The 70,393-nt window shown below is 49.5% G+C and overlaps 2 protein-coding genes across 4 annotated transcripts in view; both read left to right on the top strand.

Moving 5' to 3' along the window:
* LOC140903247 (activated RNA polymerase II transcriptional coactivator p15) overlaps window positions 1-5,603 on the top strand; it is a 9,645-nt gene extending 4,042 nt beyond the window's left edge. The window contains exons 2-5 of the mRNA XM_073324220.1: window positions 381-450; window positions 1,306-1,422; window positions 1,733-1,841; window positions 4,932-5,603. Of these exons, the coding sequence (XP_073180321.1) occupies window positions 382-450; window positions 1,306-1,422; window positions 1,733-1,841; window positions 4,932-5,011 (375 nt within the window). The 5' untranslated portion in view covers window position 381 and the 3' untranslated portion in view covers window positions 5,012-5,603. The remainder of the gene's footprint in view (window positions 1-380; window positions 451-1,305; window positions 1,423-1,732; window positions 1,842-4,931) is intronic.
* A 6,903-nt stretch (window positions 5,604-12,506) lies between these two features.
* CELF5 (CUGBP Elav-like family member 5) lies at window positions 12,507-70,036 on the top strand. Of its 3 annotated transcripts, none has more exons than XM_073323825.1 (13): window positions 12,509-12,893; window positions 23,905-23,987; window positions 42,664-42,712; window positions 55,832-55,960; window positions 56,435-56,514; window positions 57,683-57,829; window positions 64,448-64,592; window positions 65,013-65,159; window positions 65,540-65,602; window positions 65,693-65,776; window positions 67,059-67,202; window positions 68,422-68,585; window positions 69,950-70,036. In XM_073323825.1, the coding sequence occupies exons 1-12, from the start codon at window positions 12,635-12,637 to the stop codon at window positions 68,547-68,549; spliced, it is 1,458 nt and encodes a 485-aa protein (XP_073179926.1). In that variant the 5' UTR covers window positions 12,509-12,634; the 3' UTR covers window positions 68,550-68,585; window positions 69,950-70,036. The 3 variants fall into 3 exon arrangements, with proteins under 3 accessions (XP_073179927.1, XP_073179926.1, XP_073179925.1); XM_073323824.2 differs by having other exon boundaries at window positions 42,664-42,715; XM_073323826.2 differs by lacking the exon at window positions 65,013-65,159 and having other exon boundaries at window positions 12,507-12,893; window positions 42,664-42,715.
* Window positions 70,037-70,393: the final 357 nt, after the last annotated feature.

Here is a 70,393-nt window from a genome sequence, read left to right as displayed (position 1 = left end):
GTTTTTTTAGAAATATTTGAGAGATGCTGAAATGTTGGGGAGATCAAAGGAGTGTTGTATTTTCGTATCCCTCTTTTTCTTGCCCATCTTCCATGTTATGTGGCTTTACAACACGACATCTGATTTAATCATCGTTCCGAGACAACTGCTGAAGACTGAATTGCCCATTTAGATTACTGGAACTGGAGCATTGTTATGACTCTGTGTCATTTACTCCACATGAAGTGAAGCCTAGTGACTCTGCCATTAGAGGGAGGAGCGAGCTATCTGTGCTAGCAGCTAATGATCTGTAGTGTGAGGAGGGGGTTATTTTGCTATAAATGTTGTGTGGGGTTGCAAGTGAAGGGTTCAGTGTTTCTTCTTTGGTGTTTGTCTTCCAGAATGCCCAAGTCCAAGGAGCTTGTGGAAACAACCACTTCAGACAGTGGATCTGATGCTGAGAATGAAAAGGTATCAATATACAGTAGTTGGGGAATGAGTCTGACTTTGCTTCCACATATCGGGTATTCCCCTCCTATACATACACCCCTCCCGTGGAAAAAAAGGAGCAATGTTCTAGGTGCTTTAGTTAATCCTCTAAGGGCACGCAAATAATAACCTGAATTTCAGGGTACTCACTTAGTGGGCATCATTGTCATGAGTGAACTCTGGGGTGAAAGTCAGCAACTAAGTGTCCTTCCCATGTCATACCACTGTGCAAGTTAGGGTGCTCGTTGGCACTGAAGCAAACCCTATGCTTACAACAAGTGGATCATTTTTTTGCATCCATGCCAAGCAGAAGAGGCTTTGGGGGTTTTCTAATGTTACTTGAAAAGTCACAGCAGGTGAAGGGAGAGCAGTTTCCGCCCTTGCTTTCCGGATCTGGATGGCGTTCAGCCTTGTAGAGCCATGTAAAGGCTATATCATAATGCAGTGAGTGACGGTTGCACAAACAACTTTAATTCTAGCACTTCCTAAATTTTGAGGGCTTGACTTTACATCCTGAATGTTCCTTTAGTGTAGTTTTTAATGTAATTATTCATAGTTTTGTCCCACTCTACTGGCTGCAGTCTAGTTTTAAGAGGTTGCAGACACGTTTAGCCCAAGCACTGCTGGTTGCTAGTGTAGTTAACAGTAGAGTGCCATGTTAGTATTATTGCAGTTTGTATGTCTTGCTGAAGAGGCTGTGAGTGACTTATCAGATCCCATCTGATGAAATGTATGTAAGTCCCATCATTTGAACTATCTAGAAGCCCCATAGACTTGAGAACTAGATTAATCACAAGGGGAAGGGGGAACTGTCCAATTGTGACCTCTTCTTTACAGAAAAGAAAAAAGGAGATGCCGTCCAAGCCGGAGAAAAGGCCAAAAACTGAGGCCAAAACTTCCAAGGTGGCAACCAAAAGTCAAGGGCAAGACAGTGAAGAGGAGGGCATGTTCCAGGTATTGGTGGGAGGGGAGAGGATCTGGTATTACAAACAAATCTACCTCTGTCACTTCCTTCAAATCCCCCCGCCACATGCACACACATATTTCTATTTGTTAATTTTCTAGCCAAATCGGAATTCTTTCCTGGTTTCTTGCATAGGTTTGTCCTTTCTCTCTCCAGTTAAATACAATTTGTGTCGACCCAATGGAGTTTTAAGTAATGAGATGAAGTAATATGGATGATATTCATGTATATGAAGCTGGTTGCAGCGTTCCTCAACTCAAATCCAGACCTTTCTTTAACTGTGGTTTAATATCTTTGCAGATTGGGAAGATGCGCTATGTCCGAGTGTCCTGCTTTAAGGGGAAAGTCCTTGTGGATATCCGAGAATTCTACATAGATAAGGAGGGGGACACTAAACCTGGGAGAAAAGGTAACCAGACATCTCCACTAGGTGGCAGTAATGCATCATATCCATCTCCTTTCCAATACAATTAAAATCATGAATGAGTCTAGGGCAGTCTTGTATCCAGGAGTTGGAAACTTTACATTATTCTTTTTAAATAACTGACTTCAGCAACTTCTGAAAGTCTCCAATATTCCCACTGCCATTTGATGCTGGAAAGTGAGCTGCACGGCCCCATGATGGGCTATTAATGAAAGAGCAACCAGCACAGTGACCTTAGTCTATGAAGCTTGGCTCCCTGCCCATTTCTGAAGGGGGACTTCAACTGAGGAAGGACATGAACAATAGGTAAACTGAATATCAGATAAAAGACAAGAGATGGAACATGATCGAAGATGGGGTTATTCTGATAGCCAGCATAAGGCTCCACTATGCAGGGATGTAGTACCTTAATTTGACCAGACTTCACCCTTCCTGCTCCCTTTTTCTCCCATCCAACTATTTCTCTTATAAACAGCACCTCTGTGGGTGTAAAATAAGACAGGCCAAAGGAAAGTAGAAAATTGTAACTCGCACATTGCTATCCAGCGTCTGGCTATTGACAGACAAAACTAAATATATATTGAAGCAGCATACATTGGCACATGGGTCTGTTAGAACTCTGGGGTTGTAAAGTGTAACGTGCATTCACCCTAATCTTTTAACAGTGGAAGTGCAGTCAGCAGGGACTGCAGGATCCCAGAATATGATATTCCATCTCAATCTGAACGGAAACTGGAATTCTATAATCCCTCCAGGCTATACCTCCATATTAAAGCCAGGATGACTGCAATGTGCCACATAAGGTGCATATCTGAGGCTCCTGGCAAGTTGCCCAGTGTGACCCTCAGTGGAACAGAGTTCGGGTGGCCCTTTATTAAAGAGCCATGCGGTCCTTGGAATAACATGATCTGACGTAATTTTTATATGACACAAAGGAAAGAGGAAAACAGCACAGCAAGTAATTTAAAGGCTGCTGTGGAACAGGGGCATCATTCACTCCAGAACTTCTCTCCCACTACTGAGTTAATGTTCGTTCATGGCCCTTTACGTTGCAACTTTCCGGCTGACAGTGATTTGCTTAGTTGACTCACTTGACTCTAAGTTCCCAGGCCACGTCTGTAAGTTATTCCCCTCTTCTGCCCTATGTGTTGGGGTATTCAGCAGAGATTCAGTTACATGAAATTTCCCAGGAACCGTTCAGTTCTCATTATTGATTTTGTGTCTGTGCAGATGAATTTCTTTCAGCTTGATTTGCCCCTCGAACACTAAGCATGGTTTACCCTCCAGAAATTAATTTCCTTCAAAGAAGTTACCACTGTACATAAGTCACTTAAAGCAAACAGCTTATCCTATAATGAAAGGCAGGAACAGATCCCTTTGAAACCTTTCTGTGCCAGTCTAGGGGGAGTGGGAGACAGAAGGGGGATTAAACTCTTTTGGCACATGTGGGAAACTTGCCCAGAATACAATATCTGATGAGGTTCAACAAGGACAAGTGCAGAGTCCTGCACTTAGGACGGAAGAATCCAATGCACCGCTACAGACTAGGGACCGAATGGCTAGGCAGCAGTTCTGCAGAGAAAGACCTAGGGGTGACAGTGGACGAGAAGCTGGATATGAGTCAACAGTGTGCCCTTGTTGCCAAGAAGGCCAATGGCATTTTTGGGTGTATAAGTAGGGGCATTGCCAGCAGATCGAGGGACGTGATCGTTCCCCTCTATTCGACATTGGTGAGGCCTCATCTGGAGTACTGTGTCCAGTTTTGGGCCTCACACTACAAGAAGGATGTGGAGAAATTGGAGAGAGTCCAGCGAAGGGCAACAAAAATGATTAGGGGACTGGAACACATGAGTTATGAGGAGAGGCTGAGGGAACTGGGATTGTTTAGTCTACGGAAGAGAAGAATGAGGGAGGATTTGATAGCTGCTTTTAACTACCTGAAAGGTGGATCCAAAGAGGATGGATCTAGACTATTCTCAGTGATAGCAGATGACAGGACAAGGAGTAATGGTCTCAAGTTGCAGTGGGGGAGGTTTAGGTTGGATATTAGGAAAAACTTTTTTACTAGGAGGGTGGTGAAACACTGGAATGCGTTACCTAGGGAGGTGGTGGAATCCCCTTCCTTAGAAGTTTTTAAGGTCAGGCTTGACAAAGCCCTGGCTGGGATGATTTAGTTGGGATTGGCCCTGCTCTGGGCAGGGGGTTGGACTAGACGGCCTCCAGAGGTCCCTTCCAACTCTGTTATTCTATGATTCTAAGACAGAAGATCTGTTCATCTGCTACTTAGAACTTGGGTCTGTAGAGGAATGTTCATATGAATGCGGTCTCTTCTTTTTCGATGTACTGTCTCTAGCCACTGATGTTTGTCTAAAACTTAATAAAATTTGTGACTAAGTGTCAGGACATGTTACTTTTGGTTTTGCTCAGGAAACAAGTGGACAGCATCTGGGTGGAACCAAGTTGGCATGCCCATTACCATGTTTCTTTTCCATGGAAAAGGCCAGTTACATCAAGTTGGCTTTTTCTCTGCGGGTGGCTTAGCTCCTGCCTAAGGAGCTAAAAAGAAGCCAATTCCTCCAAGTTTAAGCCATCATAGTGAATGTTAGCGGTAGATTTTGTAATTGAAATTACAATTGCTGGGATGGGAGTTGGCATTACCCATTTGGCCAGGACAAAGGACGGTACTCTAATTGCTGGACTGGGAGTGAGGGCTCCTAGGGTTTATTTACAGCTTTGTTATGACCTTGGACCATTTAGCAGTTTCCTCCTCTTTACTTCCTTTTCCCCATCTGTAAAATGTGGGATACCGTCTCACAGGAGCATTAAAGCTTTCCATATTTCTATAGTACTAGAGGAGGACCACAGAAGCACACATTTCATATTTGCTAGAGTGTTAACATGGAGACGCTTTGCTTAAAAGGCTGCCTCAGTTTCTGTTCTGGGATCTGATTCAGATCATAAATTTCCCTTCTATAACTGCCCTTATGGAGCCACCTTGGCTGTGGAACTTGCTGATTATGCTATGCCTGGCTCTGCAGGCATGTCTCTGTAATCCTTCTCCTTTGCTGTTTCCAGGGATTGCCCTATCTGCCGAACAGTGGAACCACTTGAAGGAGATCATTCCAGACATTGATGCTGCAGTCAAGAAATTCTAAGATGTTGTTTATTTAAAATCCTGTATTTTTCCTTTTTTTTTTCTTAATTGCTATTCTGCATTGGATCCCATCCAAGGGAAAGGTTCATTTGTTTTTAGATTGTGATAATGCTCAAGGGGCTAGAGATTGCTTTAAGGTTTTAAAATATAATGTGGAACAAATTCATGAACCTAGATTCAGTTTTGCTAAAAGAACCTTTAGCATCTTCAGCCCCTGCCTGTCCCTAAATCTTTGTATAGCGAGTGATCCCATCAGTGATCTGCTGCATGTAAGAGTCTGACTTCTAACTGGCATTTCCTGAGCTAAATGGCTATTGACTATCACGCAGAGCTGTCTAGCCGCTCCACATCTGTTGCGATCTTCCACTTGGCTGAATATTTAGTAAGGAGTTTAGTCTAGCTACCTGCTTGCCACGCTTCCACCTCATCTAGGCTCTGGAAACTCTGCATACAGCATTCTGGCTATTTCAAGTAGCTTTTGTGTTTGAAGCTCTTCCTGTCTCTCCCTCCCCGCCCCCCCTTGAAGAAGGGGATTGCAGCACTTCAGCAGGGAAAATAGCATGTAGAGGATGAATATGCCCAATAAATTTGTTTGCATTACAACAAAAAAAAAAGTGTAGTCTTCCCTGTTGGTGGTAACTTAACTCCCTGTTTTGTCCTCCCTGTTTTGTGTACTGGTGTCAGATTTCCTTCTACAGGGAAAATAAGTGGTTGAGCAGTGGCCCTGCCTTAAAGTGTAACCTCTCTTTCTTTTAAACACAAAAAAAACAACAACTTTTTTGCTCTATAGAATTGATGAGATACCTGTCTTGGCAGAATATAATAAATCGTGCAGGCCACAGGAGGCCCTCAACTAGATCATATATTCTGTCAGAGGGGCAGTAATTACTTAATAAGCGTACAGATTACTAAAGAGGGAAATTAAAAGCCTAAGAAGGGAGAACCTTCCTTCCTCTTGTGGAGGAAAATCACAGTAAAACTACCTGGGCCCAACACTGAACGGATATCCTGAGTATTTCCATTATTTAAGGCTAAACAAACTTGAATACTGTTAATCAACAGGGGGACAAGCAAAGCCTCTCAGCATCTAGTGCTCACATTCTATTTCAGGTACTTATCTAGCCCTGGTTGCCATAGTATCTGAGCACCTCCCACTCTTGAATATATTTATCCTCACAACCCCCCTGTGAAATACTATCTGTATTTTACAGATGGGGAACAAGGGTCAAATGTACTGAAGCTGCTAACTTCCATGAGTTCAATGGGAGACATGGTTCTAGACACTGACCTGGGTCTAAGTGACTGCCCCAGGCCACACAGGAAGGCTCTGGTAGAGCAGGGAATTGAACCTGGCTCTCTCAAAGCCTAAACTAGCCTCCTACCTACTGGACCATCTTTCCTCCGGCCAGATATTAGCCCCGCTCAACACTTTTGTGTTCTAGCAATCAAGAGAATGCACCTTGGTACCAGACTCAATTTACAGCATATTCAACAGCCACCATGTCTTATGCTGCAATCTGACTTCTGCAGCCATTGCTAATACTGTACATGATGTCATAAACCACTCTTCAGTCAGCAGCCAAAGGTAAAAGAAGAGATGGAGGAGGAGCGGGAAAAGAAAATTGCCGAGAGAATGATGGGAAGGGAACCGAGAATGCTCAGAGTAGAGCAGGGAAGTGAGTGTCTAAAAGAAAAAAATGACTAGCAGCTGGAGTGAGTCTGGGTGATTTTGAGAGTAGTCATGGCAGTTGAATTGGATAGGGAGATGAACAGGAAAGTGCGGGTGGAGGCGGGTGGGTGCAGCACTTGCAGAAGTTTCATTATATGGCACCCACCGTGTGCTAGGTACTTGACAAAATGGTGTGCTCTTCGCCTCAAGGATCTTACCATCTAAATGGGCAGTATGCTGATGCTTTGCTGTGTCCCTTAGAAGGTGCTGCACAAAAGTCAGAGTCCAGGTTGGGGTAGGGTCAAGGTGACTTTAATCCATTTTTCTACCTCCCTAACACTGGCCTGCTCAGATGGCTGATGTAGCTCTCAGCAAAAGTTAGTGGCCCTGGGGCATCATGGCCCTGGGGCATCCTGCCCCAGAGTGATCCTGTATTTGGGGCAGTGCAGAAAGACACTAATTGGAGGTGTTGGTTGACTGCCTTCCAAACAAGGACCTGTGGGAGGCAAGAATTTGGGAGACGCTTTGTGTATATGAATACAGGCATCAGCGTTGTCTATAGGTTAGAGCAGCAGGGCCAAGGCACAAGTGTCATACAGCAAAGTAGTAGCAGTTAGGAACAGAACCCAGCTCTCTTGCTGCTTCAAAATGTGTCTTGACCAAAAGACCATCCTTCCTCCCTGTACTTCCTGTAGGAATTTTATTGTAGTCAGAGAGAGGAAATAAGCAAAACCAGATAAGTATGGTTTAAAATTTAACTCAGTAAAATGGCCCCAAACTAAACTTTGTTAGCAAAAGAAATGCTGAAGAGCACTGAAATTCACAGTTCTGAAAGCATGGAAGGTTTATCTTTTTTTGGAGGGGTGTTTGATGGATCTGAGATTGTTTTGGTTTTTGTTGGCTGGCTTTTTCCTCAATCCAAAACTGAAAGGAGCACTAAAAAAGTAGTGAATTACTGAAGTCCATGAACAGCCCAGTACTTTTAGTTTATAATGTAACAACGTTTGGATTTTTTAAAAATCCTCAAGGAACAGCTGCTTCTGGTCAGAAAGATGCCCAAGAGTTATTGACGGATGTTTGTTTCCAATCCACCCACTGTAAAAATACAATTTATGCTTATAACCTCATAGGATTTAAAACTGGCTTGTTTTTGGTTTGTGGCATAGATAAAAATATTTAAAAGCCCATTTAAAATTGGTCAGAATAAATAATAGAGACCAGAAATAAATAAACAGTAGACCTTTGAAAAAAGAACGAGGAGTACTTCTGGCACTTTAGAGACTAACAAATTTATTTGGGCATAAGCTTTCATGGGCCACGAAAGCTTATGCCAGATAAATTTGTTAGTCTCTAAGGTGCCACAAGGACTCGTTCTTTTTGCTGATACAGACTAACATGCTACCACTCTGAAACCAGTAGACCTTCGGTAAATAAGCCAAGATATAAGCATATTTGTATTTCCTATTCTCTCCTCCACAAAGATGTTTTCTAAGCTATCAGCTTGGCGGTTCTTGATCAATTTCCCTGCAGTACCTTTGCTCCGGAATAGATACAGTTGTTTTGTGTGAATGAGCTGGTATTTTACTGAGATACAACAACCCTGCTTGGATGTCTTCTGCCAGGAGTACATACTTTCTTCCTACCTCCTCTTTCATTCGGAACTGGTGGATGAGGGAAGATGGCCTGTTTGTCTGTCTTGAAAGATATGGGGGATGTTTGTAGGATTTTCTAATGTAAAGTGCATCTTACAAATCTAGAACCTGATCTCCAAAGTCTCAATGACTAATGGCACAGGGTAGGGCCTCTAGATCTATTGGCTTAAGCTCACCTGTAAATCAAAGTAACTGGATGCTTTCTTACCCTCACATTGCTGGCACATGCTGAAAAGAACTTGGGATCAAAGCTGGGTTTCGATCATCTGCACATGTCCCTCTATTAGCTGTGAAACTTTTCACCTGCACTGTGCGGGGTTTCCTTTCCTTTAACAACTTTTTAAAGGGCTGCCTTTCCTTTTGGGATCTGCTTTGTCCTCCTCAGCACACAATCATCCACATGTATTTGTTAGCCTCCTTTTCTGTCTCTCTCTGCAACCTTGCCGCTGTCTGGTATGAGAGACTTGCCCTCTGTAACTCCTGGCACCTATACGAGTCTTCTGAATCTCCTTGTCTTGTTGATTTTCCAAATTCATTTGAAAACCAACCATACCTTGTCTCTTTTTGTAGATGCCTACTAATTTCCTGTCTCCCTCTGATACTCCTAGAAACTTCACAACTGTTATCTTTTATTATTTCTTCTTTAATCCTGTTGCTTTGGTATATAATTCTGTACCTTATTCCGTGAACTGTTTCAGGGCACTGCTACATTTTATTATTTACCTGCACTATTCTCATTCCTGTCTTACTCTGCGGTCAGGGATGATTGTAAATATTTCCATCTTTGGGCAGAGTGACCCCAAAAGACACTAGGTACAGTCTTCCTATGGATACCACTGCTTGGATTAGTGGCAAGGCTTGTGATGGCAGATCTCTGGTGGCCTATGCAACAAAGGACTGAAGAGAAGTGGATGATGTGTGTGCAGGGTGTTGCTTTTCATTTTTACTCCAATTTTTAAGGATGATGTTGGCTTCTGAAGTCAAAGTGCCTTTATGGAGGCTGTCCTGATTGCTGCTCTGTTACTAAACATCATTGAGAGATGGCCCATGAACTCTGGTCAGGTTAAGTATGGTAGTACTGCCTGGCTCCATTTGATAATATATAAGCTGCAAACTCCCCAGTTACTATGCGAGGTTCTCACACCTGCCAACCCAGGAGATAGGAGATTCATGTGGCGAGGAGCAGCCAGGGCTGAAAGGAAAACGTTCAGACCTGCAGCATGTGTCTGTGCTGGGAGCTAGCGGAATAGTAGATGGAGGTTTCCTGTTAAGCATGCGGAGAGGGCAATCTGTAGTGTGCTCCGGCCAACGTTGAAATAACAGGTGACTCAAGTAATGATCCTCACCATGCTCTCAGCCCATGCTGTGTCTTCCTGGGTACTGCACATCACATTAGCATTTCACCCTCTACCTGGTGGGGTGGCACCTCCTGCCGCGGCAGGTTTGACAGCACTGAATCAGCCCTGAGGCTAGGCCACAACAGAGGTAGGGGCCTGTGCCTCTTGCTTTCTGGGTTAAATCAGACTTGAAAGTGTTGGCAGTGTTTGATCCTGCCTGCACTTGGGGAGGGTATCTCAGGATGAGTGGGCAGGTGTGTGTTTGTGTGTGTACGTACACGGGACGGGAGGCTGCTGAGCAAGCTGCTGCGTTTCCTAGTGTGAAGATGTGTTGCATTTGCTACATGTTGGATAATGTGCTCCCCTCCTCCCCTCTTCAAATCGTTGCTTCGGTTTATCTGCAGGATTCAGGTGAGAGTCCTGGAAGGTGACAAAAAGCTGCTAAGAGAGCCACAAAGCAGGGTTTTTTGGTGCCAGCCTCACACTCCTTCTGCCAAGCCTTTTCGACTGATATTTTCAGCACCTCCAGCCCCTGCTGAAGTCCATGGGAGCTCAGCACCTCTGCAAATCATTCCATTTGTGTGTAAAACAATCAGGCTCCCTCCCTCCTTCCCAACCCTAGGGTAGATAAGCCATTTATCTTCTGCAATGCTATGGAAGAATGCCAGGCTGGAACGCATGGGTATGGAGATATGAGCCATGCAGTGCCGCAGAAGCAATGCATATGGGTGCTGTCCTGTGGTAATGGGGCTGTATCCACAGGTAATGGGGAAGCACACCAGGCCAGGTCCCCAGGGGACTGAGGATGTGTGCTGGGCTGCACACTAGGGCTAGCAGATACATTTGCCAGGCTGAAGGTAGATCTGTATCCCTTAGGTAGTCTACCATGTGAGTCTGATAACACAGTTATATTTTTAAAAAATCCCTGTTCACATTGGTCAGGGGAACCCATCTTGCTAGTGAAACTGCATTTAAACATGGTTAGAGCTACCAGCTTCAACCGGTCAGGTGCAGTCTGGTCAGGGCCTAGCAGGGGCAGACCAATGCTATAAAGAGAATCAAATGTCCCCAGGGAAACTATATCCCATATTGCACAGAGCAAGTTGGTTTCCAGCCCCCTTCAGCCTGAACATAACACACCGAAGCTGCTCTGTGTCACAGGGCATGATTCCACTGTATTACCGCCTGCTTCCTCCTTTGGGCAGGGACTTGGTAAATAAACCTTCTAGCCTGACTTACCGCTCCACCTACAGACTGGGGCTACAGTGGCGGTGGGGAGGGTATGAACAATCAATTTCAGATAGGGATTCAGTAGGAAGATATTTCTCTCCTCTGTCTTTATCTCACAGCTCCTCTACAAATTGTGATTGGACCTTTATTTTGTAGAAGACGCTGGTGTCTGCTGTGTCACCTACAGCTGGAGCATAGACACTGTGGTTCTAGGAACCTTAGAAACACCAGACACAGCAGCCCCTCTCACAATCTAAGAACTGTGGGCTTGATTTTTCATTGGGGCTGAGCACTCTCAACTCCCAACTGGCTCTGTCTGGGGCTTGGTGCCTCTGAAAATTAAGCTCTCCATTTTCAACATATACTTGCTTTCCACTGACAAAAAAAAATCTTTAGGTTTCCTACTTGTCCAGGAGGAGGCAGTTGAATATGTTTTGTGCCAGGTTGCCTGCTTTTCTGTGTCCCTCTTACCCAAGCTGCAGGTGTCCAGATTACATAAGGTGGTCCTCTTTTCCCATTTGCATGGGTCTGGCTTGTGGGGCTTCAATCCAGTCTGAATTGTGTTGTGGTGTAAATTGTTGTCCAGTATTTTGCAGAGTTGTGGGCTGGGCCCATCCCTGAAGTACATGGTTCCTCTTTCCAGTCTGAATAGGCCTGGATGGTTTCAGTGCAGTCGGCATGGCACTGTTCTCGATTTTGTCTCTCTGGCCCAGGCTGAGATGATTCTGACAGCATTCCCTTCCCAGGCTGAAAGGTTCTGGACTCTCTTTCCCATCCAGTCAGCATGATTCTGGACTGTGCTCCTCCTCAGCATAGTACTAGATCTTTCCCGCCCTTCACTGTCCCCAGCCTATCTGATTTTCCAGGGTGCGTCTGGACTCCATCCTCTTCCTGGACTGCATCTTCCTCCTCCAGTCTGAAAAATTCTAGACTGGCTATGCTACTCTCCAGCCTGTTCTGGATTGTGCCCTTCCTCCAGTCAGTATAAGGTTCGGGCATCTCTGTTCTGCCCAATGTACCTGGGTTTTCCGAGACCTCTTTTCCAGCACTAGCCATCTGTCTTTCTCTAGAATGGCATGAAATGGACTGCGCTTTACAGATCTCTGTTCCTTGCTGCCGTACCATGAGTTCCTCTCCCCAGTTTGTGAGGGGCAGGACTTGGCCCCCCAACTCCCCCCATCTTCAGTATTGTTCCCTGCCCGGGAGACTGGATGGAGTGTTTGGGTCCTAAGAGGCATTGTGCCAGTTCTTCTCTCCTAGGAAGCGGGAGCGGGTTTTATTCTCCCTGGGGGTACAATGCTTCTCAGTCTGGGGGAGCGAAGACGCAGTCATCTTCCGTCATCCCCATCCCATAGGTTGCAGGGATTGCATCGTTGGCAGCCTGGTGCTCCCAGGCAGCCTTGCCCCTCTCCCCACCCCCCCTTGGCTGGGGCATGGTCCCTGCCTCCCTCCCTCCACAGCGTGCGCTGACTGCAGGGTTTGCAGGCTAGCAGCACTGGCCGCCCCTGGGGCATGGTCCCTGCCTGGTTTGCAGCCCCAGGCAGGCTTGGCCTCCCCAGGGACGGGGGCATGCCTCCCAGAGGCTGCAGCTCCGCTCCGCGCCCGGCAGGTGTCCCTGTGGAGCGGCTCTTTGTGGTCCTGATGCTGCCGCCGCTGGCGGCGGAGCCCTTTCCAGCTGAGAGCTCTTTCCTCCCCCGTCCGCTCCTTCCGTCGGCATCCTGCGCCGGGCGCGGGGAATGGCCAGACTCACCGAGGGCGAGGCGAGGAGGCAGCAGCAGCTCCTGCAGCCCAGAGCCTCCCCCATGAGCAGCAGCAGCAGCAGCTCGGACCCCCCCGCGCAGCCGGACAGCATGAAGGACCTGGATGCCATCAAGCTGTTCGTGGGGCAGATCCCCCGCAACCTGGAGGAGAAGGACCTCAAGCCCCTCTTCGAGCAGTTCGGCAAGATCTACGAGCTCACCGTGCTCAAGGACCGCTACACCGGCATGCACAAGGGTGAGCCCCCCCCCCCCCCCCCGCAGCATCCTCCTGCCTCATGTCTCCCTTCTCTTTTCTACCCTCCCTCCTTCCAGCCTCCCCCAGCTTCTCCTGCCTACCCGCCTCTCGCCTGTCTCCCTCTGCCCCCCCCAACTCCTAGAGCCCCCTCTTCCCCCCTGCGTCCCCAGCCCCTTTCCACTCCCCATCTCCTCTCCTTTCTGGGGCACTGGCAGATTTCAGCCGGTTCCTTTCATTCATTTAGGCTTTTGACAGGAGCCGCCCGGGAACTTTTAATCCTCCCTAACAGAATTACATTTGTAATGTTCACAAAGGGGCCCTGGTGGCTTCGACCCTCCTCTTGCTGCCAGGCTAAGACTATCAGACTCTCCCTCTCTGCTCTAGGCAAGGTTGGAGCCACAAAGAAATGGGGTCTGGAGAAATCTGTGACATCTCGTTAATACTTCTTCAAATGCCTTCTGGGCCCGATGCCTTTCCTTGTTTATCTTGCTCCTTTCCCCAGGTCCTATTCTGGCCAAAGATCTCCTCTGAAAGAAGAGGAATATCCCCCTCCCCCTTTATACTCAAGTTAATTTAGGGTGAACCATTGGATGATTTCATAGATGAACCTCATTCCAATCCCCCCCTCAATATTATTGATCCAAGATGCTGCAGTAACATTTCTGTGAGCTGTAGTTTTTTGGTCCACTACTGTAGAATATAGTAGTATAACAAGAGGAAGGAGGAGGGTGTGTGAAAGACCCCTCATAATCTTAAAACTTATAGAAAATAGCAGCCACATTATAGCTTTGAAATCATGTTATCTAGCTAGGCAATATTTATATAGTGCTAAAAATGACTCTCTTTATACATAGACGGTTATAGACATTTACTGTACAGCACCATGCGTATAATGGGAATTCTGTCTGAGTACATTCAATAGATACCAGTAAAACTGTTTATTGTCAAACTTATGTCTGCAATTATAGCCTTCTGATTGCTCATGTGTGGGGCTTTCCTAGACAATGATATTTCAATGTACATGAATGATATACACAGTCATCTTCTTACAATAGGGTAAATGGAGAAGTTGGATTCTCACCCCACTTCCCCTTTCCGGATTTGTGGGAATTTGATTTAGGGAGTTGGAAATGAAGGAATGATAGTGCTGGGGACAGCCAAGTGGTGGTTGTGTGGGAGGTACCCAGGGCTCCCCTTGTCCCCCTGCTCTGCCCATCCACCTCAGCCCCAGCCCGCCAAACCCTTATTCTAGTCCCAGGCTCCCCTGACTGAGGGTAGCAAGGAAAAGCTGTGTCACATAAATAATCCAACACCCCTTGGTTCCAACCTGCAGCATCCTCTGCTCTCCTAGCCCCCCATCCTCTTTATAGCTGTGCCAGTCCCTTCAGTCCTGATATGCAGCACCCTCTGTGTTTTGCTACCAGGCCTGGTGACAAGCAATCATGACAAATGGCATGGGTGGGATGTTTTATGTGGACAGATGTACAGGACAGACTAGGCTGAGATCACAAAAACTCATTGCAGTTAAGGCCTGGAGCAGATGTGGAAACAGGTCTCCAAAGGGGAAGATCAGCAGTCCCTAGACTATGGGACTGAACCTCCTACCAGGCTATAATGCTGCAGTTTTAAAATCTGCACCACAAAGATTATAAACTGCAAATCTATTCTTCATAGCAGTATCTAGAGTGGATGAAAGGCCATCCTGAGCTTCTGATTATCCTAGAAGCTTTAGGATGCCAACAAGTTTTGGAAAGCATGTTTAGGCTGTAATTATTATTATTTTTTAAATCTGATGTTTTAAAAGCTTGTTGTTTTAAAGTATCAGGTCTGTGGCTTGAATTCATGTCCACCCTAAGCCTGGCCCTGGGTAGATGTTTCCAAGTTTAGAATACTTGGATCACCACAACTAAAGGGATGGTAGAGAAATCAAAGAGCCTGTTTGTTGAAAGACCTGACACAGGTTTGTGGTGTAATCATATGGGGGTTTTCATTGGAGGGAAGGGGAGCCCAGATCGGTTCTGATGCAGCTGGTTTAGAGTTTACGGTGTAGCTCTGAAAAGCAAAACACCCTATAGCTGCAAGTGCCAACATTCCTTCAGGGACATCTGATTTTTGCAAGCCCTACAGAGGAAAGGGTGACAAAAGGAAGTGTTATTAACAGAAGACAAGTATCTGTCCAAACAAAGGGCCAAATTCAGCTCCAGTGTAAAGGGGGAATCATCTCCCATTGAAGCCAATAGGAGCTGCGATGGCTGACTTTAGCCCAGGGAGTGTTTCTGTCTTCAATCAGGATTTCAGAATAAACCTGTCATATGTCTGTGTGCGCGCGCGCGAGTGCCTCTGAACAAACCTGTTACCATCTGACAGCAACCTGCCTTTAAAACACAGCGAGGAGGTGGATGGGGTGGGGGCACGACTCAAACGCACATTTCATTACAATCGACATGTTAAATATAGTCTGTGTTTGTAGGCTGAGGTCAGGCTAAAGGCAGAAGGCAGATTCCAGGGATCTGCCACTCAGATATGGAAATTAGAGGGGGGCAGCACTGGTATTAGCCAAAGCCTTGTGACATTAACTTGCTGCTAAACACAGGATTTGAGTAGCCAAAAAAAAAAAAAAAATCCCCCTGGCTTTGACATTTTTGAGAGGATGCAGGCGTTGCCGGGATGTTGTTTAGCTCTCGATTCTTCTTTCCAGGGAAAGACATTTGAAAGTTCAGGTTATCATTGTGGTTGTTTCCAGAGCTTCTAGTTCTTCCTCCTTCCCTGTTTTATACAAATAGAAAGTTTTGGTTGATTTCCTTGTATCAGGTTTCACTGTCACTCATTTTTCTGTTATTATTGATACATTTGCTTATAAGGTCGCCATAAGCGTGGGATGTGAGTGGACTTCACATGGCTTAAGTTGGGTCATTCATCTCCCCAAATAATAACAGGGCTATCCCTCAAATTGCTGAACCTCCACCCCCATCAACTTCAGTGGGAATTGAGGACAGTCAGAATCTCATAGGATTGGGCCCAGCAGGAACTGCAGCTGCAAAGAAAGGTAGGGGCAGGAGGCTAGGTGCCCAAGATTTCATAGCTCACAATCAGTGGAAGGCCTGGGCCATCACCCATCCTTATAGCAGCAGGGTACCTTACCTTTCTTGTGGGCTCATATTCAGCACTCTCCTCACCTTCCTTTACTGTTGAGAACTGACAAATTCACTGGTCTAGGAGGGTCTTTCATTCCTGTATAAGAATTAGTGCCTTAAAGTCAATGCAATTATGAAATGGTTATATATTCATGTTAGTGGCTAAATATTAATGCCTCAGCAACCTATTCGGTAGTTGATATTGCTCCAGTTCCCCCTTATATTATTCATGATGCAGTTTTTCTATTTATGTTAATGATGGCAGATATATTTGCATATTAATGGCAATATTTGTCATCAAGCTGCTATTTCCATGGGAAGAGCAGGGAAGTGTTTTCACATACGCTGGGGGAGGTGAACGAGGAGGGGGAGTCCGATGAAAATCGTTGGCCTTAAATTCCAGAACTGGGCTCACGAAGGTTTCTGTGAGAGCATCTGCTGCGTGCTTTCCTGGGTGGATTTCATGAAAGAGTCTATGGGAGGGGAAGGAGAGAGGCTGTGAAGCATGAGATACTGAACCGGACCCCAGGGAGGAAATGGCAGAGGAACAGTCTAAACCTGGGAGTGTGAACAGGCAGACGGTGCCATGGTTTGGCCATGGGCAGAGGAGGCAGCAACACCCTGCCTACCAGCCCCTCCCACCGCTGTGTTCTCAGCCCATGTTCCGTGTGTTGGTAGGAGCGGGCTGCTCTAATAAACCTGACCCCTTATGCCAGGTTTACATGCTTAAGAGCTTTAAAGAAATCAGTGGGATTGATTATGCAGCAATGGAGGTATGAATACTCTCTTTCCTTGAGCAAACCAAAGATCTGGAGATCTGACTCTCACACATGCCATTAGCCTTTATTAATACAGGCATTAGGCTATCGGTGACAGCAGTAGCAGTTAGGATGTAGCCGGGGATCGTCATTCCAGTAGCCAGTGCGGGAGGAGCCAGCCATCCTTTGCTGTGATCCAGACAGAGCTCGCAAGCTAGACAAGGTTAGATCGAGTTGGGATGCAGCCGTCCCTGGAAGACCTCAGCACTACAGGAAGTGTTGATGGTGTCACACAGTCTGGGCCACTGTTCCCCTCTATCAGTACTGAGCCTCTGTCTACAGTTGAGATTCTGACCACTTGTCATCATTAAAGATCCCATGCCACGCTTTATAAACGCCAGGCAGGTAACCTCTCTGGGCTGGCCGCATTCCAATGTCCTGCCTGCGTAGCCCCCAGCCCGCTGTTTCAGGCCTATGCCCCATTCCTCACCTGCTGCCCCAAACTTCTGTGTACTGCTGCAGGCTGTCCAACAGTTGCTGCGTTTCACTGGCTGGTGACGTTTTCTCCCCTTCTCTTGCTGTGAGGTTTAACTAACGAACATTTGTAACGTGCTCTGAGGATCTTAGCCAGTGGGTGCTGTAGGGCAGCTGGGTCCAGTACCCTTATTCATAAGCACTCCTACAGTAGCATCTAGTGGACTCCTTAACATTTCAGCATTAGCACCACCCAGCGATGTACCATCTCTGTTCATCTCAGTGGGCGCTGATAGCCTGGACTGGGATTTCCTGTTGGATGCTCTGAGAGCGTTTGGCTACCGGGGGCGGGAACGGGGAGCATTGCTGTATTCTTTTCCTAGGGCCATCATAACAACTAGCAGCAAGACCAGAATAGTTCCTGCATCCTAGGGGCAGGGTTTCTTGGTCTCGCCACTCCTCACTTGCTCGGGGTATTTGAGCCGCTGGTGGTTGCTGTTACGGCTGGTGGGTGGTGCTAAGGGCAAATACAGAGCGTGCCGTGTTCCACACGTGAAGTGCTGTTCTATTTATTACACCCACAAGCTAGCCCTGAACCAAAGAGTGGAAGGAGTTTGGGCAAGCTGTCTGGTTTGAAGGTTAATTTAGGAAAATCAGAGACTTACCTATACAATCTCCAGGTCAAATTCGGAGGTGGGTCTAAGGCAGTGTAATGTCTCTTTTTCCCACTGCAGCCTGGTCTACATGAGGCCACTTACTGGCGGATCCTCCAGTGTTTCAGCTAGTGGTAGCAGAATGGGAGAAAAGCGTAGAAACCATGTACAGCAACGGCTTCCGTGGCCAACAGCATTTTTAGCACCACATCCTGTGGCCCATGGCTGAGCACGGTTAGCTGACACACTGTTAAAACCTCCTTCAGCCGCGTGAGCCCTACCCTTGATTGGGGTGGGGGGGGAGGGGGAGTGGTGGTATTGGCCTTAGCAATGGTAGGAAATGTTATCTGAGAAAACCTAACATCAGTTGGCTTAGACTTAGACTCACCCCCACGGATACCGCTTTACACATCACCTCCGACTCTGGCTTTTTAGTGGGTCCAGGGACGGGGGGTGGTTCCCTCCTCAAATCCAAGGTGGTCATCTCAGACTGAAGTTTTAGGAGCCAGAGACTCCTGCCTTCCACAAGGAAACTGGGATCCCTGACTTGGGCAGAGGAACTTCCCTGTTCCAGATGTCTGTTTTCCTAAGGCTTTGTTGCGTTCCCAAAGCTCTCCTGAACTCTGAGACCAAACAGAGGGATACAACGCAGCTGGAGTTTTACTGGGGATGGCATTGAAGGTGTAGCTCAAGAATCGGTTTGCAATAGGCAATGTCTCTCTAGGGACAAGGGGCGATTCTCATTCCCCTAATATTTACATAATTGAGCAGCAAGGAATATAACATCCTGGCAAGATCCCCTTCGGTGTTCCTGACCAGGACTTAGGTGCAACCGAAGTAGAGTTAGCTCCTGAACCTCAGAAGTCAATCCTGCCTCCACATGTTGGGGCAAAATGATCAGGGACTCCTAGGGGCCCTGGGTGTGGAAGGTATGGTAAGGATAGCCTTTTGAAAAGGATGCTGCTGAGCTAGTGCCCCCCAAAAGGCAAGGGTGCCCCCCCCACTTTGGAGCACAAGAGCATGTAAATGGTTACAACAGGCAGCCCCAAATCTGTTCCAGCTGTGAGTAGGGAGCAACAATAAGTGGGCAGCCCTGGCGGGATGTGACCATCTGTGTAGGAAAATTCACTATTTAGTATTATAATACACATGTATAAAGTACCTCTCACCTAGGTATCTGGGCTTAATCCTGCTCCCACTGAAGCCCTTGGCAAAACTCCCAGTGACCTCAGTACCTTCAGTCCTCTGCTTGCAGTGCCTCACTTGCCATTTCCTACAAATCAAATTACCAAGGGGCTGATTGGATTGCAAACATGTTTAGAAAATGTTTTCATTGCTGCTTTTTAAAATCTCCTTTATCCTAAGTTTAAAATAGTCACCAGGCCTGAGCCGGCAAAGTTGGGGCTGCAGATCCTGAAGTAGGTTCTGAACTTAGCCAGAGTCTGGGGGCTGGTTCTGTCTAGAGATGAGAGGGAGAAAGGGTTGGTGCAGCACCTTTAGTTTAAAAAGTGCATGGGTGTGGGGGGAGTGGTCGGGAGGGGAGGGGAAGGAAAGGAAGCAAATTAAGTCATCGCTGCAGAGAAACATTGTCCAACAATGTGATTTGCACATCCAACACACAGTTATAACAGAAACCCCTTATCTGTGTCTGATCCGCTCACACATACTTATTCAGATAAGAGAGAGCTTATTTTTGGAGAGAGATTGATCTATATGTTGCAGTTCAAATAAATACAAAAAGGTGACCAAATCTGCCTATATAAATTCCAGTGAACTCCTGTGATTTGTGGGTGGTGGAGGGAGAGATGAACAGCTGGTATTTTACCTTACAAACAGAGGTAGAGGGGGAAAGGCTTTTTAATACTGGTTCAGAGAACTGAGTACTTTAAGAGGCAAGCAACAAAATCTAATGTCTATTTGGAATTAGAGGAGGCGGGGGAAGAAGACTGCATGACAATAGTCTATCCAACACCTCCATACTGCTGTGACAGGTTGGTTAAAATTTTAGCAGGGTAGCTAATTAACCATTGGAACAATTTACCCAGAGTCATGGTGGCGGGCAATTTTTCAATCAAGATGGGATGTTTTTCTGAAGGATCTGCTGTAGGAACCATTTTGGGGAAGGTCTCAAGGAGGTCAGACTAGATGATCTTATTGTTCCCTTCTGGCCCTGGAATCTAAGACTCTATGAAAATGTTCCAGATCAATAGACATTTTAAGTATAACAAGAGGCTAGTTTCAGTGCTAATTTGAACAAAGTGTTTTGCTTAGAAAGTCCAGTTAGCTTTGAAGGCAGCACTGTCCAGGAGAGAGGGCACTAGACATGGATGCAGGAGACCTGGGTTCTATACCACATCCATTGATAAGCTTGGCCAAATCACGTCTCTGCTTGGTGCCTCAGTTTCCCACTCTGTAAATAATGATACCAGCTTTCCTTTATGAAAGTACTTTGATATCTATGGATCTAGCTAATAGGGCTATTGTGTGATAGAAGAGGAGGTCAATGCTATTTGCCCCGCAACATGAGTATAAGGGGGCATATATGTTCATAATCAAATTGGGTGTTGGCCAGCATGCAGCTGCAGATGCACCAGTGTGTCCGTGAAATCGTTGGATGAGGATTGCTCAGGGAGTTGGCAACAGACTGTTGAGTCTTTTGCCGCTTGGTTGGCAGTTCAAATCCAGCCCCAGCCGGCAGATGCTGGAAATTGCTACGCACCATATGATTGCTGTTCGGGGGTTTATGTGAAATGAATTTGATCTCAGTCCAGTTCTCATTGAACAAATACTCATGTTGCAAAAACCACCACAGAAGTTGGGCCATGGTGATTGTACTTCCTTTTCTCCAAGGCACCTCTAGCTTGGGGTTGGGGCATGGTGATTGGCTAGTTTGTGGAAGACTCATGTGGTCCCTGCCCATACTGTACCCATTCTGTAGAGAAAGAGGGCTTCAGTCTCCAGACACCTATCACTAGTGCTAATTCCATACACAGATCCCTGAAACGTTTAAGATAGAATAAATAGCCGGCTGTAAGGCACATGTGCAATGCGGGAGACGTAAGAACCCGAATCTGAAGTCAATGGGAGTTGTGGGTGCTCACCACCTCTCAGGATTAGGATTAGGGTTAGGATGTGCAACTGGGCTTTGCAAATCCCGTATTTTAGCTGCATCCAGTGCTGCAGTTGTGCCCCTAGAAATAAGTTTCTGGCTTTGCGCGTGGAATTCTGTGTGTTATCACTGCTAAACTGGGCACCGAGGCCCAAATCCTTGACTTATAGCCGTTAGTTCCCTATTGACTTCACTGGGATCAGGACTTAGGCCTTTAAAATGCACTTGGAAAATCTAGTTTTACAGCTGCTGGCACTTTCCATAATTCTCGCTCTGCCTCTGTCTCCAGAGCTTCCTAGTAGTTCAGTGTGGGTAGGGGCACTGAACTGGGAGTCAGGAGATGTAGGTTCAGTTCCCAATCCTCCCACCAATCTGCTGGGTGACCTTGGGCAAGTCACTTGCCCTCTGGTTTCCCTCCCACCCTTTGTCTTGTCTTGCTCGATTGTAAACACTTCGGGGAAGTCGCTATATGTGTGTAGAGCACCTGCTCAATGGGAGCCCAAACTCAGCTGGGGCCACAGGTTGCTACAGCAATACAAATAATTATAATACCGTCAGACACAAGCGGACGCAGCGTCTCTTTGAACACGCAGGTTGAACAGGCCTTCACCCATAAACTTGGGGGGAGGGTTTCAAAAGCATCTAAATGACTTTAGCAATCTAAGTCCATGTGATTTAAGTGCTTAGGAGCCTACATATGTAGGATTTAGGCTCCCAAGTGTCTATGTTACTTTTAAAAATGGAACTTAATGCCTAGTCACTCAGACACTTTTGATTATTTCACCTTTGGTCCACATTACAGCTGTCAGGGGAACGGGTGGATTCAAAAACCTTGGGATACTTGTCAGCCTGTGTTTTCACTAAGGATCCCACCAGATACTGCATTTGGCATAGGAAGCGAGAGAGAGAGAGTGTGTGTGTGTGTGTTTTTCCTAGTCCTATGTCCCTTAGTTAAATTAGTTGGTAATCTTGAGACCAAGCCTGGCACAATGCAGCCTCAATTCGAAGGCTGGGCAAGGAGTCTTAATTACCTGTCAGATATGTTTAATATTCATATGCTGTTTTTCTAGCAAGTGCTACGGAGCCAGGTATAATTTGTTTAGCAGAGGCAATTTATTGGATGCAGAATGCAAGGAGGGCAGCTTACTCTTGTTGCCATATGTGGGATAAAGACACTCAAGAGTGGGGATTGTCCTGCAGAGTTTGCTTCCGCCTGGTAGAAAAATCATCTGAGTCAATGTGGGACTCTGGGGTGGCTGCCAGAAGACACAGTCCTGCAGCTCTTACTCACCTGAGTTTGAATCATTTCCGACTAGGCTGGGCAAAGCATGGGAGAATAGATCGATGCTGGGGTGTATAGAAGCTTGTTGAGATTGGATTGCAAGATCAGGCCTCTTATCTAGGCCAAAGCCATGTGAGTGGAGATCTTGGAGATCTGTGATACTGACTGGCGCTGCAGGTTAACCCTGAAGACATTTTGTAGCCATCTTAGTTAGGGCTCTCACACAGGAATGAATTCTGCCTTCGTTTAGGACAAAAATTAAATGCCAGTGGGACTGGGATGGGTGGGGGGATATGCATTCCTGTATTGGAGTCTATTCTTCAGTCCTTTGCCCAGCTTTGTCTGAAATGACTCAAGTGACAGGGCTTCCAGCTCTTCCCTGGGGAGATTATTCCACAGTCTAATAAATCTCTCTGATAGGAAACGTTTCTTGATAACCAGCCAAATTTTTCCTTTGCTCAGCTTCATCCCGTTTTTCTGAGCATTGCCACCTCAGAGCACCCTAAAACAATTCCTCTCTCTCCTGGGGCGTGACACCTTTTTACTAAGTGTAGGTGGCTAGCCTCTCTCCCCCTTTCGTCATGATTTTAGCCAAAGATGCTGGGTCAAATCTGGAGTAAGGACTTTAGGCTCGGATCCTTATTTGGCCCTTTTAATCTTTCTTCATAAATCAATCCCTGCAAGAATTGTAGTGCTTGCTTTTCTCTGAATTTCCATCAGTGTGTAGAGTACACAGATGTGTATATGGTACCGAAAGCCAGGACTGCTCTTGCTACGTCGACTCATTGCTGCCATATATTCCCTTCCTGCTCCAGGACAAGGTACTTCTGCACAGACAGCCTAAAATCGCATTCCACTCCCATACACCATGGCATGCTGGTCTCTAAACTGCTGCCTGCTCTGACCCCTTAGGTATTTTTTGGAATTGCTGATCCAAGCCTCACCCTCCCATTGAATATCTGTGTTTCAGGTTATTTCTTCCACTGGCTGTGTCAGCTTGTGTTTCTCCTGCCTGCGATGTTAATCCATCTGATCCAAAGCCCATAGAGCCTTTCTCTTGACTCCAATGGGCTTTGGATGAAGGCCCAGATTTTTAAAGGTATTTAGGCATGCCAAACAGATTTAGGAGCCTGTCTCATTTTCAAAAGGGATTTAGCCAAATCCCTTTTAAAAATGAGACTTGAGTTCCTAAATCAGTTAGGAATTACAACACTGAGTTAAATAGCTTTAAAAATCTGGCCCAGGCCACTCTGCCCCTTTATATTATTTATCTAGTTTCGTTCCTGGTGTTTTGTGACACCTCTCAATTTAGTAATATCTGCACCTTTAATTAACAAGTCTTCACTCTTCTTGCAGGTAATTAATAAAGAAGTTAAATAAAAACTTGGGCCTACCAGGGCTGCCTGCACCATGCTTGACACCTCCTCTCTGAACTCAGTGCAGGAAAGTTAGATCAGGGTGCTGGGTGGGGGGATGGTAAGGCACATAGTCCATGAACCCATGGAACATGTTGTTATTGTGGATATTTGGGGTGAGGGATTTTATGTTGTTACATGTAGGCAATTGTGTGTCTAATTTGGCATTTGCTGTCTCCACCGCAGGTTGTGCATTTCTCACATACTGTGCTAGAGATTCTGCCATCAAAGCCCAGACTGCGCTACACGAACAGAAGACTTTGCCAGGGGTAAGTCCCGGTGGTTGCTGAATTATGATCTGTGGGTTTCTTGGCTTGAGCTGGGCTGCGAACTGGAGGGAGCATTGGCTTTGATTCCTTTTTCTCTCTCTCAAAGAGGAGCTTGATCTGGTGGTTACAACAGGGAGCTGGGAGGCAAACCCTCTGGGTTGGATTCCTGACCCTACTAGAGACTTATTGTATGACCTCAAGCAAGTCGCTTCGCTACTCTGTGCCTCGGTTTCCCCATCTGTAAAACAGGGTCTAATGCTGCTTACCCACATCACCAGGAAATGGTCATGTTACAGGGTGGAAGATGTGACACAGGAAGTTAGTACTTTCTTTATATGGGCAGCCTGTGAGGAGGAGTCAGGTGGGGAAGGAGATAAGATACGGCATGTGATGCTGGACCCTTTTCCTAAATCCCCAAGGCTCATTTGCACATCAGCTACGGCTCCTCGTACGTTTCCTCTGCCAGAGCGACTGGCCTGGTTGTTCAGGGTCACGGTGTAGAGCCTGACATGACATTGAGTTCAATTACCGATGCTGACTAGACAGTGGAGGAAACATGTCCCTGCTTATACACAGACCCATCCCACCGTTCAGAAGAGAAATCCACTGAACGGGTGAGACTGGGAATTCTGGACTCCTATAGGTAGCCGTCCATACCCTGTGCCTTTTCTGCTGTCTATGGTCAGTATGAAACCTCTATGGAGAGACTGGAGAGATTTTTCAACATGGATACACTCCGAGGTGTGGGGGGATCAGCCCTCAGCTCACCCATATTCATGCACAGATTGCCACTCTCTGTTGCAAGGTGATGCTATTGGGGTTTTTTAAAAATTTTGCCATCCCCATTTTCTGATGGTAGAAGAACCTGGCTAGGCGGGGCTTGTTTTCTTCCTGCTCTGGGGTTTGAACAAGTGCGCTGAAAAGATTCCTTTGTAGGTGAGTAGGCGGAGGACTCGGGTACTTATAGACAGAAGCTCATCGGAGACCCTGAGTGCTTAAGGCAGCAGGATAATTAATGTAAACCAGGGATCTCTGGAGAGGGGTTAGGAATTCTTAACCATAACATTTCCCCTTTAACTCCTGCAGGACCAAAAAGCTCCCCTCACCTCTCCCAGCCCCTAGAGCCATCCATAGTTTTTACTGTTCGCTTTCTGCATGGATCTGTGTTTGCAATAGGCAGGAAAGCTCACATGGCTTAATTACAGCTTAATGGAGTCTTTTTTGGAAGCTGTCATTGCTGTTATTGGCTGTGGGTGTTCCAGGTTATTTTAGGGCACAGATGAGAGCCGAAGAGAAATACATTCTTAAATATTATTTGACTTAATTTTCTTCGGGGGATAAGTTAGCATTTCAGGATAAGGCATAATAACCTTCCACAAGCATTAGACCAGCATGGGATCTAGAGAGTGAGGGAGCATTATACCAGTATAGAAATTATACAGGTCATGGTTTAGTGCGGTAACTCAACATGCAATGGACAAGAACTTCATCAGTACAGTAGCTGCAGCACCATACAGTATAATCAAGGCTCAATGTCTGGGCTTAGCTCTGGCAGCAAGACCTCTGGATTCTGCTTCAGCTTTCTTTACACTCAAAATGGAGATTCCTAGTGAATTAAAGCTAAAAAGAACAGGATGAGCTGTAGCCCCTGTGTTGTTTAGTGTGAAAGTAAGTGCAACTTATTTGATACTATCCCCGTGCTTTGACAGAACTGCGGATTTTATTTGGAATTGACAAGGCAAAACTGCTTTGACAGAGAAGCTGAAGGTTGTTGGCATCTGGATGTGAGGATATTTCAATCTTTTGGTACTCGGGAGGCATAGGGAGCTGCTAGGGATTGTGGGAAATGCACACTTGCTGGCTGTCCCTACACTGATCAATATCAAAATGGTTAACAATTACAATGTCATCATTGGGCTTCAGGGTTAACGCTGGGATGAACTGGCATCAGTGCAGGGTTCCTCTAACCTTAGCCAAAATCCAGAGTCAAAGGGCTTCAGCTTCAGAATGAAAAGGGAGAGGTAGCTGAGGACAGAATATGGAACCTTTCACCTCCTGGTCCATGGTTCTAATATAGTACATGTTGTGGTTGAATTTTTTTGTTGTCTGGTGGCTGTTTAGTAGCCTGCCTAAAATGCATTTAGTTGGTTTCCATCCACCTCCCTGAGGACAGCTGTCCACGTCTCACCACAGCTGGCACAAATTGGCCCCCTGATTGGCTCTCTCAACACAGAGAACAATGATAGATCTTGACCGTTAGGAATCACGAGTAATAATCTGTGGATTTCTCAGCCTGAGCTAGGGTTATAAGGTTGGAATCAAAGAGGAATGGCCTTGATTTGTTTTCTTGTAGCTCTCTGGAATGCGGTGTGGCTAGAGTGGTGAACTGGGAACCAGGACTCCTGAGTTCTATTCCAAGCTCTGTTGCTGGTTGGCTCTGTGCCCTTGGTCAAGCCACTTAACCCCCTCTGGGCTTTATTCTGACTTACACTAAAGCCCCTTTGCACAGCTCTGGCAGTGTAAGGCATTCCTGGTGTAAATGGGAATCCAGCCCATGGTATCTCATCTTATCCATAAGTAAAATCTATCTATTGGGGGTTTATTCTGCTGGCCATCACTGTAGTATCTGAGCAGCTTCCATTTTAAAATCAATAGCAAAGTCCACAGAGGACTTCCTGGAGTCTCTGGCAGTCCTTTCCTTTTGGGGTGGCAACTCTGCTCGCAGTAAGGTTTTTGATTTTTTCTGTGTGACTAGCTGGGGACAGAAGGCGGGGGAAGCCAGTGTTCTGAGTGTCATTCGTATGGTGGCAAGTTGAAGAGGAAGGCTTTGCAGCATTCTTTAAAGATGGTCAGCCTGTGGGTTCACGTGGTCTCCTCTGGGGGTTTATTCCATAGCTGGATCCCCCTCGACTGAATGCTCTCGCGAGCATTGATCTGAGCTCTGTGGTCTGCATTGTCCCAGAGGGGTGCAGCTGTCGCAGTGGTTCATGATCAACATGCAGTCTTTAATGTAGCCGAGGCTTGATCAATGAATGGCTTTGAAAATTAAACCCAAAGCCTTAAACTGGATTCAGGAGCTGACTGGGAGCCAGTGGAGGGCCTGGAGCATGGGTCTGACGTCCTCAGGCCAGCACTAAGCCATGGAGAAGGCCGGCAGCCACATTCTGTATCAGCTGGAGCCTGGGCATCATCTGCACATTCCATTTCAGATCCAGTGATTCACAGTAATCCAGCCTGGAGGTGACCAGTGCGTGGATCCCTGTGGCCAGATCCTGGTCTGGGAAGAAGGGGTGGAGATCCCTAGCGAGCTGGAGGGGAAAGAAGGCATTTTTAGCTACTGGTGCTGCCTGGTCATCCAAGCTTAGTGAGGAGTCAAATGGGACCTCGAGATTTTCACCCCACTTTGATGAATGGGGGCGATGTGCGTTCCTTGGAAAATGGAGACAACAGGCTGTCTCCAGTACAGATGCTGCAGCGGCACAGTTACAGGGCTGCAGCTATGCCGCTGTAGCACTGTAGTGTAGACACTTGCTATAGCAACGGACGGGGTTTTTCCAGTGCTGTAGTTAGTCCACCCCTCCAAGAGGCGGGGAGAGTTCTCCTGTCAACCTAGCAGTGTCTACGCCAGGGCTTAGGTCAGCTTAACTCTCTCAGCGGGGTGAATTTTTCACACTCCTGAGCAACGTAGCTAGGTCAGCCTAAGTTTTAGGTGTAAACCAGTTCAACATCTCGGCCAGTTCTTTTGCTTTTCTGAATGGCATCACTTCGGTTTTGGCTGGATTCTGCTTGAGCCAGCTGTTCTCCATCCAACAGCTAATTTCTAGTCGACATTCTGACACATTAGTTGTGGTGTTTGCATCAGCTCAGAATGAGATCAAGAGTAGAATCTCATCGGCATATTGTTGGTAGCTGAGTGCATGCATCTCACTAGCTCTCCCAGTGGTGATATTGAAGAGAAGAGGGGATAGTATGGATCCCAGTGGGACGCCACAGAATAGGGGCTTTTGACTATCTGTTGCCTCTCTCTGAGCACCATTGGAGAGGAAGGATTGGAGCCACTGTAGTGCGGGGGGTGATAATACTTGCCTGGCTTGCAAGGAAAAGTGCTTTGAGATCCTTAGAAGAAAAGTGTTATACAAGGGCAAAATATTCTGTTATTTCCAACATAAAAATGTTTTCTTCATCCCCATAGTTGAACCCTTTCACATGTACCATTTCAGAGAGATGCTGTATTAGATGCTCCCGGGAAATACAATGCACTGTGACAGCCTAAATTTCACCCTGGTATAACACCCTGCTGGTCAACTTTATTGCACCAGGAATGATTTTAGCTCATTCTACATGGAAAAAGTTCAAAACTGTCCCCTGGCATGGCCATGATCCAAACTGGCAATATCTCAAAGACCCTTATGCTTTGAGAATCCCAACCAAGATGGCTTTCCAGAGCCTTCTGTAGTATTTAGAAGCCAGTCTCATCTCTCACTGCTGTACAGTTTTTTCAATTCTGTGCCATAGAGTCACATCTAGTCACCCTTGGTACCAGGGTTCTCAATTTTCCTCTTAGGCTCTTGAAATCTCAAATCAACCAGAGATGATTTCAAACTCCTTTAGCTAGGTGAGACTAGATCACCTTAAACAAATACAGGAGTACTTGTGGCACCTTAGAGACTAACAAATTTATTAGAGCATAAGCTTTCATGGGCTACAGCCCACTTCATCGGATGCATAGAATGGAACCTATCGTAAGATATATATATATATATATACACACATACAGATATATGGGAACTTCCACCTTATCTGTATGTGTGTGTATATATATATTACTATATGTTCCATTCTATACATCCGATGAAGTGAGCTGTAGCTCACGAAAGCTTATGCTCTAATAAATTGGTTAGTCTCTAAGGTGCCACAAGTCCTCCTGTTCTTTTTGCGGATACAGACTAACATGGCTGCTACTCTGAAATCTGTCATTAAACAAATACGTGCTTAGTTCTTCCTAAACAAGTGGAACACGATTCAACCAGTCAAGATCCTGGTGGCATGGCACTGAATATAGAGAGAGGTCCATCTTCCAGCTAGTGGAAGGTTTTGGAGGATCTGGGTTTATTTTTAAGGCATCACAGGGCTTGACTATGTGGAATTCAAAGCAACACTTGGTACTCAGGGAACAGCATTGGGCAGGCTAGCTCAGATAGGAAGAGTAAGTTCAAATAATACCAGGATGGGCTAAGTGGGCCCTCTTTGATTGTGTTTGGGATCTAGAGTGAGTGGAGCATCACAAATACCGAAGACATCTAAACAGCTCATCCTGGCCCCAACGCCCCACAGGCACTTCAGCTTCTGACCTATAATGTTCCATGTTCCTTGGCTTAGTAGCCAAGGCGGATGTCCCATAAGGCATCCATCTATGCCAGGCACAGAGCTGTAGGGCACTCCAAAACTCTGCCCGTTATTCCAGATGTGGAGTTGGCCTCTGGATTCCACAGCTGCTCTGCAAACCTCCCACTTAGAATTCCCCAGCCCTCGTTCCTGCATACTGACTGGGGAACCTCTGAGCCAAGATGGAATCTTTTCCATAAGGCAAGTCCCATGAGCCCTGGGGACTCTGCCCCAACCCCGGTGGGAGCGGATCATCCTGAGAAGAAATTGATATAGCTAAACTCCTTTCCCAAGATCATGCTGTTGAGGGTTACATGTTGCTCAGAAATGTATCTCTAGGAGGTCTGGATGGAGGCAGGATCTTTGGTTCTAAACAGCAGAGCACCAGGTCCTTGGCCTTCTACTTAATCTATTGTACTTACAGGGTGCCAATCAGTATGTAGGTGCAGTGTCCATTGCCCTCTCTTTGCTCCCCAGCGCACTTATCCTTGGCTGGTTGAAGAGATATTATATCTCAATAACCCATGCCTTTGATTCGTGATTGTGCCTTCACTTACAGACTTCTGAAAGGAACCGAAGAGGTTATTAATGACATGCAGTGATCACACGCGCCAAAGTTAAAGCTTCTCGCTAAGTGAAATTTGAGGGAAAAGCAGCCAGCTTTTCAATATTTCGGAGAAACGCTTTGTGTCACTTTTCATTTGCAGCCAGACAGTTGCAAATTGCATAAAATTGCTCCTGAAGAAGAAGGGGGGAAGGGGGAAAAAAAGCGTGATTCTTCTGGCAAGGTACAGTTACAGTTTTATATCTATGCAGAACAAAGAAGGGCTTGCTGAAAGGTAGGCAAATAAGTGGCAGAAATTGGTATTGATCCAAGCTGGGAATAGGGGCAGGTTGAAGATCAGCAGTGGGGGTATTGAGATGGTGCTAGATTGGGGAGCAACGCATGGACGTGGTGAGAGCCTGGGAACGCAGGGACACGAGAACGGAAAATTACAGGGAAGCAGCCACACTAGAGCAGAGAGACGCTGGGAATGCACCAGGGGTTGAGATGCAGCAGAACTGGCTCCTGTGGATGGTGCACAAGGATTAACGCAGAGATGCAGCAGCACTAGACCGTAAGGACACAGCATCTGGTTTGCCTCTCACTCCTGATCTTGCGCTGATGCGAAGCAGAGCTGAATCAGGCCCACCCAGGAGGAAGGCAATGCACCGGGGTTAACAGAGATACGGTGGGACTGGCTGGCTTGAAGGGAGCTAATCATGGGGTCACCAGACTTTCACCTCTAATGCTGGGGGTGAATCTGGCCTCGGCCAAGATCTCCAGAGCTGCCTCTCCATGCATGACCTACCAAGCCCGCTGTGTTCATCCAGGATGCTGCAACTGACAGTGCCTGCTGGGGAGACTTCCAGGAGCGAGATTTAGGGCCTGAAGATTGAATGGAGATGAAGGCTGGACTCCAATCTTCCATTCCGGAGGCGGTCACAGCAGGTCATAGTTTGGGCCCAGCATCGGTGCAGGGTGAGGGAAGCTTGCATGGCCACCGCCTGTGCTGTCCCCTCTTTGTGGGGTTTTTAGGCAGAAATCCTCAGCCTGCCGTACATTTCACCAGCCCCGAGTCCACCAGAGTGGGGGCTAATCACAGATATGCAAGCACTAGAATATAGCAATGCAGGGAACACACCAGGGCTGGCCCAGTGAAACAGTGCCACAGCATGAAGACATAGGCCAGATTCAGCCCTGGCTACGAAGGGATTGCAATTCAGAGTCACTTCAGTGGGAATTCCATCAGCTTATTCCACTGGTGCATCTGGCCCAAGGGAGTGCAGGGGAATAGAGGGGCTTAATTGAAGGATGCAGCAGAAGCCTGCATAGAATGGGCATTGGGAGAATGGGCTGCCGGGACACACATTGGGAATTGGAGAGCTCATAAGACTGAAGGTCGACACCAGCTTCCACATGCTGCCTAAAAGGGCATGGCTGCGCTCTCTTCCTGCGCGCCAGTGTGTGCCCTCCCCAAGCGGAAATGCACAAGTACGTATGCCGTGCCTATGGCCGAGAGTAGGCACATTGCTCAGCTGGAGGTATCGTTCTCTGAGCAGGCTCACACCCACGCATGTGAACGAAGACACCCACCCCCACACGTACACACACTTCTTCCCAAACACGCCCACACTCCCAAATGCGATGGCACGTATGCTCTCCCCAAATACACGGACATGAGTACATGCATTCTCCAGGCATGCACAGATGTGGGCCCTCCCCAGCCTCACGTATACACACGTATGTGCGGGGACACACCAGCCTTCACACGTGCTCAGCCCACTGCAAATTTCCCCACTCAAACCCTGGCCCCTCATCATTGCTCTGCTGAGGATTTCCAGCCAGGCCTGGTTTTTCCATGTGTGCGTTGTTGTTGTAGGAGGGTTTTCTATCTCTCTCTATTTGCATCATTCGGAAAGAGGAGCTGCAGCAGCCTGGCTGTCAGGAAGTGAGCGGCACCGTTAGTGGTTGCCATGGGAACTGGGAGTTAATTAAGGCCTGTACGCAGAGGCCTGGGTGGAGAGGTCCCCATCACAGCCTAGTTCTGAAGCACAGAACCACCGGCCTCCTGTTTCTTGACAACAAAAGAACATTAAATTAGCAGGGACCCATCTCTCCCAAATCACTGTAATTAAGCTGCAGTGGGGGAGGGGTGACTGCGTAACAGGTGCTGCCGTGTCCCGCAGCCATTCGGGTTTGAACTCTTTGGAGAACAGCAGATACCTACAAACAGGAGCCAAGTTTTGCTTCACAGGTCTGAATGATGTTGTTCTGGAGGGGGATGCTATGGGTCCCACTCCTCTCCCAGCCTTAGTAAAAATCCTCTAACCATTCCTGCCTGATCTCAGCCTCTTGGCCTGAGACTAAAGCTTCTGGGGAATTTCTCAGGCCCTTGGGCCCATCTCTGAGGTCTCAGGACCTTCAGCATCACTCCAGGGGCTGCGGGTGGAATGTCTAAGGGCATCTCGACACTTGGCAGTGATGCTGAATAGGCTAGAGGAGCAGTGGAGAGCTGGGTCCTGTCCAGTCAGTTCCTAGCCCTGCTGTCATCCAGGCTCCTTCCAGGAAGGAGGGAATCAATGTATCTGATTGGCTAATTCTTTTGCAAGGGTCAGAGAGAAAATGGGGCAGGTGGTGGATGATGGAGTTAGCCAAGAGGGAAGTATCAGGGTTCTCCCATTACGCATCATTGGCAGGACTGCCCCGAACACATCTGGAGGAATGCCCCGCCCCCTCTTGGGTACCAGTAAGACCAGAAGGGGTGATGACCCTTCTTATGCAAATGGAAAGCATCCAAGAGGGGAGGACTAGGAGTGGGTGAGAGGAGGAAAGGGTGCTGTTGGTAAGAGTACAGAGGAAAACTTCATACAGGAGGCTGCTTTGATGTTCATATTCCTCACTAGGGAAGATCCCTTGCCGGATGTCCCCCAACAGGCTCAGACAACTTTATTCGTTACCAGTAGGATTGGGTGAGTTTAATACATTTGAGCAGCACAGGTACTGTGGTTTCTCATCGCCACACCCAATCCATCCTTGTGCAGCAACATGGAACATCTTGGGTTTCAGACGAAGTTGGCACGAGAACTCTTTCTTGTTCTGTTTCTGCTAAATGGGGGCAGTATCCTGGATTTGAGCGGAGGTGACCTAGTGATACCCCGAAAAATAGGAGATGGGGGAATGGCCGGGCTGCTGCCCCCCAGAGCCTCAGTTGGGGTGAAGGGGTAGTTTGGTTCCCCTTACTAAGCTGTCAAGACCAGAAGGGCATGGAGTAAAAGACCACCTGAAAATACTTGGGGTGAGTTACCTGACTGGGGTGTGTCTCCCCAGGCCTAGGGGAGCCTGGGATCCTGGTCAGGGGGGATGGACAAACTTTCTTGGTGCACCTGTACCAGTGGCAGGTGAAGGCTTGAGCTGGAGTTGCCTGCCGCTGCCCATCTAGCTGTAGGTGCCTTAGTCTACTTGGCATTGTGGGCAGCTCCCAGTCATGAGATGGGAGCTTTTAGAAGCCTGGTGATAATGATCTTCCAGATCCTGGAGTAGTGTGAAGTTGGGCTCACTAGACGATGGGGCTCCGGTGCACCAGCTCAAGTGAGGCTGAGCACTAAGTGTATATGATACACAGAGCAGCAGTGAGTCTCAGGTCCCTCGCATGCCTGCTCCCTTACAATGCACAGGGTAGGGCAGAGGTGGAGATCGCACCATTCTCATTGTGTTACCAACACGCTTAGCTATGCGCCCAAGCCCCCCCCTTCCGCCTCGTTTCTGTTGTGTGTTGGGAGTAATGGGGTGACTGCACCACAGTGTTTTGTGAATGCAGTTCGCCTGCTCTTCCTCCGGTCCTGCCAGACGTGTTTCATTTTGCTCTGAGCAGCGATCTAGACCTGTGGGTTAGAGCATGGCCTGTCAAATAGGAGAGGGGGCAACAAGTGGCCAGGAGCCCAGCACAGAGGCTGGGACCATTAGATCATCTAGTCTGGCCTCCTGTGTATCACAGGCCATGAAATGTCACCCAAATACCCCTATATTAAGCCCAGGGACTTAAACCAGAGCATTTCCTCAGAAGACCTTTCCACAGGCAGAGAGCAGGAGAGACAGAGGTGCCACTCAAGTAAGATTGGGTGGGGGTGGTCTAAGGGATGTCATGGCAATGGGTGCTGTAGATATGCATGTAGAATAATAATAAAATCCCAACCACAAAAGCAAAACAAAAACCCTGAAGGACAGGGTCTTGGGAACTCCGCTGAAGCTAGATACAGACGCTCCCCGGGTTACGCAAGACCCGACTTATGCAAATTTGCACTTATGGAAAAAGTTCCATAATCCAGAAACAGGATTTTCGAGTTGCGGAAATTTTTGTGTAACGTATGGGTATACGTTTCCGACTTAAGCAAAATTCGAGTTATACAAGGCTTTCCGGAACAGAACGATTATGTAAGTTGGGGGGCGACTGTAAATTGAGACTAGAAATAAGGTGCACATTTGTAACAGAAAGGATAATTGACCATTGGTACACCTCACCTAGGGATGGAGTAGCTTCTCCATTAACTGAAGTCTTTGAATCAAGATGGGATGTCTTTGTAAAAGAGAGGCTATAGCTCAAGCAGAAGTTCTGGGCTTGATGCTGAGATCAGTGGATGACGTTCTCTGGCTTGTGCTATGCAGGAGGTCAGGTTAGAGGGTCACAATGGATCCTTTTGGCCTTCAAATCAATGAATCTGCTCTAGAAAAGCTTTCAGTGTGTTTAGTTACATCAGTGCAGGCTTGGACGAGAGGTTATGGGCCAGCTTCCACTCTTATTTAGCCCAGCGTAAATCCAGACTGACTCCTGCTGAAGTCAGTGGCGTTACTTCAACACCCATGTCAACTGGATCTGGTCCTGGATTTTTCTTTCCGTGAGTTAGATTTCTTTTGGGAAATGTGATTTAGATTTCTTTTGCAGCATGTGGAAAGGACTCCAGGAGAGTTGGCGCACTCCTCTTACCAGCTTTCAGACCCTCACCTCCAACAAGACCAATCGTAAAGGGCAAGGAATGACCAGAATGATTGGGGAGCTCATTTGATGTCCGTGGTCTCAGCTGTGCTGCCCTCAGGCATGCTAAAGGAGAGGGTCAAGTGAGGGCAGAATGGCCAGTGCCTCATCCCATCAAACAGCCCACTTCAAGATGTGTCTGCCCAAGAGCCTGCTGTGCGAAGAGGCTCGTAATTGCTGCGATGGGATGGACTCCCCTGTTGGTTATCTGATGATAATGCACAGTAATGGTGCTGTCACTTCCATAGGGATATCAAGGAGAGCCAAAGACTTTCCCAGTCATAGTGATAAGGAGCTCGCCTTGCTGGCGGAGTAGCAGGAACAGGAGTGAAGACGGGGGTGACTGATTGCGTTAAGGAAAAAGTAAGAAGCTGCAGAGCACCCGAGGAGGCGAAGCGACTGATCTTGTATGTCGTTGTCCTTCACTCTGCCTGGATGTCTGCACGCTGCTGTCTGTCATCACTCAGTGCTCGTCTTCCCGAGGCATGGGGACAGCTTCCCTCTCCACCTGCCTGTCACTCGCAGCCGGCTGGGCCAGGAAAAGGAAGACACTGGTCCTGCTCTGCTTGAAACGATGGCCTTCAGAAGGGGCTCGTGTGAAATGAGTTGGGGATTCTCAGTCCGGTTCTCAAAGCACAGTCTATTCCACAAAGGTTGGGTCTAGCAGTTACAGCAGGAGACATGGAGTCAGGACCCCTGGGTTCTTTTCCTGGCTCTGCTACAGACTTCCTGTGTGACTGAGAAGGAGAGTTGGGAGAGTAAATTCTTTAACATTCTTAAAGTGCTTTGAGATACTCAGCTGGATGGTGCCAGAGCAGCGTTCGGTTAGTACCATCTTAATGGCCAACCTTACTGATGCTCTCAACGGAAACCACCAAGGACTAAAAAGATCAATGAAGACTAAACTTCCCTTTCTCCCCTTTCATCCGCCAGGTCAGGACTGAGCCCCGTTGATAGAGTAGCATGTGGGGACATGCAGAAAGATACATACTCTGCCACTGTTCACCCTTCATGTTCCAGGGCATTGATCCATCATCACCTGCCCAGGTATAGGAGCTGAACGTGCCAGTCAGGTTCCGGACCCTGGTGCTTTGAATGGATGTTTAGTGGCTGTGATCCAGGAGGCAGGAAGTTCTAAACTGGCCAGCAGTGAACCAATGAGTCAATGCTGAAGACTCATGCCCTGATCCTGGCAAGTGCCTGAGTGCCCCTGTTTCTAGTGAGGGCCCTACGGAGCCAGCACACACTGTGTTTGTTTCATGGTCTCTGCCTCTGACCCACTTAACGCCACTAGGTTACCCTGTGTTGCACCTGAGGGGCTATTTTACATCACTTACACTTAATTAATAGAGAGCGAGTCCGGCTCCTCCCTTGGGACTCTCGCCCTCTTTGCAGCACATGGTTTGCTAGCATTGCAGCCTAACATCCCGGGAAGCAGGAGGGGATGGTCTCTCCCTCTCCTGGAGGAGATGGCTGCGGGATGGGGGCTGGGCTGTTGGGTCACTGGGGTGGCCGCTCACTCTGTGCATCAGTGTGGCCATGTGGGGGCTGCTCATCCCCAGGAATGTTCTGGGGAAAATGGTTCATTTTGTGGAGCAAATTGTAATCAGCTGGAATCAAAGCCCAGAGGCTTTACTCACTCCTTGCTCACTAGAAAACCTCCCATTGATTTGTGCTCCTTAGTCCCATTGACTTCAACAGGAGTTTTGCCTGGTTTGGCTCAGGATTTGGCCCTTGGACGGGCAGCAGGTAGGGGGACTCCAGGGGTGAAATCCTGGCCCCATTGAAATCTATGGGAAAACTCCCACTGCCTTCATGTGGCAGAATTTCATCCCAGGCATCCTCACTCCCAGCAATTGCATCAGAAAACAGGAGCAGGAATGTCACAGTAAAGGAGCTGGAGTAGCCACCAAATCCCTCTCCCAACTGGGCTTCATGTTCCAAGCCCCACAGGAGCATGGAGCGGGGTGCAATTTATATTGTAATTTATACAGAATCGCATCGTAAAGGCCTCTTACTGTCTCCCTCGCTGGGAAAGGAATTGGCTGCTCTGGGCTGTCCTTCTGCTCCTCCCACAAGGCAGCTCCTGACCACTTGGGGATCGGCATGAATTCTGAAGGACGAGCTTTCTAACGTCCGAATGCAGATAGCCTGCTAATGCACCTGCGGTCAGTGCACCCCTCAATCCTAGCCAGGCCAGCTGGGCGCTGCCCGGCGGGAGCCCAGGGGAGAGAAATGCTTAGGCACTCTGTGTGTGTGTGTGTGTGTGCGTGTGTGTGTGTGTGTGTGAGACACACACACACACACGCACAGATAGATTGGTATGTGTGCATGTGACAGAGAAGGAGGTAGTGCTGGAGAGAGAGACAGTGTGAGAAAGAAGGTGGGGGAAAGAAAGCAAGAGATGCATGCACAGATTGGTGTGTGTATGTGAGAGGTAGGGTGAGGGGACAGACACACACACCGAGCGTGTGTGTAAGAGAGAGAGGAGGGTAAGGGAGAGATACACACTCAGTGGGTGTGTCGGGGGGGGGTGGTGTGACAGAGAGAGGGAGGGATTGCTTAACCAGGTGATGTTCCCTTGCTGGTGTGTCTGGCCACACCACCACCATGTCGCTGGGACCGCTTTGCAAGGCCATTGGTCCCCTGCCCGGTGGGTCACAGAGCTGACAACGCTGCCTATCATTAGCGGCAGGTAGGAAGCGCTGCAAGGCACCGGCGGTGAGGGGCGGGGGAGCGTGGCCCTTGCTGGCCCAGCAGCGTGTGCTAAATGTTAATGTGATATTCTTCAGAAATGAATAAATAGGTTAATTTTTAATGCTCATCTAAATAATTTAATGAGGAAAATCAAGCTCAGTCTGCAAAGTAGGCTCAGCCTCTTAAATCACTAGCAAAAACCCTCTGAGCCACATGGGTGTGGGTGTGTGTAGTGCATGCATGTGTCTGGTTGGGGGGGTCCGGTACATGCATGCATATGTCCGTGCATGTGGGAGATAAGAACGGCTATCCTGGGCCAGACCAGTGGTCAGATGCTTCAGAGGATTCACACGTCCGTGTGTGGTAGACGCATGCATGCCTGTGTAAGGGCATGTGTGTGCATAATACACACGTCTGCAGGGGTGCCTGGCTCTGTATGTTTGTGTGTGTGCGCACGCATGTGTCTGGACTGCATGTGGTCATGGTGGGTCTCTGTGTTCATTTGGGCACCGTGAACATAGATGTACATAGATGTGCCCGTTGGTCTGTACGTGTGTGGATGTATATGACACATCATGTCTAATGCAGTGTGACAGGGCAGCTAACGCCAGGTATGAGGAGCACGAGATTTTGGTTGTATCTCCAGCTCTGCCACTGACTCACTGGGTGACCCTGGACAAGTCACTTCCCCTCCTCATGCCTCTCTCGGTCCCTCTGGAAAATGGGAGGAGCAAATGCTCACCTGTCAGCGTAAGGTGCTGGGACCTGAGACCCTGTATGAAGAGTAAGTCACTTATTCTAGATTGCTCATTGTTCTGGTCACCCCTCCTAGTGGAGTGTCTCTGGGCTATGCAGCTTGATCACACACCTGGGCCAAGATAAAGCTGCTATAGAATTTCCTGGCATTTGTGCGTTTAGGTCTCTGCTTGTGCGGCCTTTTTTGGTTTGTTTGCCATTATAGCCGTGGTGGTGCTGGAATTAAGGTCATGTCGCCTCCTTAGATCTGTGCTGCCATTGCCCGAAAATGTGATAAGCATGATGCCTCCTCCATGGCTGGGCCAGTGGTGGAGACCTCTCGCTGCAAACGTTAAGCAGAGGAGTCTGAATTTCTTCTCCAAACATAAATGCCTTTCGCTGCTTTGAGAGGTTTCTGTATCTCGCCTTCTTCGTCTCTACCCACGTCTCCCTGAGCAGGTGAGAACAAGCCAAGCCGCCCCTTCACGGCTCTGCCATGGAGCCAGGCTTGGCTGACAACAGATCAACTGGAGGGAGTGGAAGCGGTAAATGGGACTTGTTAGAACTCACTAGGGATTGTGAGCTACATGGGGACGCTCAGCCTGGCCAGAACCTCGTCATCTCGTGGTCAGGCTGGTTCTGGTTGCAGCCCCGAGCCACTGTGAGTGAGTCTGAGGAGTGCTTGGGTCAGCTTCCCAGGGATGAGCGAGAGCAGAGGAGAGACCTCAGTGTGGCTTAGAGGGCAGGATGAGAGCGAGCTGGGGTCTGCAGCGCGGCTCAGGGAGCCCCCCAGGCCATCTTGGTCACAATCCCAGAGCCAGATGCTGCTCCTAGTTATCCTGGTGCAACTCCATTGAAACCGGCTCTGGATGCACCCCAGGGCTTACTCGCAGGCCTTAGTACATCTCACCCCGTTCCCCTATTACAGGTGTCTTTAGTGAGCGATGGGCTCAGAGGGCTTTGTTTGCCACAGCTCTGCAGTTCCCACCAGGCGCTGGTTCTGGAGAGGGGCCTGGCCAAGCTCTGCCCCACTGGGGCTCCCATACGGAGCAGCTGGGGCCTCGGAGGCATTGCAATAAAAAGGGACCTGTTTAGAGAGACGCCAGTTTATCCTGCCGATCCCGCGAGGGTCGCGTCCCGCTGGCAGAGCCCAGAGAGTCACTGGGCGCAATGGCGGGGAGGGGGGACTCTCCTCCTTCTCCCTCCTGCCAGCCCCCTCTCTGAAGATCATATCAAAATGTCTCTTTTGTGCAAAGCGGAGGGAATGCCCCTAAGAGCTGGTTACCATGGCAACCACAAATGTCAGGTTCCATGTGGTGAATAACCGTTTCCATGACGACAACTCCTTTACCCAAGGTGCCACGAGCTGGAGTGACAGGCCTGTGGGGGGATGGGCGGGTGGGGACGGGGGGGGAGCAGGATGTTCTCAGGTGCTGAATTCCCCTTGGGGTTGTTCCTGAACCTCTCCCGCTCCTCCCTTCCCCCTCCCACTGCTGCCGTTAAAGATTCTGGATTCTCCCATATGCAGGCATAAAGCCACAAGCTTCAATGAAGCCTCCCCGCCATGCTGGATTTGCACTGGTGGGGCTGAGCTCAGAGTCCAGTCCCTGCATCTCCCTCCCCATCTGTTTATCTTAATCCCAGGTTTTCTTCCTGGCGAGAAATAAAGCTGGTTCTTGAGGCTGCAGCGGGGGCAGGAGGGGTGTGTGTGTGAGACTAGTACAGCTGTTGCCCTTCCCCCTGAGCCTGTTCCCGAGCGCACATCTGGACTGTGCTGCCCAACCATGCTCCGGGTCGGCACACAGCTTCCCACGCCACCGCCCACGCTGCACGGATTATTGATGTAGACGGGCACGCAGCAGCCACTGCCTTGCTCAGGTCTCTCAGTGGGGTGTATGGGGGGACTGTCTGGATGAGAGTCCTACTCTGGGAATCCTGCTTACATCTGCGCCTACCCGAAGAGACACCCAAGAGACACCTAGCAGGCTGGCTATGGCCAGAGGCGCTCCATAAATCAATACAATCAATCCATCGCAATAAGGGGATGAGTGAATCACAGGCCAAGCTAAGGGAAGGAGCTTTGCGCTAAAGTCTCCTTGGAATGACAAAGCAGCATGAGGCAGATGGCGAACGGGGTCTTGGGAAAGAAACAGCCTCTGAAGGGTGGGTTGGGTTTGGTGCCCAGTCACTGGTTTAGTGCAAAGACCAGCCAACAAAGTCCTGGGATGCCACATGGGACTGCACCAGTCAGCTGGCACAGGGGGCATTTGGGGTTTGATGGTAGTGCTGCCTGCGGAGGGAAAAGCACCGTTCCAAGTTGGCGTGCTGAAGCACTGGGAGCTGGCGCATGGTATGGAGGAGGCAACACAAGTCTGTGCATCTGTCTCTCCGTCAGTCAGCAGGTCGAATCCCCATTCCTGGAGAAAGGGCCCAATAGCTCCCCTCTGTGTGGTCTCCATCTCCAAATATCACCCCTTTGGTCAGAGGCAGATTCTTCATTCCCCGATTTGACCAGGTGCCGGAAAGAGAGGTGCACGTGTCTAGCTGAAACCACTAATCTCAGGGGTGCTGGCTGGGAACAGTGGTTTCCACTACTGGCCCCAGCAGGTTCGCCTGCATAAATGCGTGCAGCCTTTGTGCAGACAGATCAGATTTGTGCATGCATACTGGATGACTGGACACAATCCTGCAGCCAGGCGCTCCGTTTCTCTGCTCAGGTAAGGGAGGTCTTCTGCAGTTACATCCGGGACATTGACACAGCTGGAAATGTGACCCAGGAGCAGAAGCACCAGAACACTGAATTCTTGGGAGTCACGAAGGACGCCGTCAGTCAGTCACTTGGAGCTGGAATCTCTCAGCAAAGGGGGGGTGTGAGTGGGGGGAATCTCGCGCATCTACTTTATAAAAAGTTCATAACTTTTTATCACTCGACTTCATTCTACGTTTCTCATCATGCTTGTGCCTTAAACCACCGAACTTAGTTGAGGACCCGATCCTCTAGGATGTGAGTGGGTCTTGCTCAGGCAAAAAAACGTTACCGACTCAAGTCAATGGGAGCTTTTCCTGAGTGAGGACTGGGGCGGCTGAATTTTTTTCATGTAGTTATGGAAATGCGCCTCTTGTGCAAGAGATCCCAACACCGGAGGCCATTGGACTCCGATTTGGGGCTCCTTGAAGGAGGAGAAGGTATATTGCTTGTGAATTCACTTTCAGTGAGGCGCAGACTCCCAATCACAAGATGTGCTTTTGAAAAAGGGACTCGGGCTCCCTAGTCACTTAGGTGCTTTGAAAATTTCCACCCTGGTGCCCATAATAACCTAATTGTCCTCTCATCCTGTTGACTTTGGGGGTTGGGAGGGGGTCACTCCAGGTTAGATCAGCATTAGCGAGATGAGTGCAGAGCCCAAATGCCATTTGGAGCTGGAGGGGTTTGTGACACTAGGTAACCACCTCCTCTCCTGTGCGGATGATGCTTTGAGGTGTCGCTACCGTCTTTAAAAGAAGTTCATAATCATCCTGCTCTAGAGCTTTCCCTCATGGATCTCTATTCCCTGAAGGAGCATTAATGAAACACCGCCCCTGTCTGATACGAACGTCTTATTTCCCCACATTTTACAGTAAGAGAGAGAGAGAAATGGAAACACAATTAAGTGACTTGCCCAAGGCCATGCTGAGTCAGTGGCAGAGTTAGGAATAGCTCACAGGTCCCCAGGCTTGTTCTTCAACCACTGGACCACACTGTCCCCTGGGTATTAGATTCTGAAATGCTGAAGTGTTTGCTCCAGGGGCCTGAGTCTTTCTCAGCCAGCAATCCGCTGCCTGGAAGATGCAGGGTTCCTTGGTACAGACTGTATGTATTTAAAGGAGGTGTGTTCTTTGCACTGCCAGGATAGGAAGGGGTGGGGGCTGCATTCCTCCCAGAAGATCTGAAAGAAGCTGCTTTGGCTCCTTTCTGCAGGTGCTGGCTTGCAATCATGTCATGGGTCTTGGCTTGCAGTCATGCCATCTCCACATCCCCAGGACACCCCTCCACACTGACGTGAGAGGCATTTACTGGCAGAGCGGGAAGAGGGGCTCCTAATGGGAGAGTACTTGGGCAATGGGTGCCCAAGGGCTTATTCCGCTGCGCAGGTCCGAGAGCATCACTAAGGGGAGGAGGTAATATTCCTAGCTGCATCTCTCCACCCTCGGGCAGTGCTGCTGAATTCCCTGGTGCTGCTGGCGCCACCATGTGACTGGCGGGCGGGCAGCGATATCTCATTCCCTGTCTTTCTCTCTCGTTGCAGATGGCCCGTCCAATCCAGGTGAAGCCGGCGGACAGTGAGAGCCGTGGAGGTAGTTGTCATCTCTCCTTGTTATTCCTCCTTGTCGTTTTGCTGGCAGCTGGTCTGTTGTGAGGTGCCCTCCTGGCCCGCTCTTGCTAGGCAGAGAGACCCAGTGTTTCGGGCCTGCCCTTGCTGTTCACCTGCGGGTGATTGTGGCCTGGGTTTGGGTTGTGGATAGAACAAAGAGGCTACTGTTGGGAGCTGCTGGTTATGGTGAAACACTCCATGTTCGAGTACGCCACTGCAAGGCTCAGCCAAGCTCACCGCTTCTCTGTTGGGCCCAGGCTGAGGTTACATGTGCTACACTTGGGCACTGTGCAGAGCATCAGCCCTGGGGCCTAGCAGGAGGATCCTGGAGGAACAGGAAGCATGATGGGGCATTTGGGGGAGGCTCAGGCATAGCACCTGGCCAATTTTTTCATCAGAACCTTTTTTTCAATGAAAAATGCAGATTTGCGTTGACCAAACCACTTCGCGAATTTGAGTCAAATTCGCCAAATTGTTCAGTCCAAAAAAAAATAAATAAAAAAATCGAAGTATAAAAGCTGAAAAAAATCAAAACATTTCAATTTTTCCATTCAAAATGATTTTTTGTTTAGAAATTGGTTTTGCTTTTATTTTTTTTTAAAAAGTAAAAAACACTCAGAAATGAAATGAAACGGGTTTTTCGGTACGGCCGAGAGCTATTTGCACAGCTCTCCTCAGCGATGCAGGTCAGCCCCTTGGCCTAGCGAGCATTAACATGACAGCAGTAACATATGCTAAGCGGTTATGAGCTGGAATATGCGGCGAGCTGCGTTAATTTACACTGGAGATCACGCCCCTGTCAGATGCCATTCTTCAGATAGAGCAAGTGTAACCCCCTGGTGTCGCAAATGAACACATCCTTTTTGTTGCCTTTCCCTGCCTTAACCGTGCATTTCTTCTTCCTCCTACACTCCTGCATCTATCCTTTCTTCTCTTCATTTGCTTGTGCTGCCTTATCAAGAAATTTAGTAGGCCTGGTGGAATTTGGGTGGGGCTGTTTTCCCCTTTAGAATAGAACATTGCATGTACTGTGTCTGGGATTGAAAGGAGTTGATTTTTGTTTTCAAGGATTATTTCCAAGTATTTTGTCTGAATTCATTTCAATGTTCGCATCAGCAGAAAATCAAAATTAAAAAGTCCGCTATTAATAGTCATTTATTCCAACCGGAGGCTGGGATTTTCAGATGAGCCTAAGGGAGTTAGATTTCCAAATTTCAATGGGAATCAGGCATCTAACTTCCTTAGGCCGCTCTGAAAATCTAAGCCCTGTAGGAAGCAAGGTGTGGGATAAGTGACCTAAGTCACTTAGGCCCAGATCTTCAAAGGGCTTTAGGTGCCTAACTCCCATTGGTTTTGGCTATGAAAGTCTTTGCTACACACTAATACACACTAGTAATCATGTGTAGATGCTCACAGACACCACACACAAATTCTGGTACACAGTTAATATATAGCAATACTCAGATACACATGCTTATGGACACCCAAACAGACACTACAGGGATACATCAAAACATCCACATACACCACTGGTAGGCATGAGTGCATTCACATAGCTACGTTCACAAGTCCATCCATACACATGCACAAATATAGAGAAAGATAAACTCACACCCATTTATTAAGCCCTCAAGCCATATTAAAAAAAAAAATAACTTCCCTGCTCTGTAAATGTCCCTTATCAGTGATGGAAATTCCTCCTGAGAGAAGGAAAAAGATTGTTTCTTCTAGGCTGCACTGCCTAGAACCATGTACCTGCGCTACTGAGCTCACATGGATTTAGGCAGCTAGAGAGCTGTTTGCTGGTGTGTTGGGAAGGGTGGAGTTAATATTCAGCCAGCTCTTCCTCTCAAGCTGCCCAGGGATCTCTGCCAAGTACCGCAACACATGAGTAGGGAGAGAAGCTGACAATGATCGCTGACATTTACCGATCGAAAATCGAATCCTGCCGTGCCTAATTAAGGCCCCGATGGTGCAATCTGAGACTTACTGCTGCCCTCCCATGCAGGGCCCCATCAGTGCAGGAATCCACCTGGATGGATCCGAGTGCAGGATCAGGGCCTATCTGTGCCTCAGCTTGTTGCATCTGTGCTGGACCATAACTTCCTCTGGGCAGGGACCGTGCATCTGTCTGTGTTTGTAAAAGCACTAAGTACGCTGTGGTGGCTGGTCAAAATAATAATAATAATAATTAATGTCCCCACTTTGCTCCTTGGGGGCAAAAGGAGACGTGCTGCTTCTTAGACCATTTAATTGAGTTCAAAGCTGTCAGTGGTGTTTGCAGAAGACATTTCTTTCTGTGTGCAGGACCAGATATGATCCTGTTATAACCCATAGCCTATTACTCCACAAGTAGAAGACTGACTTTGGTGGGCCAGTGCTCATGGCGAAAGCACTATTCAAATGGAGTCAGAGTATCACAATCGGGTGCTTAATTATTTTTGCCTTCCCTACAGCAATATCTTTATTACTTTAAAAATATCCTAGTGACTGTTTTATTAAATATTAATATTATCTAACATTTCTATAGCAACTTCCATCCCAAAGCATCTTCGTCCCTGTTAGAGAAGAGAGAAAGGAGTTAAAAATGTTTATTTAATTTGTGTATTTTTAAAAAAAGTTTATTTCCATTTCACAGCTCTGAAACAGAGGAGGATTCCCCCCCCCCCATGATATTGGTGCCAAAATGGCCATTTTTCATATTTTAAGAAAAATGCAACATAAAAAGATTTCACATTTTTAAATGCAAATTGATTTTCAGCCCAAAGGATTTTGCGTTTCAAAACTGCTGGAAGTTGTTTTGCATTGGAAACAAGATCTGTTTTTTGGGTGTGGGACCTATTTCCATTCCAAAAGGCTTCAGTTTTTCCAAGATGAAACCTGAGAAAGAAATTCACTAGCATTTTTTTCCTGTTCTTTTTTTTATTATTGTTGAAAATTTGAACCATTTTTGGAAATTCAAAGCCAGAAAGCAGAAGTCTTGATTTTCAAGGTCTCTGAATTTTGTTTCAAATTTTCTGCAATAAATCTACAAATGATATACACATGACACCACAGAAACACAGCCACTTCTGGGGCGGAGCTGATGGAGGCCTAGAACTAGCCTGCAGCTTTTCGCTGGGACAAGGAGAATTTGCTATCAAGGTTTAAGAGGTAATGAGGAGTTTGCAATGAAGTGTGTGTATGTGACATGGGAGAAGAATAGTGATTCTCATTTAGGTTCCACTTAGATCCATCCTACAAGACTATGGCCGTTTAATCCAAGGTCCTGCTTTCATTTAGGAGTTCCATACTGACCCCTGGCTGTATTCCACAACGTAGAGGGCATAGTGTTGGTATAAAGCCACCTTTTTCTTCCCCTTTTCCAGCACAGCACTACTTCCTTTCTTGATGTTTTCCTTTATTACCACCCCCCAGCCCCGCCAGGGAGGCTCTCATCCCTTCTGAGTCTCACATTTGTCTGGGGTGTTCCCTGAGTCCAACAGTCCACTCTGTCCTGAGTTTTATCCGTTAATGCCAATGGGCTTGCAAGGGAGGCGGAGAAATGTCCCCTCCTTTCCTCTTCCTCCCTGTATTTACGTTGCAAATCTTCCTTCCTGTCTGGGAATGACAGTGCAGGAATAAATGAGGAGTCGGGAGCAAGTTCCCATCAGCCCAGGGGCAGCAGAGCTCCCATCTGTCTGAGATGCCCCCAGCTCCTTTCGTGCAGACGGCAGGAGGAGATGGACTTCATTGTTTCCCTGTCAGGTTTCAAGCAAAGGAGTTTACTACCAAGTCTGCAGGGAGTGGGGGGCGGGGGAGGGGCGGGAATACTAAGCAGCCCCCCAATATAAATGCAAATCCTCTGCAAAAAGTCACTGCAGCTTGTCATAACCTACCGTGGCCCTGGCCTTTTAAACAAAGCTAATGCTCTTAGAATGAAATCCCAGCTGCCTCACACTTGTTGTCAGGCTCCAGCCTCCCACCTGGGCACAGTCCCATTGAGGTTGCTTCTCCAGTGATCATGCATCATATGATTACAGCAGGAACTGGGTTCAAAGGATACTGTCTGTTGTCCTCATGGACACAGGGACCAGAGAAACTCCATCCCCCAGCGAAAGGACTGAAACAGCAACCCCCAGATATGCCTGGCCTCCTGCAAGAGACCTTGATGGAGAGGAGGATGAAGGCTGGGGAACCAGAACTGAAACAGGGAACTGGGCTGCTTCTCTCTCAGCTGCAGAGTAGGGATAATAACTTGCATTTCCATAGCAAGGAGCTCAAAACATTATGATGATGTCCTGGGATCGCTTCACTCACCACTGAAATGCAGCCACCTCTGGAACTCAGCAGCTGTTTAAGAGCCACACTGCAGTGTAGGGCAGGGAGATGAATATTGTACCTAACTGAAATGGCGTGGGAAATCTAGGGAGGCAGGATGTAGATTCTGCTACACGGATTTGGCCGTGATATTGGGGCTAAGAGCCCTGAGCTTCTGAAGAACGCCAGGGGATCATTAATGACCACAAGTGATCTGGACATTAGCTTTGATTCTCATTCTAAACAGGGTGTCTCCCAGCAACAGGGCATCCCCAAGCATCATGCTGGGGCAGCTCCTGGGGTCATTGTTGGACCCCAGCTTGTTCTTTCTCGTTCCAAGGCTGCATCTCATCTCTGTGGTTTCTAACCATGTTAACACCCCAGGCGTGGGTGCCCCTTGACATCCTCACAGCTTGCTCCTTGTGCAAATCTGGGGCAACATGGATCCAGCCAGTTGGCAGAGTTAAAGCTGCACCTCAGACCCTTTCCCACCGGGCCACACTCTTGGATTCATCCCAGCTAGGAACTGGCGATCAGAGCACCAAGTCTTCTGAGGGAACCCCATTCTTGGAGAAGACACAACAAGGTCTGCAGATCGGGATAGAGCGATCTTACACAGTGATGGAGAAACGCTGCCCCTTGGAGAGGCAAAGATCTGCGGCAACACGGAGTGTGGGCCAGGCAGTCGTTTCATTTATTACCATCGGTTGGAAAGAAACCCCAGAAAACCTTTCCTGGGGTCACACCAAAGCCGACTTGCCCCATGGGATTCCAGGGATTGGCCTTTTCATGGCTGAATTGTGGCAGGCACCATGTTTCAGTATATTCTGCCTCCCACTAGCCTGGTGCCCTCGGACTGCATATTTTCGACTCAGCCGTAACTTCCCACATCCCATGCAAGCCTAGGGTTATCTCACATTGTCTCTTGTAAACTAGTGACATCACCAGTGCAGAACCGGGGGCCTGCAAAACAGGGAGCTCTATGCTCTGAATCTTCCCCAGCTGTTTATTTTCCTTGTGACTATCAGTTTGGGCCTTTGTCCCAGGTTTCCAGCCATCCTTGGTCACTGAGAGCTCCCTGCATACATCTGATACAGATGTGTGCATGAATCCTCCATTCAGAGGTGTGGTGTAAACGGTGCGAGTTCTAGACTAGGAGCTAGGAACTTCTGAGTTACTGGTAGGTGTATTATGATAGCACCTAGGAACCCCAGTCATGAACTAAGACCCTGTTGTGCACTGCTACAAACACCACAAACTGATTCCTACCCCAAACAGCACTTACCTCTAATTAATCCCAGCTCTTCAGTGGCTTTAGACCAGTCACTTAAAGTGCAAATCTCAGGTTATGTTTTATGTTTGTTTCTTTGAACACCGTAGATTATTAAAGCTGGGGAGGGGGAACTAATTCAAATCTAATGAGGTTTTCATTATTTAAGACTTTTAGCCTTTCATTCACTTTCTGCAAACGGACTAGTCCAGGAGTGTCAGACGCTTGGCCCGTCTGGTGAATATGGGTGACGCTCAGGACATTTTCAGATTCTGCAGAATCCCGGTTTTCATGGGGAAAAAAAAAAGTTTCTAGTCTTCATGATTGCAGAAGTACCCTTCCCAGTGTGGACCGGGTATAACCTGATGCAGTGCTTCCTGCCTGAGTCTGCCGAGAGCCTGAACCACCATCTCTGGCATTCAGCCCTTCCTGCGCAAAGGGTCTGGCACCTCTGGGCTTGTCCATTTTACTTTTGTCTTAGTCAGTTTCTTTGGTGCTCTCCCAATATTGATAGGGTCTGAGCCTCTGACACAAGGGCGGGGGGGGAATGTTGTTATTTTTAAAAAAAAAGTTTCCCCCTGGAAGTTTAAAAAAAAAATTTCAAAATGTTTCTATGGGTGTTCTACTTTTTTTGCCCATGTTGTCCTGACGCTGCCCCTTTAATAAATCACTCTGTACCTCAGTTTCCCCAGCTGTTAAAAAAATGGAAGATAAGAATACTTACCTCTCTGACTGAGGGGTTGTAGATAAAAAGTGCTTGAAGAAGTGCTAAGTGTTATTGTTATATTCCTGACTCCAACGGGCCGCAGCCATGAGTGACATACTGAGCATATGTGCACTGTTAAACATACAGCCATGCCCCCAGAACATTACATAACTGGTTAGGTGCAGTCTGACTGGGAGAGGAATCTTTCCCCTACTCTCGCCATGACAGAAAGCAGGACGCTGGGGTTGATTGACTAGCGGTGTGATTGGATATGGCACATCCAATGCCCTAGGATCCTTCTGTGCTGCAGAGCATACCCAAGCCCTCCAGGTTAACTGAGGACACCTTTTGTCCACTGGTGGAACTGAATTCACTCCTGGCCACCCATCCGTCCCACGCTGAGTGATTTGTATGGGTTAGATTAGTGTATTCGGATGGGAGTTACTGCAAAGATGATGTTATTAAACCTCTACAGAACACATCTTCCAGGCAGTCACTTGGAGCTTGAGAAAGGAAAGGCACTTTTCCAGAGTTGCAAGGGCTAGTGCAGGGGGGAAGCTTGTCGTCGGGGCAGGAGGCAGGGCTTTCTTGGGAAGCAGTCCAAAGCTGTGGCATGAATTCCCCAGGAATTAGGGGTCATCATAAACCTCCCCACCTTGCACTCCACGTGGCCAGCACCGCATGCCTCTCTGACCTGCCTGCTCTGACATTCAGCAGCACCCTGTGCATTTCAAAACAACCCCCTGCCCCTGCCCCCGCCCCCACCCCTAAAGCAAGCCATCCTCTGCACACCCAGTTCTCCCCCTGGGGAGAGGATGAGAGAGAGAGAACAAACCACATGTGACAGATGTGAGTCATGGTGCTTAATGCACTGCTGGAAGGTGCTCCAATGCCGCGGTGGTGATGAGGGCGGCATAAAAACCTGTACAGAATGGCGTGGCTGGGGAGGGGTTAAAGGGGGCTGGGTGAGAAATTGAGCTGGGTGAAATCAAGCTGCTGATAATCTGTCTGGGGAAGTTGGAAAGGAACGCTGTCTAGGGAGAGATGAGAAAGATTGGGAGCGAAGGATGAGCTAGAGCAGAGCTAGAAGGGGAGAAGAGAGAATAAATTGCAGGACCAGGAAAAAATAAATGAAAAAGGGAAGGAATAAAATGGGAAGAGTGAGAAGAAGGGAGCAAGAGGAAGAGGAAAGAAACGGTAAAGGGAAAGAGGGTCAGAGGAGAAGGGAAATGCTAATGGGACCGAGACAGGGAGGCCGGAGCAGGGGAAAAATAATCAGCAATTTACATGAGTTTGAGGGATTTTAGAAAATAATAGTAATGATGATGATGATGATGAAGAAGAAAAGGACAAAAGCCAGGCCTGGGGCAGCTTTAAAACCATCATCGCAGTAAATTAACCACCCGGATGGAGCTGGGGAAGGAACGCCCTGTTCTCTGCCTCATGTGGCTCAGAGACTGCCGCCCCCCGTGGCCTGTGGGGGATACCTGGGATTAGGCCTGTCCCCTGAATCCCACCACTGCTGGGGGCAAGGAGCTGAGAGGAGGGCCCTGAATGAGAGGGGGCACCCTGGTCCCTCTTTGGCAACTGCCATCACCTGGTCCTTTGCAAGGCAGGGATTGTGGGTTTTCACTTCCCAGCCCCTTCCCCACCCGCCTCCGCTCCCAGCCCAGCGGAAGGGGCCGGCTTGATTTCCCATGAGCCACGAACGCTCTGCTGCTCTGAGCTGATAGTGATTGCTCACCCGAGCCCATTAGCACTGTATTAGTGATGAGGAAGCTCCCTGCGTTCCCAATGAGATTTATCGTGGGAACCATCCCATCCGTAACGGGCTGCACAAGGGGGTCGCCTCCTTCTCCCACAGCCATCCTTGCTCTTCTCCCCCCCCCGCCCCCGCCAACAGCTGTTTGGCCAGATGACCTAATTCCACTGGGTTTTAAACAGGAGCAGCATCCCCTGCTGTTTCTCCCTCTAATGGCTGAACCGTTCAGCCTTAAAACCCTCCAGTGTTCCTCATCATCGCTCCATCAGAAATCCACTCCGTGCTAGGCCCCTCCTCGTGCCCTCCCTTCCCCAACCTGCCTGAACGACGGCCTGCCCGAGAATGGGTTTCCATGGGAACTCAAACTCCAACAGTCGGGGATAAGAGACAATTTTCGTGGTTGCTGGACAACCTGGGAAATTACTGATCAGAGGGTGAAAAAGAAGAGCTGGAAAGAAGGTGGAGAAAGTGAGGGGGGGAGCCCTATGTGGCTGAGAAAGAGGGAGACCTGCAGCTTGGCTTGCAATAGCTCCACAGGCCAGGGCAATAATGCAGCAGCCTCAATGCTTCAGATCCAGGGGACTGTTCTAACCACTGCAAGATGCCAGGGGCTCCTGGTGGCTTGGCCAGCTGTAGAACTGTGGGCGGTGCAAGCTCAGCCACTGATGCTCAGCTTCAAAGTGCTTGCTGACGCCCCCATAATAGGAAGGGACTAGGAGCCAGGTGAGGAGTTTGGGGGACGAGCTGCAGCTTTTACCAGGAAAATGCAATCACGAACATTAGCTGCGACTTTGGGGCTGGGCGTTGGGCAGCAAGGGGGAGTGAGAGGTTTGCTTTAATCATTAAAATATTTTTAATTAAAGCGACGGCATCGAAATAAAAGTCTTCCATGTTGTTAACCTACCATTGTTAACAGAAAAGGATTAAAGGGGGAAAATATTTATTTCTCTCTCCTTCCCCAAGTTTGCGTATTGGACAGCACTGAGTGAAAATTACTATAAAATTTCCCATGTATCGTCCTTTGTCAGTTTCCCCTGTTGCAATATTGCCAATTCCCAGCATTCATAAGTTAGGCTCCAAAAAAAAAAAAAAAGAAGTTGAGATTGTTTTATTTGCTTTCTGATGTTTGGGTCTTTAAGGGTTCATGTTTTCAAGCTTTATGCCACAACTAGGAGGGATAGAAGCTTACATTAAAAAAAAAAATGAAAGCAAGATTCACACATAACCACAGGACTCCAAGAGATGGAGATTTCAGAAATGCCCCCAGCAAATATTGCAAGACTTGTGATAAAATTGAGAGAGAGGGAAACATTCGGTGTTGTTTGTGTGGGACTTTTCTGCAGTGACAAGAGAAAGAGGAACATTTATTTAAAGAAAACAACAGGAAATTGTGATAGTGAAAACATAACAAAATATCCAGGGGGCTCAAGGGGCTGGTGGAGAACCTGAAACGACTTGCAATTGATTTTTAAAACTGACCGCTTTCAAGTTGATGGTGTTCCCTTTTGACACACGTCCAACGCTAGTTAGTGCCTCATGGTTCCAAAGGAATATCGCTTTGCCCAGGATCATTCTCGCTGGGACAATTGCAACCAACAGGCATTTGTATTGAAATATGGGACAGGCCCAAAAGGGAACAGTTTATCTGAAATCCTCACTCCCTTTCCCCATTCGTTCCCCGCTCCCTGGACAAACAGAATCCCACTTTGGATAAAATTAGATTCAGATCCAAACGGCCAATCATCTTGCAAAAGCAAATCCCAACCCAATTCTCCTTCGCCGGCAATTTTTAAATCACAATTGGATGTTTTTCTGGAAGATCTGCTCTCGTTCAACAGGAAGTATTGGGGGACGTGTTATACGGGGGGGAGAGGGGCGGGGGGTGTCAGACTAGATGATCACAATGGTCCCTTCTGGCCTGGGAATCTATGAACCTAACACATTTAAAAAAAAAATATAAATCTCCTCCCCAGTTGCTGCCCCATCCCATTCTGACCATCTCTGGGCACGAAGCATAGCTTGGTGGGCAGGAATTGGGACTGGTCAGTAGTCTGCTGTACTGGGTGTCTGAGGAATGTATTGAAAGGGATTCCAGCAGGTCAATTTTGTCTCAAAGTTTAGGTGTTTTACACCCAGACTTTTTATAGTGTCTCAGATCAATAGAAATATTTCCCTGATATTTTCCCCCGGTCGATCCAGCACGGATGTGTTTTTAAAGAAGATCTGCCCTGCAGTGTTTGCAACCCGGACACTGCAGCGTTAATACACGTGCATGAGACCCTGAACATTTCCATTGTTTGTTAAACTCTGTTCATTTTATTACCTCATCCTCAACACCCCACTTGTTTGTTTTGTCCACCTGTTGCTTCCTGACTAGCACCTAGCTTGTGAGCTGTCTGGGGCAGGGGCTGTCTTCCTTCTTAGTTGGCTGTACAGCACCTTGCACCATGGGGTCCTGATTCTGGACTAGGGTTGCTAGGAGTTGCCGTGATACAAATAATAAATACTCACAATAAGATGAACTTGACTAGCCACTCCAAAGTGAAACTGTCCCATTTATTTTCATTGTCCAAGGGCAGAGAGGAGGGTAAAACGGTGACAAGCAAATGGAAATGTTTAAAACTCCGTGCAGATCTAAGAAGCTGGAGTGTTGCAAACAGCATTAGTCAGGAACCTTTGTCTTAAAAAAAATGGGGCTGTCTTAGAATCATAGAATCATAGAATATCAGGGTTGGAAGGGACCCCTGAAGGTCATCTAGTCCAACCCCCTGCTCGAAGCAGGACCAATTCCCAGTTAAATCATCCCAGCCAGGGCTTTGTCAATCCTGACCTTAAAAACCTCTAAGGAAGGAGATTCTACCACCTCCCTAGGTAACGCATTCCAGTGTTTCACCACCCTCTTAGTGAAAAAGTTTTTCCTAATATCCAATCTAAACCTCCCCCACTGCAACTTGAGACCATTACTCCTCGTTCTGTCATCTGCTACCATTGAAAACAGTCTAGAGCCATCCTCTTTGGAACCCCCTTTCAGGTAGTTGAAAGCAGCTATCAAATCCCCCCTCATTCTTCTCTTCTGCAGGCTAAACAATCCCAGCTCCCTCAGCCTCTCCTCATAAGTCATGTGTTCTAGACCCCTAATCATTTTTGTTGCCCTTCGCTGGACTCTCTCCAATTTATCCACATCCTTCTTGTAGTGTGGGGCCCAAAACTGGACACAGTACTCCAGATGAGGCCTCACCAATGTTGAATGTCTTCTCTGGTCATCCACCCTGTTGGAAATCAAGAGCCAGACCCGTGACTTTTAACCCTTTCAATCAAGTTGATCAGAGGGCAGCTTGTCCCATGAAAATACCTTGACGTTGAATGAGACCTGTGTGTTTGTGTGAGTGAATGCATTTGTGTGCCCACAGCTGTACATCTGTCTCCGTACGGCAGGAGTGCGTATCTGTCTGCACGTCTCTCTCTCTGGAAACGTGGCTCTGAGAGCATCCGCGGAGTCACCGTGCGACGCATGTTGCCGGGCATGCATGAGCCTGTGTGTGGTCACGTCCATTATTTATGGGTGTGCGCATGTGTCTCCCAATGCGCTCTTGTGTAAGTGTGTGCCGGCACGTGTGGGCCCTCCCCTCACGTGTCCCCATGTGTGCGCATGAGTGTGTGGTGGGGGGGAACAGAGCACTGGGTTACCTAGATGGGGAGCCACTTTCTAAGCCGGTGGGTGCTGCCCACAGCGTGAAAGCCTCCCCCACCCTTGCCCCCCTGTGCTATTGTAGCTTGCAGACCCGTTGTTTTTCAGGTCACTGCACTCTCAAGCAGATAGCAGCCTCCTCGCTATTTTCCCTGACACACGTCACATTCAATTGGTTTGGTTTGAAGCCAGCCCCTCTGATCCTGTCACTAACAATAAGGAACCCTCCCTCGCTGCTCCTCCTAAACCTCATCCTGACACAGTCATTCCCTGCGGGGCGTTTCTCCTATGCATGTTCCAGGGGCCGTATTTAGCCGTTTCGGTGACACGACCCCTCTGCGGGATGGGGGTCAGGATCATCTCTGGGGTCAGGCCCTGTGAGTAACCAGCTGGTGTGATCCAGAGACCAGAGCTCCACGCTGCCAACGCAACCAGATGCCATGTTTCTCGCCGGCCTAATGACACCCGGCTGTAAGACGTTAACATCGGCGCCTGGACTTCGGGCCGGATCGGGGGCCGTTTTGTGGGGGGTGATGGAGAAGGGAGTAGGGCGGGGTGGGAGCAGGAAGAAGGCACCCCATTGTTGTCATCACTTCTGCTCCCCCCACATCCACATACACTCTCCCAGAGTAAACTTGAATTGAGCTTTTCCCTTACAATTAAATAATCTAAAGCGACTAGCTGCCTAACGTGAATGTAGCCATGTGCCTTTCATCCGCCCTGGGCCAGAGTGTGCTAAGCTCTCAAGCCATGCCCTGTGGACAGTGGGAGGGAGGGAGGGGAGGGGATCTTCATACTCCCTCTGCCCCCCCCCATCTTCCTGGCATGAGTGCCAACCCTTTGGCAACATTTCTAGAGTGCGGGAGACTGGGAGCCAGGACACCTGGGTTCTTTTTCTGTCTCAAGATGCAGGAGAGGGGTCTAGTGGTTAAAGTCTGTGTGGGCTGGGAGCTACAGCTAGTCCCTCCCTCATCGTGAGAGCCAGGAAACTAGAAGTCAGGGCTCCTGGGTTCCATTCCCTACCTCTGCCATAGACCCGCTGGGCAAATCATGTTTCCTCACCTGTCATGTGGGGAGGATAATTCGTACCTTGCAGGGGGTGGGCCTGTGAGGTTTCACTCTTTAACATCCGCAGTGTGCTTTGAGATCCTCCGATGGAAGGAGCTAAGGAAACGCAAAGAGTTATTAACCCTTAGGGGACTGGATCCCTGCTTGGTGTAACAGGAACCTCATTGGGTTGATGTCCGGGATGAATTGTGGCCCAAAGAAAGTAACTTACCTGCCCGTGTGGTACATGCCCAAGGCCAGATGCCCCGTGCCCTTGTCCTCGGAGCCGCGAGACTCACAGAAGGTTGATGTTTCTGTGTTTGCCCCTAGGGGACAGGAAGCTGTTTGTGGGGATGTTAAATAAGCAGCAGTCTGAGGATGACGTGCTCCGGCTCTTTGAACCATTTGGGGTCATTGACGAATGTACCGTGCTCCGGGGACCTGATGGCAACAGTAAAGGTGCGAGCCTCCTCTGTCTGTCATGCCTGCTCCACAGGTAGGACTCTGCCCTGCTGTCTCTGCGCGCTGGGGTGTGCCCAACTCAACCCCTGAGCTGGGCGGGTCTGTATGTCAGGGCTGTTTCCCTGCCAAAGACGGAGGGTGGCAGGCAGGAGGAGAGGCCTGCTTTGGAGAGGGGGAACATGGCTTGAGGCGAGTCCCGGGGTCGGCAGACATTGATGTGCCCAGCTGTCTGCCTGAATCAGCTGGAGCACCTGCCAAGCCATCCTGCCTGCTTCCATCTGTCCTCCTGGCCCTGGCCCTGGAATGCTTTGTAGGGATCAGCCTGAGCAGCAGGATCCGGATCTCAGATTCTGGGACTGTTCAGATCCAGCCTCGGGCCCGCTCCCCAGTACGCAGGTGGCGCCTGGCTCCCGGCCTCCCTCGCGGGTTTGCTCTCACCTGCAGTCTCCCTTGCTCTCTGTCCCTCTCCAGGCTGTGCCTTTGTAAAGTTCTCGTCTCACACAGAGGCTCAAGCAGCAATCCACGCACTGCACGGCAGCCAGACGATGCCTGTGAGTATGAGTCCAAGGTACCCGTCACACCCCCTGCTCCCCATCTCTGTTCAAGTGACCACTCCCCATCCATCTGTGGCTGGGAACCCCCATCACCGCGCAGCAGAGCAACAAGCACGTGCGTGTGTTGTGTCCTGTGTGGCTGGGACTGCATGGGAGTGTGTGTTACTGCTCTGCCTACACGTTCAGTTGTGTGTGCCCAGTGCATCCCGTCATCCTGACTATCTTAGGCAGGGGTGGCGGTCGTGGTGCGTGTTTGCCGCGGTAGGTCTGACTGTGAGCAGACAGGGCAGGGCGTGTGTGTGTATTTGGGCTCCTATAGGCATGTGGCTGTGTGTGACCCGATGTGCCGCCTCGTTACCCGGATGTTAGAGTTTGCAATTGTGTATCTGTGATTGGTTTGGGGTTGGTGTGATTAGGGGTGCCCGGGGACAGAGTACATCTGTATCTACCTACCTCTACATATGGCGGTGTGCTTGCCCTGTTGTCTGCCTTTCCGTCACCCGGGGGTGGGGGGAGGGGTGTAGAAAGGAGTGTGCGATTGTGTCCAGAGTGGGTGTGACTGTGAGTATTCTGGGGTGTGGTGTGCATGGGTGTACATGCTTTGTACATGCTTGGGGGTGGGAAGCAACATCTGTCCTGAGTGCCGGAGCGATGGCTGCCGTAAAGTTGTGCATTCTCTCTCCGTGTCACCCCGGGTATTGTGGGACTTTGCATTGCTATTCTAGGATGCATGTGTCACTTACTTGCCTGCATACACAGTTGTGTGTATGTGCCTTGTACGTCAGTGCTGTACCGGTGCCTTCCTGTCACCTCACTGCCAGTGCCTGCGGCCGTGTGTCGTGTAGGTGTGAGGACAGCCGGATGCTCAGCGCTGCACCTGCAGCTGGGCGCCCTTGTACACCCCTCCTGCAGCCACTGTGTTTTCTTGTGTGCATGTCTGTAGCTGTGTCCACCAGCTTGTGTGTCTGGGCAGGGCTCCCCCTAGCTCTTGGGTTCAGATCTCAGCCTGAGCCTTTCACTCTGACATTTGCTGCTCTGCTGACACTCCTCCTCTCTTCCGCTCTGTCCTGCCTCTCCCGCCAACGCCGCCCGATGCCCTCACTGCTGTGCTCTTCTCTCTCTCTCTGTCTCTGTCTCTCTCTCTGTCTCCTCTCTCTGTGCCTAGGGTGCCTCCTCCAGTCTAGTCGTGAAGTTTGCTGACACCGATAAGGAGAGGACTCTACGTCGGATGCAGCAAATGGTGGGGCAGCTGGGGATTTTCACTCCGTCTCTCACCTTGCCGTTCAGCCCATACAGCGCGTACGCGCAGGCTGTGAGTATCGCGGGGCCCTATCGCCGTGGCGTGACACGACGGAGACCAGGGCTGGCGGAGACCAACCAGCTCCCGGAGCGGTCAGCTGTGGTCTCCTGGGTTCCCTTCCTAGCCTGTCGTGCTAGGTGTGCTGCAGGGCCTGAGAGAGACACACAATCCAGCCCTGGTGCGTTTCTCCTAGTGGGTGTGACTGGTTGGCCGACGGGCCCCCGGGAGAGGTCTGGTCTCATTTCTGAGCGGAGACGTGTTGCTTCGGTACGGTGCTGGCTGCAGCTAGTGGACCGGTTGAAGTGTCTGGGAGTCCTGAGAGACAGTCCAAGCGTGCCCTGGTGTAGTTCTCTCGTAGGGTCTGTCTATGCTGCAGTTCCAGGCTACCCCGCGCTGACGGGCGTGCTGTCGCTTCACTGCTCCGGGACCCAGCCTAGCTAGATTAAATCTTATCCTGGAGAAGTCAGCTCAAGCTGCAATCACACCCCGGGGTTGCAGTGTAGACATTCCCTAGGTTTGCGGGGCTGTTTGGATGCCTGGGACTTGTCCCCTGGATATGCAGTCTTCGAGTTGTGATGTATTTCTCTAGTATCCGGTAGTGTCCCTGGGTTGGGTGTATTGCTCTCTTAGCCCTTGGGAATGATTGTGCCCCAGTGCATTGTGAGTCCTAGCAATCCGGGTCTTCGCGGGTTTCTCTCTTAGCTTTTGCTGCAGTGCTCAGGAAAATCCTAGCATCTAGTCCAACACAGTTGGATCTGGAGTGTTTCTCTCTTTGCTGGCGTGATCACGTGGCCTAACATGACTAGGAGAGTCCTCAGATTGAGGAGCACATACCTGGCTCTGCTATATTTCTCTCCTTGCTGGTTGTGCCTGGGATAGACTCATAAGAACATAAGAACAGCCCTACGGGGTCAGACGAAGGGTCAGTCTAGCCCAGTATCCTGTCTTCCAACAGTGGCCAGGGCCAGGTGCCCCAGAGGGAATGAACAGAACAGATAATCATCAAGTAATCCATCCCCTGTCTCTCATTCCCAGCTTCTGGCAAACAGAGGCTAGGGACACCATTCCTGCCCATCCTGGCTAATAGTCATTGATGGACCTATCCTCCATGAACTTATCTAGTTCTTTTTTGAACCCTGTTATGGTCTTGGCCTTCACAACATCCTCTGGCAAGGAGTTCCACAGGTTGACTGTGCATTGGGTGAAGAAATACTTCCTTTTGTTTGTTTTAAACCTGCTGCCTATTAATTTCATTTAGTGACCCCTAGTTCTTGTGTTATGAGAAGTAGTAAACAACACTTCCTCATCTACTTTCTCTACACCAGTCATGATTTTATAGACCTCAATCATATCTCCCCTGAGCCGTCTCTTTTCCAAGCTGAAAAGTCCCAGTCTTATTAATCTCTCCTCATACAGAAGCCGTTCTATACCCCTAATAATTTTTGTTGTCCTTTTCTGAACCTTTTCCAATTCCAATACCTCTTTTTTGAGATGGGACGACCACATCTGCATGCAGAATTCAAGATGTGGGTGTACCATTGATTTATATAGAGGCAACATGATATTTTTTGTCCTACTGTCTATATCTTTCTTAATGATTCCCAGCATGCTGTTCGCTTTTGTGATTGCCACTGCACATTGAGTGGATGTTTTCAGACTCAAGACCTAATACTGTACGGGGTCTCAGGTCTTTGGCTGCAGACCAGGGCTACCAGAGCAAAAGGCTGTTGTCCAAGAGCTGCGTGATGGCGGTACTGTTATTTTCAGTGGGATCTGGGCCATTCTCAGAGGCAGGATTTGAAGCCTGAGGGACCAATGGTCCCATCTGATGATGCAAATCCTACCTTCCTGTGAAGCATCCAACTCTGGTTGGTTATTTTCATCTTCAGGTCAGCTGACCACCTCATGTAAGATAGAAAGGCCCAGAGAGACTACATATGTCTCCACTGTCATAAAAAACCCACAGCGCCACATCTCAGAGCCCGGCACAATTGACTGAGGCTTGTGGAGTTTGGGCTGCCGGACTACAAATTGCAGTGCAGATGTTTGGTCTTAGGTTGGAGCCTGGGCTCTGGAACCCAGCCCCCCCGTGGGGTTTCAAATCCAAGCCCAAATGTCCACCCTGCCCTGCAGCCCGAGTCCCATGAGCCTGAGTCAGCTGACCCAGGTCTTCTACTGCAGTGTAGATGTCCCCTCCGTGACTTGCTCAAGGCTACGCTGGAGCAAAAAATTTAACCCAGGCCTCCTGAATCCCAGGGTAGAGTCATCCTTCTGACTGCCCACTTGGGAGCGGAGTGAGAGAGTTTGTACCCACGGGTGCCCCTTTCACTTTGGACTTAGGTGCAACCTTCATTCAGTCTCCTTTGACCCATGGATCCCTCCCTGCCATGCACACGAGGGAAGAACACTGTCTGAGTTTGGAGGGAGGAAAAGCTGCCTAGACCTAACCCCAATTGATGTCAGTCGTTTACGTGGATCTCATGTCAAAGGATCCCAAATTGTACCCGCGTGGGACTCACTCCTCCCCCTCCCCCAAACGCAGCCACCTGTGCCCGGGAATACGGCAGCCGTTGAATGGGGCGCCCAAGGAGGCGGGGCAGGATGCGAGGAAGAACACCATCCGTGTCAAACTGGATCTGCAGTGGGGAGTTCAGGGAGCCAGCACGTGAGTGAGCTGGGCCTTGGCCAGGATTGGCTCATGGACGATTCTCATGGAAAACGATTGCAGGACCTATAACGACCTTGGTGTTACGTGCCATTCAAATGACGACTCCTCCTCCTCTCACCAGCACCCTGCTGCTGGGACACGGGTTCAGTAAGGACCTGGACGGGACAGTGCCTTGTCCTGAGCTACCAGCATCGCCTTCTCCAGCACCCTAGAGTTTGCTTCAAGCTCCCCCATCCAACTACTGGCCACCCTTGTTCTAGTTTAGCTGTAACAAGATCCTAGCCAAGGGGCCAGCATTGGCGCAGTGGGGCTTTTGTCCATGCTAGTTTCTGGTTTGTGTGTTAGGCTGTGGGGCAGGCAGGGGCGGGGGTGGAGGGAGGTCATGGTGTGAGAGGTCTTTGACTTTAGTCTTGGCCTTCATCTTCTCTTTCACTCTTGACTGGCCCTGCCTCCCACTCCTTCTCCTTGACTTCATTCCTGGCCTTTTCCTCCTTGACTCTTGGCTTGGCCTGCTTTCCTTCCCTTTGGCTTTACACTCATCCTTCCCCTTTCTCTTCTCTTTGACTGTGGCCCAGCCCTGGGCCTTTAATCTTGGATTGCTGCTTGCCTTGGACCTTAGGCTTGTCCTGATCTTTGGCTTTTCCTCTCTCTGGAGGTTTGGGTCCTGGCCTGTTCTCGCCCTCACTGCATCAGGGTGTCGCGAGTCTCTGCAGTGGTCACCCTTTGAAGCACCCCGCATCGTATGCGGAAGGGGTGGTAGTGGGGAGGGATTTGCTAGCAGGGTCCTTGTAGAAGTATTCCGAATGTTAATCCAGTGGGCAGCCTCAAGTGGCAGGGCTTGTGCTGAGTTAGAGCTCGGCTGATCTCTGGAATGGCTACAGGTTTTTCCAGGGCAGCCCTGATGTGGAAGACTTGACACTTGCAGCTGCCCCTGGCCAAGTGGACGCCGTTATTAGAATGTATCAGTGCGGCAAGTGATGGGGGCACTGCATGATCCCAAGGGAACCTCTTTTGATCTGTTTGCTCCATAATACGCTGGCAGTCTGTTGCCAGCTTGTGACTCGCTGGGTCTCTGGGCCGAAGCGATCAGACGGGTTAGAACAATGGGGATGGGAATCCCCTACATAGGGCAGAGAAGGAAAACAGTTGTGACCCTGCGTAAGGACCATGAGTGGTTAAGACTTTGGCTTAACATCGCCTCCCAAAGACAGCAGCGCCACATAGCACCAACCTGGGGTATTGGTTTGATACCCTCTCTTGTTCTACCTACTGAGATAGCCACGACACTCCCAACCCTGACTTGCCTGGCCTAGGAGGTCTCCCAGTCCAGTAACCACAAGGCTTATCCCTGCTTTGCTTAGAAGTGGGAGCCACTGGAAGAACCACACGTGTGGGAATAGTGACAACCCAGACTCATAGGCAGACAAGCAGCTTCTTCCAGGGAGTGTCCATGTGGCGTTCCAGACAGCGGCTCGGTGGTCTTTCCATTAGCATGTCAAGGGATCTGCACAGAGGTCCTGGGGTGGTAGCCATGGTGCAGGAGTTCGCTCTCCTCACCTGTGGCATTCCCTTTGGGGTGGGAGGGTGTGGCAATCAAATGACACCCTCTTTCCCACTAATACTGCGCCCTGCACGGATAAGCGACACGGGTGATGTGACTCCCACTGCGGGGTGCAGGCACCTTCAGGGAAGAGAATTTTCTGCCCAGAAGCCAAAACACTTTATTGATTCCCCTTCCACCCTCCGTAGATCTCATGGGAGCTACAAAGCTAGGTTTACTTGGTCCAACCTGAGCACAGGGGCTGGGTTAGATGACCCTCGAGGTCCCTTCCAGCCCAACATGTCTGTGATTCCATGATTCTCCCACCCATCCCACTGCTGCCCTGCTGAGCTGAAAACTGCTCCAGCATGCCTTGCTCGTGCCACCATAAAGAGACATTAACGCCACAACTTTGCCAACTCCTATTTTGACTCAACAGCAGTGATTGGATGAAGTGCCCAAGCTAGATTTATCTGTCTAGGAGCTACCAGTCCCTTGACTCTAGAACTCACTGCTTCGGTCCCCTGTGTTTGCTGATCTCTGGGCCACATTGGTTGCAAAGGCCCTGTATATGCTCAGTCTTATTAAGGGGTGAGTTAATTTGATGCAGTATCCATTAGAGTTGAGAAGAGACAGGAGGGGAGTGCATATAAGGGGATTCTCTATTGAGGCTTCTGGACACAGACAGACCTTGGGGTTCTCTCTGGCTCATTAGCACCCAGCCTGGGCACCTTGGATCCTCACAAAAAGGTCTTCCTCCCTGCAAATGTCACACAATTTACTCACTGTCATTCTTGCCTGTGCGAAACGATGGTGTCCGTTGCTATCACAGGGTTATAAAGGGGCTGGATAATTTGGTGGTCATTAATAACTTTTGCAGCTATTTGCGCTAAGATCTACGTAATCAAATCTCATGCTTCAGAGCATCAACAGATGCTGGTTGTAGGCCGCTGGGGTCAGGAAGAATTTTCCCTTCCTCCCCCTCCCCTCCCCCAATGTGCATCACTGCCTAGTTATCCAGGTGCATTATCAGGGCAAGGCGGTTTGCCTTCCTCTGAGGCACCAGGTGGAGGCTGCTTCTGGAGGCAAAATTGCTCTGATTTTGTATGGCAAAGTCTGTGATGTGATCTTAGCACCAGCGAGTACTGTGTGGTGTTAGTGTGGAGTCTAAAAGGGATTGCATGTGTCTGAGAAAAATACCAATGTATAACAGCCAGCTCCTGGCAATGGGCAGGGTGTGAGGGGAGCGATCACACAGAGCTGCCTAGTGGAATTCCCATCCTTTGAGCTATTGAAAACCATACTGGACCCTACACTAAGGAATACTTCCTAGAGAGCAGTCTTGCACTGGTCCACTGGTGGGAGAGGGCTGGGAGGAAATGCCTTACTAGTCCTTTAGTATCTCTAACTTGTCTGGTTCATTTATAAGGTCTCCCTTCGTGAGTAGAAGACAAGGTTGGGAGGAGGAGCATGGGGTGGAGGCAGTTCTGTTGCCACAACGCATCGAAGTGCCTGTGGGCTTCTCTTGTAATGAGCTGGCGAATATGTATGCGGTACCGCTGCCCTTTGTGGAACAGAATCAGAGCTTTTCAACTGTGTGTCATTGACCCCATACTGCTAACAGTGATTCTCCTTTAGCTCAAACTCTAGGAACCCATGTTTTCAGAACAGGAGGATCCTCAAGTTCTAGCCTTGCTGCTGCCATGAGGGGTCATGGTGTGCAGCCCAGAAATGGCCCAGGAGGCCGTGGATTTGTTACAGTACTAGAGAGATGGGCTGGGGCGGTGATGGGGGCGTTGTTATGAGCTGGGTCTGGCTGAGACTGAAGTTTGGGAGCTCAGTCGAGGCCAGGGTTTGGGTCAGACATTGACATAAACCTCTTCGGAGCGGCTCTTCCCAGGAGCTTGTCCGGCCACGTCCCAGCCCAGCTGCAGGGAATCGGCTCCTTCCTCTGTTGAATCAGACCCACGAACAAATCCACTGGTGCCAATTTGGGGTTGAAGCTCAGAGGGGTTTGGCTGCGAGGTTGTGTTTGTGGTGCCTTGCTGGCCTGGAGCTGTCCCTGCAGGAGCCGTCGCCCAGGTGAGTATCCGGGGTGCAAGGATGGCCAGTGCTCCCTTTGCTGCTCCTCGCCCCATCGCAAGGGAGGGCCTCGCCAGCCAGGCTGCTCCCACCCTTAGCAACCCTCTGAGCTCGAGAATTTGGGGTGGATTGTTGGAATCTGGCGCCCCCTCGTGGCTGGTGGGAGATGAAACCTGCCTATCAGATCCTGTGGCTGAGTTAGTAGCTGGGGTGGGGTTAGCATGTGGGCGCTGTGTGAACGGGTCGGGGTCTGGCCCTGGAGCCCGGGGCTGAGTAACTTACTAGCACCAAGGACCCTGGCACCAAGGCTGAAAGGACATCTCTTTGCTTCATTTCACAGCTGATGCAGCAGCAGACAACGGTTCTCTCCACGTCTCATGGCAGCTACCTGAGTCCAGGCGTCACCTTTTCCCCATGCCATATCCAGCAGATCGGCGCGGTCAGTCTAAACGGGCTACCAGCCACCCCTATTGCCCCAACCTCAGGTAGGTGCCCATCACACTCAGCTCTGAGTAGAGCAGAGTTACTATTATTATTATTTACCCACGTAGTGTTTAGGTAACAACCAAGAACGGTGCCCCATTGGGCTAGGCAACAGAGCAGTAGCCTATGCCTGGCTTGCAGAGCTCCAGGGCTGCGAGCTTCTTTACAGCAGTGCCCTACCAATGCTATTTAGGCCTGTGGCATTGTGTACCTATTCCCCATGGCACTGCCCTGTCTAGTGCAGCTGAGGCTCCAGCAGGGGACTGGGAGACCTCTCAAGGTCTCTCCTGGTCCGGTGGTTCTAGGGCTGTGAGCTTCTTTGCAGCAGTGCCAGCCGGAAGAGGATAATGAATCGCTGTGCAGAGTCATTGGTGGGTTGTGGAGGCCAAGCTAATGTGGGATTTGTTTGCCTTTTCCCTCAGGGTTACACTCACCTCCTCTCCTGGGCACAGCTGCAGTTCCAGGGCTGGTAGCGCCAATCACAAACGGGTTCACTGGGGTGGTGCCTTTCCCAAGTAGCCACCCCACCTTGGAGACAGTTTACGCCAACGGCCTTGTGCCCTACCCAGGTACGGTGGAAGGGGAGGACCTTTGATTGCCATCTTCCTGGCTCGTACGGCCAGATGATCCGATCAACTCCACCATCTCCCCAATGAAATGCTGTGGCTCTTGTTCCGTTATGTGTTCTCTCTCCCCCCGCTACCCATCCCTGCTTGTTCTAGGTCTCTCTCTCTCACCCTCTCTGTGTCCGGGCTTAGCCACACGTCACAAGCCAGAGACCTCGGGGAGCCAGAACTAGTAACCTTCCCTGGCTTCCCAAACAAGGAGTTTCTCATAGCTCCTGGCAGCAGCTCTGGGTCCCTTGGGCTTGCGGCAGAGTCAGGGAGCGCATATGTAGCTCTCCCAGGATTCCCTTTTCATTCCTTTCTCTTTCTCTCCCTCGCTCCAGCTCAGAGCCCCTCGGTGGCAGAGACCTTGCACCCAGCCTTTACCGGGGTTCAGCAGTATGCAGGTACCTGTCCCCTTTCACGGCCCTCCCCTAGACTTCCCTTGTGTTCACGTTCCGTTGGATAACTGGTTTGTTACGTCTCGTTGACCACAGCCATGTATCCGACCACGACCATCACCCCGATAGCCCAGACCATCCCCCAGCCACATCCCATCCTGCAGCAGCAGCAGCGAGAAGGTGAGGACTTGGGAGAACGGGAAGCTCCGGTCTGGGGGCTGATGCTCTGACGCTCGTGAGATTCCCTTGGGGGAGCTGAGCCTTGTGGGCTCTGACCTCCCCCGTGGAGGGTGAACAGGCACCACACAGTGCTCTGGAGAGGCCCAGCACATGAGCCATGGCTTGGCTTCAAAGCTGGCAGCGTTGGTGCCGCCAAACCACGTCAATTGCACAAGCCCCCTTCTGGGGTCGTCCCCAGTCACACAGTGGAAGTCAGCAGAAAGCCTGGATCAGGTCCTTGATGAGTGGGGAGAGAGAGGGAAGAGGAGTTTAACCCTTTGCACTCCATCGGTCATCGAACACCCCCAAAGAAGACTCCCAAAGCAGTCTCTGCACTTCTTGGACTTTCCGGGCCCCCAGCCTGGGGATTTGTTTCTCATCCTGTCACTTGCAATCATGTGACCCGAAAGGGATGAGGATATCGTTATCACCCCGCACTGGGTGCACAGTTAGTGGTCTGCCCTGCTGTGCCAAGGTTTGATGCCTGAGACTGGCATGCATAGCTGGCCCAGCATGGGGGGAGAGCCCCGGCATCGCTCTGCAGTGGCTCCTCCTGGCTGGTCTGGGAGGAGCGTTGGTGGATTCCCTTGGCCATCCCTGCTCAGTGCAGCAGGCTCCATCGAGGGCCTGGCTCACGGCTTTAATCAGCAGGTTTGTAATCTGTAGGCTGCCTGGGACCAGTGGCTGAGTTGGCAGTGCCGGCTCAGCCCTTCCCTGGGTGTATTCAGCGCAATCTTTGAGGTTTACCATGTGGTCATCTTTCAGCTGGGACTTCAAATCCAAGGTCCAGACCGCGACGATGAATCCCCAGGGCTCTCAACCCAGCGGCTTCCACCAGTGCTAAGTTCATGCAAATGGAACAAACCCATCAGTGCCCAGGCTCTGGCACATCACTGAAGGGGACTGTCCAGTGTCACTGGGGAGAACCGGGGGCTGTGATACCTAAAGTTGCTCTACACAATCCTGCAGTCATATGTTGTTCCCAGGGCCCTGCTGGGATAAGTAGTTCTCAAACTGTGGCTGTGGGGGCAGCCCCTGAGCGCCCCCCCCCCGCCCACCCTTCTGATCCAGAGCTTAGCAGACAGTGAGAACCGAGCTGTAGGGACGTTTGGGAGGGGGAGGTGGCCTATCAGAGGTTCTCTTACAAAGCTGTTCTCTGAGCTGAGCCCGTTTCTTTCCCCTTTTCCTCGGGGGCTTTGCACACTTGTGTGTCCCATCCTCCCCTCCCCGTCCCTGACTGCAGGTCCGGAAGGCTGCAACCTCTTCATCTACCACCTTCCTCAGGAGTTTGGAGACAACGAGCTGATGCAAATGTTCCTGCCCTTTGGCAACATTATCTCCTCCAAGGTGTTCATGGACCGAGCCACCAACCAGAGCAAGTGCTTTGGTGAGCAAGCCCCTTTCCTGCAGCCACAGGGTGCGCTGGGGGGGCGGAGCGGGGCAAGGCTGGGTGAGCCAGCAGTCACCTGGGGGACAAGGTGGGAAGGGGATGAACTCCCCTGGGGCCCGGCACGTGGTGATCCAGAGGCGTTTGGGGCCCCCGAAGTCTCTGCCCCTGGCTCTGGGTGGAGTGGAGGCCACAGCGGAAGTGTGAGAGAGTAGCTCAGCAACGTGTGTGTGTACATGTGTGCACGCCAATGCGGACTGGGGCTGTGTATAGACTGGCTGTGTGTGTGTGTACACACCAAGGGATATATGTGTATGGCCTTGTGGATGTGTCTGTGTATATGCAAGGTGATATGGGAGTGCAGGTGTGTATCTATAAGGAGTCAATGTGGGGGGGGGTGTCCATGCTATCAGTGTAGGTACTTACATGTCCCCCGCCCCCCCCAGCAATATGTCAGCACACCAGCCTAGAGGAGACAGGGCACGGTTAGTTTATAGGGGCTTGTTTCGGTCGCTATGTTTATCGGTGTTTGTGTGTGAGTGTGAACTGGCCGGGGCCGGGGGGGCGTTCTGCTGCTGTGCGTGCGCAGAATTTATGGCGGGGAGGCTGGGACTCGCCCTGACTGTGGCTCGGCGTATGGTGACATCTGGGGGTTTCTCTCCTCTCTGCTGGGGGCAGATGTCACCGTCTAGGCCCAGCTCCTGCGCCCGTTGGGTCTGCTGCCCTCACCAGCCTCCTGCTTCTGCTCAGCAGCGTCCGTGGAACTCGGGGATCATGGCTGCCGGGCGTGAGGTTTCTCTCGGCCAGCAGAGGCTGAGCCTATGGACTAGCAGGGCAGAAACCTGGACCTGGACTCTGTAGTCAATGGGGAGCCCATGCAGAGTGGAACCCGGGGTGCGCACCAGGCAGGCTGCTGCCTTTTTCCCCAGCTGAAGCCTTTTCTCAAGGCATGCGGCCTCATTCCTAGATAGCCTGAATTTCAACAGTCGGGCCTGGAGCGCGCAAAGGTGCCGATCACTGTGGCAGAGCCTAAATCTAGTAGCCCGGGATGCAGCCTTTCAGCCAGGCGCAGCTGGAAGGGGGATGTTTTCCACTGGCCGGGCTACCCTAGGGTGGATGGATTTGGGCCAGCGCACCCCACCAGTTCTGGTCAGACGCGGGGGCATTAGATCTGTGGGAAACTGCGACACTCTCCATCCCCCCGGTCTTTGTCCTGCAGGTTTTGTGAGCTTCGACAACCCGTCCAGTGCCCAGACTGCCATCCAGGCCATGAACGGCTTCCAGGTTGGAATGAAGAGGTTGAAGGTTCAATTAAAACGGCCCAAGGACGCCAGCCACCCCTACTGACAGCGTGCGAAGCCAGGAGTCAGTGCTGCAGCACAGGTAAAGCATCAGACCTCCCAGCTCCTGCTCCTCCACCCAGGTCCACCTCCACCGCGGCCCTGTGATTCTGCTGCTGAGAGATCGGTGCCAGAAGCATGTGAACCAGCTCTCAGTTGTTCGGCAGCCCCAGTTCATCCTGACTGCCCTGCCATAGAGCTGGGTATGAACCCCGAGAGATTGTTTTCAGGTGGTGCGCGTGACATGGGCTTAGACTACGGCACAGTCTCCCCAGGTAAGTGGTGGAAGCCACAACACTTGGGTCATTTAAAAATGGCCTGAAGCATTGACTGAAGGGAACAATCCAGCTGTGTGGAGTAGACGGGACCAAGGGTTCTTATGTCCTAATACAGCCAGCAAGACAAAGAGCTTCACAGAATCATAGAATATCAGGGTTGAAAGGGACCTCAGGAGGTCATCTAGTCCAACCCCCTGCTCAAAGCAGGACCAATCCCCAACTAAATCATCCATCTCTGCTTTCTGTGGACACTGGGGCAATACACTGGGTTAGGAACAGGGAGCTGGGGTGAAGCACCATTTCTGCTGTTTAGTTTGGACGTGGTTTGAACGTCTGTGGTGACAGCTTGTTTTTCTCTTTTGGCTACCCTAGGATGGAGGGGTTTTGCTAGCTAGGGCCCTGGTGGGAGGGTTTGGAGCACTGTGGAGTTTGCTTGGCATCAGGGACCCAGCGAATGCTGGTTTTTGCAGCCGTTCCCATGTGAGAAACCCTTCTCCCCTGGGACGCTGCAGTAGGAACTCGAGGGACGCCGCAGCTTCAGCAGGGACATGATTAGCGGATGATGGACGTCAGCCACCACTCACGCCTGGCCGTCCTCTCATACTGGGTTTGGTAATTGCTTCGGCTGCCAGCACAGAGGCGTCCACTTGCACTAGTGTTACTGCACCATGCGGGGCTGTCCCTCTCCAACACTCGAGCCATATGTGTCTACTAGGTTGGGGCGATCGGTTTAACCCCCATCACAGAGCATGTTCCGGGCACTTCGTGCTGCCACAGGACTGAAGGCAATGGAGCCCTGTCTACGCTGGCAGCCAAACCGGTTCTCAGCCCGGCGTCAGCCGTACTCCCTCAGTGTGGGTCTAGACCATGTATGAAGGCTTATGAGTCCGGTACAGCCTTTCAGCTAATGAAGCTGTCCCTTCACAGGGATCCAGTGGTGTTGGGTTCAGTGCCTTCAGAGGGCGCTGAGCTGAGGGAAGGCTGGAGGGGTGGGGAGATCTGCAGCTGACCCCTAATAACATGGGGTCACGTTCCTCCAATGGAGAGGAAGGATACATTTGAGCAAGGGCAACGAGAAGCCTTGGTGTTAACCTAGCGCCTCCTAACCTCCCACCCTCTTTTCATGCAGGCAAAGGAACCGTCCAGAGGAAGAAGAATTTCTGCTTCAAACTGATTTCAGGAGAGGCCAGTAAATTTAAGAACTCTTTTGACACCGCCCCTTTCCGTCCCACCCCGCCCCCTACCCCGAAAACATGATGCTCCGAAGAGAAGAGACACTTTGGAAGGCTTGACATCGGCCCAGCTGCTGCCGCCACCACCATTACTGGGGGAGGAAGGGGCCAGAGAAGTAGACACTCCTGGGGACCAGGCTGCCTTCTGCTCGGGATAGGCGTGGAGTGCCGTGGACCAAGAAAACACAATTGTTGCGTCTCTAGGTCACCACAGCAACTCACGGGATTTTGGCTTTCACCCTTTCATATATAAATATAAATATATATATAATATATATATATATACAGTCTCTATTTTTTTTTAACGTAAATCACAGGACCAAACTTTTCCATTCAGAGAC

This window comes from Lepidochelys kempii, chromosome 25 (genome assembly GCF_965140285.1).
Source record: "Lepidochelys kempii isolate rLepKem1 chromosome 25, rLepKem1.hap1, whole genome shotgun sequence".
In the NCBI taxonomy this organism is placed as follows: Eukaryota; Metazoa; Chordata; order Testudines; family Cheloniidae; genus Lepidochelys; species Lepidochelys kempii.
The sequence above is the reverse complement of the archived record's forward strand: the minus strand, read 5'-3'. Positions and strand labels throughout refer to the sequence as shown.

Coding starts and splice junctions, on each gene's coding strand:
- CELF5 (XM_073323824.2), top strand. CDS start 12,635: ATGGCCAGACTCACCGAGGGCGAGGCGAGGAGGCAGCAGCAGCTCCTG. Junction 65,160..65,539: donor CGGCCTTGTGCCCTACCCAG/GTACGGTGGAAG, acceptor CCCTCGCTCCAG/CTCAGAGCCCCTCGGTGGCA. Junction 67,203..68,421: donor CAACCAGAGCAAGTGCTTTG/GTGAGCAAGCCC, acceptor TTTGTCCTGCAG/GTTTTGTGAGCTTCGACAAC.